We start from the raw sequence: 60948 nt of genomic DNA on the forward strand, positions 1-60948 counted from the left end.
CCCTCCCAAACTCATTCTGCGAGGCCACCATCACTCTGATACCAAAACCAGAAAAAGATATAAGAAAAAAAGAAAATTATAGGCCAATATTACTGATAAACATAGATGTAAAAATCCTAAACAAAATACTAGCAAACAGAATCCAACAGCATATTCAAAGGATCATATACCATGATCAAGTGGGATTTATCCCAGGGATGCAAGGATTCTTCAATATCCATAAATCAATGTGATACACCGTATTAACAAACTGAAGAATAGAAACCATATGATCATCTCAACTGATGCAGAAAAAGCTTTTGACAAAATCCAACACCCATTTATGATAAAAACTCTCCAGAAAGTGCGCACAGAGGGAACCTATCTCAACATAATAATGGTCATATATGACAAGCCCACAGCAAACATTATTCTCAATGGTAAAAAACTGAAAACATTTCCTCTAAAATCAGGAATAAAACAAGGGTGCCCACTCTTGCCGCTATTATTCAACATAGTATAGGAGGTCCTAGCTATGGCAATCAGAGAAGAAAAAGAAATGAATCCAAATCAGAAAAGAAGAAGTAAAAGTGTCACTGTTTGCAGATGACATGATACTATACATAGAGAATCATAAAGATGCCACCAGAAAACTACTAGAGCTAATCAATTAATTAGTAAAGTCACAGGATAAAAAATTAATGCACAGAAATCTCTTGCATTCCTATACACACTAACAACAAAAGATCAGAATGAGAAATTAAGGAAACAACCCCATTTACCACTGCAACAAAAAGAATAAAATATCTAGGAATAAACCTACCTAAGGAGGGAAAAGACCTGTACTTCAAAAACTATAGGATACTGATGAAAGAAATCAAAGATGACATAAACAGATGAAGAGATATATCATTTTCTTAGATTGGAAGAATCAATATTGTGAAAATGACTCTAATACTCAAAACAATCTACAGATTCAATGGAATCCCTATCAATTTACCAATGGCGTTTTTCACAGAACTGGAACAAAAAATGTTACAATTTGTATGGAAGCACAAAAGACCTCAAATAGCAAAAGCAATGTTGAGAAAAAAAAAAATGGAGCTGGAGGAATCAGACTCCCTGACTTCAGACTTTACTACAGGTCTACAGTAATCAAGACAGTATGGTACTTGCACAAACAGAGAAATATAGATCAATGGAACAGAATAGAAAGCCCAGAGATAAACCCATGTACCTATGGTCAACTGATCTACGACAAAGGAGGCAAGAATATGCAATGAGAAAAGACAGTCTCTTCAATAAGTGGTGCTGGGAAGACTGGACAGCAACATGTAAAAGAATGAAATTAGAACACTCCCTAACACCATACGGAAAAATAAACTCAAAATGGATTAAAGGCCTAAATATAAGGCCAGACACTATAAAACTCTTAGAGGAAAACACAGGCAGAACACTCTGCGATAAATGGCAGCAAGACCTTTTTTGACCCATCTCCTAGAGTAATGATAATAAAAACAAAAATAAACAAATGGGACCTAATGAAACTTAAAACCTTTTGCACAGCAAAGTAAATCATAACAAGATGAAAAGACAACTCTCAGAATGGGAGAAAATATTTATAAATGAAGCAACTAACAAAGGATTAATCTCCTAAATATACAAACAGCTTGTGCAGCTCAAGATCAAAAAAACAACCCAATCAAAAATCGTGCAGAGGGCTTCCCTGGTGGCACAGTGGTTGAGAGCCCGCCTGCCAATGCAGGGGACACGGATTCGTGCCCCGGTCTGGGAGGATCCCACATGCTGCGGAGCGGCTGGGCCCGTGGGCCATGACCACTGAACCTGCGTGTCCGGAGCCTGTGCTCCACAGCAGAAGAGGCCACAACAGTGAGAGACCCGCATACCGCAAGAAAAAAAAAAATGTGCAGAAGACCTAAATAGACATTTCTCCAAAGAAGACATACAGATGGCCAACAAACACATGAAAAAAAATGCTCAACATCACTAATTATTAGAGAAATGCAAATCAAAACTACAATGAGATACCACCTAACACTGATCAGAATGGCCATCACAAAATCTACAAACAATTAATGCTGGAGAGGGTGTGGAGAAAAGGGAACCCTCTTGCACTGTTGGTGGGAATGTAAATTGATACAGCCACTGTGGAGAAGAGTATGGAGCTTCCTTAAAAAAGTAAAAATAGAACTACCATGTGACCCAGCAATCCCACTACTGGGCATATACCCAGAGAAAACCATAATTCAAAAATATACATGCACCCCAATGTTCATTGCAGCACTATTTACAATAGTCAGGATATGGAAACAACCTAAATGTCCACCAGCAGAGGAATGGATAAAGAAGATGTGGTACATATATACAGTGGAATATGAATCAGCCATAAAAAGGAATGAAATTAGGTCATTTATAGAGACATGGATGGACCTAGAGGCTGTCATACAGAGTGAAGTAAGTCAGAAATAGAAAAACAAATATCATATATTAACGCATATCTGAGGAATCTGAACAAATTGGTATAGATGATCTTATTTCCAAAGCAGAAATAGAGACACAGACATAAAGGACAAACATGTGGATACCAAGGGGGAAAGGTGGGGGTGGGATGAATTGGGAGATTTGGATTGACATATATACACTATTGATACTATGTATAAAATAAATAACTAATGAGAACCTACTGTATAGCACAGAGAACTCTACTCAGTGCTCTGTGGTGACCTAAATGGGAAGGAAATCCAAAAAAGAGGGGCTATATCAATACATATAGCAGATTCACTTTGCTGTACAGTGGAAACTAACACAACATTGTAAAGCAACTACACTCCAACAAAAAAGTTAAAAAAAAAAAAAAAAAAGGCAAGGAAACAGATCCTTCCCTAGAGGCTCTAGAAGGAACACAGGCCTTCCAACACCTTTGACTTTAGCCCAGTGAAACTTATTTCAGACTCCTAATTTCCAGAACTGTAAGGTAATAAATTTCTGTTGTTCTAAGCCACTAAATTTGTGGCAATTTCTTATATCAGCAGTAAGAAGCTAATATAGAAAGACAGCATTTTCAGAAGGTGGGTGCAGTAAACCACTGGCTCTCAATTAGGGCTCTACCTTTCAGTGATTGATTTATGAAATCTGATATGGGAGCAGGCTATTTTTTTTTAATGTTCCTCAAGAGTATCTAGTAGTAATATTCAACTCACAGTTGGATGAAAGCTTTTGGTAGATAAATGAGAGACCAGAACTCTCTCTCCTAAAATTTCACACAGGAGGCAGAACTTCCAGGCAAAAACTACATTTCATTGCATCATGGTGATTAGTTATATATTTTTTAAGTTGTTAAATCCCTCTGCCATTTGAAGTTGAGTATTGTAACTAAATATGTTGTGTATGAGGTCAAAATCATAAAAAGTATAATCTTGTACTCACAGAAATTGTACTCATAAAAGTACAATTTTGTGAAGAGCATTTTACCTCTTCAAATATTTACCCTCTTCATAAATTACAGATGGAAGCACTTTGCCAATGTTCTTTAAGACTTTTCAACAATTTACCTTCGTACATGCCTAAAACTGTCATTTAAACTTTTTGTATATTTTTTGTTTGCTATTTAATTATGAAAAAACAAAACCCCTTTCTGCATAGGTCCCTCTACACTCTACCTCTATATATCTCAAATGTATTCATCCTTTCCTTTTCAGCTCACTTACTTATTGGTATTCACTCATCAAATAGAATTAAGTGGTTTTTTTGTTTTTGTTTTTTTTGTTTTTTTGCGATACGCGGGCCTCTCATTGTTGTGGCCTCTCCCGTTGCGGAGCACAGGCTCCGGATGCGCAGGCTCAGCGGCCATGGTCCACGGGCCCAGCTGCTCCGCGGCATGTGGGATCTTCCTGGACCAGGGCATGAACCCATGTCCCCTGCATCAGCAGGCGGACTCTCAACCACTGCGCCACCAGGGAAGCCCTCGAATAAAGTGTTTAGCATGTGCAAGACTCCCCTATACATTCCTTGTACTTGTGGAGACACACAGACAAGTTATAGTCCCCACCATCAAGAAACTATTTCCTCTACTTTATTAGCAATTTGTAAGTACCTTTATAGCTGTGCCTTTTACATAAGATTATGGTTGTTTGTGTCTATGTCTCTCCCACGACAGTGAGTTCTTGTAAGCAGTGAGCAGGTCATGTTCACCTTTGTGTCTGTGGAATTCAATAAATGTGTATTTATACTTAAAGGAGAATAAAATAAACACACAGAAAATTCACTCTACAAATCAAATTTTTAAAATGAGAATATGGAAAATCGCATTCTTTTGGGAGTGTTTTACCAGATGGAGATGGCAGATATGGCAGAATCAGTGCTATATGATCACAGATTATTTCTTTTTCCTCCTGAGCACAAAGGAAAAACATATTTTCCAGCCTCCTCAATCTAGCCAAGAAAGGCCACCTGGGATCATGTGACTAGTTATGACCCATGGAACATGGGTCAAAAGAATGTTGGCTACTTCCAGCCCTGGAAGTCAGTCTTCCAGCCCTAAAGTCAGTCTCCCTTTAGACTTTCCCGTAAAGTCTTTAGACTTTCCTATCTTTTCTTCTTTTTTGACAACCCTAGAGGCTGCAAGTCAAGGATATTAGTGTTATAAAATAAAAAAGTCTGGCTACCTAAAAATCTGCATGTAGTCAACCCCCTCTCCCACTACCAATTGCAAGAAGTGTGATAAAAGCAAACAATGAACTTTTATTGTATGAAGTCCCTAAAGTGTTGGGGTGGTTTATTACAGCACTTATGCCCTGGCTAATACGGAAGAGGATGGCTTTCCAGGCAAAGAGGGCCACATGAACAAAAGCAGAAAGTTAGGAAAACACATAGAATGGATGGAAAACATAAGGGAGACAAGAATCAGAAATCAACCCTGATGAAAAACTGAGAGCCAGATGCCAGGAAAGCCTTGATTGATGAACTAATCTGAAGGAAAATGAAGAGCAATAATTTTCTAAAAGTGACACAATCAAAATATTTTTGAATATTTTAGGAATTTAATTTTAGTATATTAGGAAGTATAGCTTGGCAGAAATGTGATCTGGACAAAAATTTAAGTTCTTTTAATGGGATGAAATCCCAATGTAAGTTAGGTTATTAAAAAAAAGATTTTTTTATCACTGACTCACGTAACTAAAAAGTCAGGCGTAGTTGAATCCAGAGGTTCAACTCAGGACTCAGTCGCTCTCTCAGTTACTCAGCTTTCCCCTGTAATGGTTTTATTATCAAGCCATGGTGATCCCAAGCAACTCTGATCTTGCTTTCCATTAGCATCAAGCCCAGCAGAAAGAGATTCTTTCCCAACTCTCAGAATTGAGTTGCTTTTCATGGGACATGATTAACATGTGCAGCTCTGAAATAATCACTCTGCTCAGGTCCAGGTCACATGCTCTTGGATGCAAGAGAATAGTAAACCTATTGTATTCATTACCCATTGCTGTAACAAACAACCACGGAGCTTCAAGGGCCTATAATGATAAGCATTTATTGCTCACAGGCCTGGGGTCTGTAGGGAGTTGGCTAGGAAGTCTCTAGTCCCTCTCATGGCTTTCCATGGATAGCAGGAATGCAAAAGAGGAAAGCTTCTTGAGGCCTTGATTCACTTTCACACAATTCTATTGGCCGAAGAAATTACATCAGTCAGGGAAATAAATTCCAACTTTAAAAGAGAAACCCCAAAGGTACATACTAAAGCGTGTGATGCAGAGAGGGATGAAGAAATGGGACCATTGATGCAAACAATCTACCACACCCATCAAAACTCCATGGGCAGAGTGGGAGAGGGATGTTTCTTCAAAGAAAACATACATCCTGTTAATGGAAAAAGTGATGAATAGATTCTGGTTGGCAAAGTCAACAGATTGCTACTTCTAACAGACACATTGCAGTGGAAAACAGAGTGTCTGAAAATAGATGCGATATTAGTTTCGTAGGGCTACTGTAACAAATTACTATAAACTGGTTGGCTTCAAACAACAGAAATTTATTCTCTTACCGTTTTTAAAGGCCAGAAGTCTGAAATCAAGGTGTCAGCAGGGCAATGCTCTCTTCAAAGGCTCTGGGGAGAATCCATTCGTTGCCTCTTCCAGTTTCTGGTGGTTCCTGGCATTTCTTGGCTTGGGACTGCAGAACTCCAATGTAAGCTTCCGTCTTCTCATGGCTTTCTCGTCTGTATATCTTCTTTTCTTATACAGTAAGCCCCCTACATATGAACCTTCAAGTTGCAAACTTTCAAAGATGCAAACATGTGTTCTCATGTCCAATCACGTGTTATTTCACGTGTCTGGCCTGCATTGTCACACGCATGCATCCTCTACAAGTGGTTGTGCTTTTGTGTACTTTACAGTACTGTATAGTGTACAGTAATACAGTAACTTTATTTCAAGCCCAGTATGTCCGGAAGCAAGTGTAAAAGCAGTGGTGATGTAGCTGGTACTGCTAAGAAGTGCCAAGTGATAACAGTGGAAACAAAAGTGAAAATAATTGAGAGGGTGGAGCGAGGCAAAAAGATAGTAGACATCACTCATTCTTGTAACATGAATCGTTCAACCATTGGCACAATTCTAAAGAACAAGGACAAGATCATGGAACATGTGAAGTCTGCTGTGCTGATGATTGTGATAATAATATCAAAGAAGCCTGGAAAAGTGATGGAGGAGATGGAGAAACTTCTCAGGGTGCGGATGCAGGATCAACATCAGCGCTGAGTCCTGCTCAGCTTAATGCTGATGCAAAAGAAAGCTAAAAGCCTTTATGAAGACTTGAAGAAGAACCATGGTGAAGAATCAGAGGGCACATCTTTTAATGCCAGCCATGGCTGGTTTCATCATTTCAAAGCTAGAGCCAACCTTCATAGCATAAAAGTAAGTGGCAAGGCAGCAGATATGGTAGCTGCCTGGGAATTTCCTGAAATTCTTCGAGAAATTATTGATGAAGGCGCATATTTACCCAAGCAGGTTTTTAATGTGGATGAGACTGTACTGGAAGAGAATGCCAGACCAAAGTTACATCAGTAAGGAGGAAAAGTTGATGCCAGGCTATAAAGCAGCAAAGGATAGGCTAACTCTGATGTTTCATGGCAATGCTTCCAGCGATATGAACCTGAAGCCTCTCTTAGTTTATCATTCAGAGAACCCAAGAGCCCTTAAAAACATAGCCAAGGGCTCTCTTCTTCTTGTGTGGAAGAGTAACCCTGAGTTACACAGGCCATTTTCCAGCACTGGTTTTTCACCACGTTATCCCATAGGTAGAGAAATACTGCTCGGAGAAGGACATCCCATTCAACAATCTTTTGTTGGTCAACAATGCTCCGGGCCACCCCCATTCATGGATGACTTTCATCCCAACGTCAAAGTAGTGCATCTGCCACTGAATACTACGTCGCTCATCCAACCTATGGACCAGGGAGTTATAGCCACTTTCAAGAAATATTATTTACGTCACACTTTTCATCAGGCAGTAAAGGCGAGTGACGAATCAGGAACAACCTTGTGACAATTTTGGAAGGACTATAACATCTACAAGACCATAAAAAACATTGACTTTGCTTGCCGTGAGGTTATGGCCGTCACCACGAATGGGGTTTGAAAGAACCTTTGCCCACAGTTTGTTCATGATTTTCGTGGATTTGAGAAGGTGGATGAGGAGTCCAAAGGGGTTTTCAGCAACCGCGAGAAGCTGGAGCTAGATATGCAAAAGGACGACTTCATTGAACTCTTTGCTGTGCAACACAAGGAGCTTACTAATGAAGACCTGATGGAATTGGAGGCTCAGAGAAAGGACAAAGAGAGACAAGAGGAGGAAGAAATAACTGAAGAACAAAAGAGATTCACGACGCGGGAAATGGCAAGGGGATTTTCTTTATTTGAGGAGGCACTGTTAGTTTTTGAGGCACAGGACCCAAACGTAGAACAGTACACGAAGGTCGCAGCAGCTGTTCAGAATGCAATCCAGTGCTACTGTGTCATCTATGATGAGAAAAAAAGGGCTACTACCCATACGTCACTGGATCATTTTTTAAAGAGGGTAGATAGAATTGAATCCAGCAAGGAACCAGAACCGGTGTCATCAACGTGAGGTGTGAGTGAAATTGCAGTTTGCCCTCCATCTCATTGCTGATGAACCTTCAACTCTACCATCTCCCACCTCGTCTCCCTCTTCCAGTCAGTAACTCTTCTTGCCTGTTCACTCGATGCCAGCCCCTATATGCCAGCTAGTGTACTGTAGTACTGTATTTTTCAAGGTACTGTATTGTGAGATTAAAAATGTTTTTCTATATTCTTTGTGTTTGTTTTTATGTATTATTTGTGTGAAAAGTATTACAAACCTATTACAGTACAGTACTATATAGCCAATTGTGTTAGTTGGGTACCTAGGCTAACTTTGTTGGACTTACAAACAAATTGGACTTACAGACGTGCTCTCAGAATGGAGCTCGTTTGTATGTAGGAGACTTACTGTACAGACACCTTTTTGAAAAATGAAAACAAAAACAATGCTTTAGAGCAGTTTTCAGGCTCACACAAAACTGAGAGAAAGGTACAAAGAAAAGTACATATGCCCACTGCCCCCGCACATGCATACCCTCCTGCATTATCAACAACCTGCACCAAAGCAGTTCATTTGACAAACGTACATTGACACATAATTACCCAAAGTCCATAGTTTACATTAGGGTTCACTCTTTTTTTTTAATTTTATTGGATTATAGTTGATTTACAATGTTGCATTAGTTTCAGGTGTACAGCAAAGTGATTCAGTTATACATATACATATACTCATTCATTTTCAGATTCTTTTCTCATATAGGTTATCACAGAATACTGAGTAGAGTTCCCTGTCCTTGTTGGTTATCTGTCTTATGTATAGTAGTGTGTGTATGTTAATCCCAAGCTCCTGATTTATTGCCCCACACGTTACCCTTTTGGTAACCATAAGTTTGTTTTTGATATCTGTAAGTCTGTTTCTGTTTTGTAAATAAGTTCATTTGTATCATTTTTTAAAAAATTAGATTCCACATATGAGTGATATCATAATATTTGTCCTTCTCTGTCTGACTTACTTCACTTAGTATGATAATCTCTAGGTCCATCCATGTTGCTGCAAATGGCATTATTTCATTCTTTTTTATGGCTGAGTAATATTCCACTGATTGTATATATATATATATATATATATATATATATATATATATATATACTACATCTTCTTTATCCATTCCTCTGTTGATAGGCATTTAGCTTGCTTCTATGTCTTGGCTATTGTAAATAGTGCTGCAATGAACATTGGGGTGCATGTTTCTTTTCAAATTATGGTTTTCTCCAGATGTATGCCCAGGAGTGGGATTGCTGGATCATATGGTAGTTTATTTTTAGTTTTCAAGGAACCTCCATACTGTTCTCCATAGTGGTTATACCACTTCACACTCTCACCAACAGTGTAGGAGGGTTCCCTTTTCTCCACACCCTCTCTAGCATTTACTGTTTGTAGATTTTTTGATGATGACCATTCAGACTGGTGTGAAGTGATACCTCATTGTAGTTTTGATTTGCATTTCTCTAATAATTAGTGATGTTGAACATCTTTTCATGTACGTTTTGACCATCTGTATGTGTTCTTTGGAAAAATGTCTATTTAGATCTTCTGCCCATATTTTGATTGTGTTGTATGTTTTTTTTTGACGTAGAGCTACGTGACCTGTTTGTATATTTTGGAGATTCGTCTCTTGTCAGTCACTTTGTTTGCAAATATTTTCTCCCATTCTGTGGCTTGTCTTTTCGCTTTGTTTATGGTTTCCTTTTCTATGCAGAAGATTTTAAGTTTAATTAGGTCCCATTTCTTTATTTTTGTTTTTATTTTCATTACTCTAGGAGGTGGATTAAAAAAGATATTGCTGCAATTTATGTCAAAGAGTGTTCTGCCTATGTTTCTTTCTGAGTTTTACAGTGTCCAGCCTTACATTTACATATTTGATCCATTTTGAGTTTATTTTTGTGTATGGTGTGGGAGAATGTTCTAATTTCACTCTTTTACATGTAGCTGTCCAGCTTTCCCAGCACCACTTATTAAAGAGACTGTCTTTTCTCCTTTGTCATAGATTAATTGACCATAGGTGCATGGGTTTATTTCTGGGCTTTCTATCCTGTTCCATTGATCTATATTTCTGTTTTTGTGCCAGTACCATACTGTTTTGATTACTGTAGCTTTGTAGTATAGTCTGAAGTCAGGGAGTCTAATTCCTCCAGCTCCGTTTTTCTTTCTCAGGATTGCTTTGGCTAGGGTTCACTCAATAAATAAATAAATAAAATAAATTATTTATTTATTTGTTTACTTGGCTGCACTGGGTCGTAGTTGTGGCATGCAGGATCTTCATTGCTGCATGCAGGATCTTCGCTGTGGCATGCGGTGTCTTTTTTTTAGTTGCGGCATGCGGGATCTTTAGTTGAAGCAAGTGGAATCATAGTTGTGGCAAGTGGGATCTAGTTCCCTGACCAGGGATCAAACTTGGGCCCCCTGCATTGGGAGCATGGACTCTTAACCTCTGGACCACCAGGGAAGTCCCTAGGGTTTGCGCTTGATGTTAAACATTCCATGGGTTTGGATAAATGTATAATGACATGTTCATCGTTACAATATCATACAGAATATTTTCACTGTCCTAAATATCCTCTGCTCCACCTATTCATCTCTACTTCCTACCAATAATTACTTTTCTTGAGATCATATACTAGAAGAAAATGTTTTAAGGATAACATGAGCCAAGGGTTTTACAAACATTACATTTAGCTTCACATCAATCCTCTGCAGCACCCCTATTTCCCAGTAGAGAAATGTGAGATCTGAGATAAGCAACTTGCCCAGGGTTGTACAAATAGTATTTGGTAGAGTAGATAGAGCCCATTCACTCTTCTATAGCAGCTCTTTATTTAACATACTCTCTGTCTCTTTCTCCCCAAGTTCCTGCCTCTGTCTTCCCCTCCCTACCCCTGCTTATCTTCTTTTCAAGATCAAAATTCAAAATAATTGGAACAGTGGATAATTAGCTCATGAACAGACACATGACTTATCTTCACTGTACTATCAGCACCTGACTTATGTTTATTTATCCATTGTCTGCTTCCACAGACAAGCTCCACAGGGTCAAAAAACACATTTTGTTCATTTTTGTCTCCCCACCTGGAAAAGTGTCTGGCATGTAGGCAAGTATAAGGCTTCCCCAAAATATCTGCTGAATAAATGAATGAATGGGTAAGCAGATGAATGGAACAGAAAGTCTAGAAATAGGTCCAGATATATTGGGTTGGCCAAAGGTTCGTTCAGTTTTTTCCATAAGATGGCTCTAGTAGCATTTAGTTGTCTTTAACTTTATTTGAAACAATAGACTGTGACAAATTTCATATCAGTGTGCATTAAAAAAAGACATCAAAATTGATGAATTTTTTGCAGTAATTTTAATATTGAAGACGGAAGAAAAAAAGCAACATTTTCGGCATATTATGCTTTATTACTTCATGAAAGGTAAAAACACAACTGAAACGCAAAAACAAAATATTCGTGCAGTGTATGGAGAAGGTGCTGTGACTGATCGAACATGTCAAAAGTGGTTTGCGAAGTTTCGTGCTGGAGATTTCTCACTGGGCTATGCTCCATGGTTGGGTAGACCAGTTGAAGTTGATAGCGATCAAATGGAGACATTAATTGAGAATAATCAACGTTATGCTACGTGGGAGATAGCCGATATACTCAAAACATCCAAATGAAGCGCTGAAAATCATTTGCACCAGCTTGGTTATGGTAATTGCTCTGATGTTTGGGTTCCACATAAGTTAAATGAAAAAAACCTTCTTGATCATATTTCTGCTTGTGATTCTCCACTGAAACATAATGAAAACATTCCATTTTTAAAACAAATTATGACGGGCAATGAAAATGTATTATGCCATTTATATATTGTATTATACTGTACAATAATATAGAACATGAGATCATGGGACCAGTGAAATGAACCACCACCAACCACACCAAGGCTGGTCTTCATCCAAAGAAGGTGATGTTGTGTGTACGGTGGGATTGGAAAGGAGTCATCTATAATGAGCTCCTCCCAGAAAAACAAACGATTAATTCCAACAAGTACTGCTCCTAATTAGACCAACTGAAAGCAGCATTCGACGAAAAGCATCTGGAATTAGTCAACAAAAAAATACATAATCTTCCATCAGGATAACACAAGACCACGTGTTTCTCTGATGACCAGGCAAAAACTGCCACATCTTGGCTGGGAAGTTCTGATTCATCCGCCGTATTCACCAGACATTGCAACTTTGTATTGCCATTTTATTTAGGTCTTTACAAAATTCTCTTAATGGAAAAAATTTCAATTCCCTGGAAGACTGTAAAAGGCACCTGGAACAGTTCTTTGTTCAAAAAGATAAAAAGTTTTGGGAAGGTGGAATTATGAAGTTGCCTGAAAAATGGCAGAAAGTAGTGGAACAAAAGGGGGAATACGTTGTTCCGTAAGGTTCCTGGCGAAAATGAAAAATGTGTCATTTATTTTAACTTAAAAACAGAAGGCACGTTTTGGCCAATCCAGTAATACATAGGGGAATGCAAATGATAGAAGTGGCATTTTAAATCAGTAGAACAAATGGATTATTCAATAAAATGTTGCTGGGGAAAATGGTTAGTCATCTGGAAAAAAAGATGTATCACTATACCAAAATAAGTTTCAGAGAGATCAAAAATTTATATATAAAAGATCAAAGAGAGATCAAAGATTTATATATAAAAAAATGAACGGAAACAAGCATCTGGACAGGCTGACGAGCTCCAAGACCGAGTAAGTCCAACAGTGTGCACTGGGCAAACCTCTCTTTTGAGCATGAAGTGCTATTTGGGCATTTTGCCAATTGGTTATGAGGTAGGAGATAGATGGGCCCCTGGGCCGGACAGCTGGTGTTTGTGGAGTAAAATTGAAGCTTTGTTCCCACTCCAAGGGCAAAGATAGTGACAGAAGCTTAGCTCTGCTGAAGTAAAGAGATAAAATACCCTCTCCTGAGGTCAAGGAAAACTTCCCTGTCTGCACATGCGTAGGAAGGCTCCTTGGGGGTCAAAGAGGGAGGGGGCGCCACCCCATAATAAGTGCAGACATACACCCACAGGCCTGGGCGGTGGGATCCATCTTAGCAAAAATTACGCACGCATGTTGGGGAGGGTCCTAGGACCAGTCAGGTGTGAAAACAGAAACAAGATAATGGCCAAAGGTAAACAAAAAGCCGGAGGGACTATCCTATATAAGGGATTCAAATCACCTCTTTACTGCGCTCCTCCTTATTAGGGGGGATGCCCATACCCTTCTCTCTGGGTGTGTATTTCTGCCTTGCTTCTGTCTTAAATAAACTGTTTCTCTGTGTGCTCTCCCATGTGTTGTGCCTGTTTTTTTTTTACAGTGTTTGTCTCCTTGAAACATTCTTGCTTTCAAATGGGGGAAAGAGCCAGGGCCACTTTGCTTCTAGCCTCTAGCCCCTGGTGGTCTAGTGGCTAGGATTCCTGGCTTTCATCAGGCTACCCAAGTTCAATTCCTGGGTAGGGAACCAAGATCTCTCTTCAGGACCACTCACGGCTGTCTCTCCGAGATCAGTTCTGATGTGTGTCTGCCAGTTGCCGGCATCCAAAATAAAGCAAATTTTCCTTACCACCGACCTTGGCTCTTTATTGGCTTTTGAGCAGTAAACAGCTAGACCCACTTTTGGTTACAAGAGGACACATACACTTCTAATGAGCTGCATACAAAATAGATATAAAAGACACAGCAATCCTAGAATATAAGTTTTATAATCCTCTTTACATTTAAGTGATGATTTATTTTTAAAAATGTGTACAACTAGTATTTTTATTATGAGTATGGCCTAGAGGAAAGCAAGTTGGAAGTAGGTCAGGGTTCAAAGCAAGGTTTAAACAAATCCATTTTTAATCCTGACAATTAGATTTTCTATAAAAATTATGTTTGTTAAAATACTTAAATTGCTTTTTTTTTAAGAAAAATGTTATGAAACATAAAACATCAACTAGTTTTGAAACTATTGTCCTCTGTAAGGAAAAAAATTCAGACAAATTTAGAAAAACAAATTCCAGATTAAGTTTTCTTAATGTGTCAAGATATTCTTCAAATCAAATAGCAAATAATAAAATAATAGTTCCCAATCACTCAGTTTTTGCACATTTATAAACAAATACCTAGTGACTACAGTTAGAGAAGCTGTCATTTTCATCAATAAATAACATTTATTAACACGTATCAGAGGAGAAGCATAGCAGTCCCTATCTTCAAACATTTACCCTCTAATTAAGAGGCATGGCATACACAGACAACAGTTGTTAAACACACAAGGTAGTGTATCTTTGTATAATATAAAATAAGTACTATAAGAGTCAGAGAGGGAGTGCGAAATATGGTTAGAAGCTGTTTATTCCTTCACATACTCCAATGTGTTACTCCAAGGATATTTATATTTCAGTTGGGGAACTAGGAGTAATTTATTTTCTTCTTTGAACTTGAAGGTTTTTTTAAAATGTGTTTTTTAAAAGTTGCTCTTCCTTTTTTGTATTATAGGGATATTTCTGGGAATTCCCTGGTGGTCCAGTGGTTAGGACTCTGTACTTTCACTGCCAAGGGCACTGGTTCAGTCGCTGGTCGGGGAACTAAGATCCTACAAGCAGGATCTTTTGGCCACGGCGTGGGCAAAAAAAAAAAAAATGGTGTGTGTGGGGGGGATATTTCTCAATGATAACAATAATAATTACTATTTATTGAGTGCTTATTATAATCTTGTCATTGCTCTAACCATTTGACCCCCATTATCTGAAAAAATGCTCACAACAACGCCATGATATGAAACTTCTTCATTTACAGGTGAATAAATGGAGGTTCAGAGAGCTTATGTTGTAGCTATGAAGTCCGTACCTCCTAGTAGTTGGCCTGTTCCAGTCTGTTGTGTACAAAGGGACCTGCAGAATATTCAGACGAGCCAGAGTAGTTTCCCAACATTTGTCAGATTCCAGCTGAGCCCCGCCCTTGCCTCACCTTCCCTTTTCTTTGTCTTTTAATTATGAGATAAACTCTTAACTTTAGCTCACTTCTTGGCTCTATTTTCCTTAACTTTCCTGCTGTCTGACATATGACCCTGTGACACTGCCCTATTCATCATCATAGCTAGATGAATGTTAAAGCTTCCAGAGTTGGACAACTCTGTCCCTTCACGGTCTGGAATCAATCATGTGTTCTCCTTTGAAGAATGAGTGCTCTGCCCTCACACAGGTAAAGAAAGCTTAAAGTCAAACATTCACGGAGATTGCTTGTACTAGACCAGAACATTTAGCCAGAATTAATACTTAATTTTAGAATCTGGACAAATAAACTCTTTGCACCTTAGCTTATATTGGTATTAATTTAAAAAATCCCTAGTGTTGACTACAAACTCCTTGGAATGAAGGACTAGCAAGGACAACATTTTCTTAAAAGATATTAAATCAAGTGTCTTTGCTTTCTCTAAAATGGGAAGAACACGCTATTGAAAGAAATGAACAGAGAAGAGAGTTAAAGCTAACACTAGGCCATCCCTGGTGGCGCAGTGGTTGGGAGTCTCCGCCTGCCGATTCAGGGGACATGGGTTCGTGCCCCGTCCGAGAAGATCCCACATGCCGCGGAGCGGCTGGGCCCGTGAGCCATGGCCGCTGAGCCTGCGCGTCCGGAGCCTGTGCTCCGCAACGGGAGAGGCCACAGCAGTGAGAGGCCCGCGTACCGCAAAAAAAAAAAAAAAAAAAAAAAAAAAAGCTAACACTAGTAACCCTGAGGGAAAACCACAACACAAGGATGATCTGACGTGTCCAGTAAAGATATTGGCATAAATATTGGGACCTAGAATGAGCAACTGCTGCAAATCCGTTTTTGAATAAATGACAGCTAACTAAATCTGCAGGATGGGTCAGGTTCTATCGGTTTTATTTGTTTCCCTGGCAATTCGGGAAGCATATGGCCTCTCCTAAGAATTAAGGTAAGGAAAATATTGAATAGTAGTAATGATCTTACTATATACCGGGCTCCTGTTGCTGCCAGACTGGATGCTTTACATATTTTGCCTTGTTTCAGCCTCACAAGAACCCTGTGAGGGTAGATCCTGTTAATATCTCCATTTTACAAATAAGGGAACAGAGACATGGAGAGATTTAGTAACTCAGAGAGAGGTTTCCAACCTTGGTCTTGGTCTGTGGAATTCTATAGCCCATGTTTTTTCCACTATTCCCTAAAAATAAAGTGGGAAAAAGAAGTAGATCAAGTTGGTCACCCGAAGTGTCACTTCCCTCCCTGGAGCTGCTCCTACGTTTATCATACTCTGTCTCGTATTTTAAGTCACCTCATACAAGTCTCATTTTCATAACTATATTTCAATCCCTTTGAAAGTAGGGATTTTATCTTGTATGACATTGTATCCTCAATTTTAGGAGGAACTCAATGGGTATTTAAGAGATAAAAGAATGAATGAATGAATGAATGAATTTCACTCTCCTAGGCTTTAAGAACAAGGAGTACTCTTATCTCTTACCATATCAAATCTAAATTTCCTAGTGTAATTTTTTTTTTTTTGCCACTCTGTGTGACTTGTGGGATCTTAGTTCCCTGACCAGGGACTGAACCCTGGGCCTTGGCAGTGAAAGCATAGAGTCCTAACCACTGGACCGCCACGGAATTCCCTCCCTGGTGTGATATTTAATCATAATAAAAATATTGGCCAATAATAACTGAATAGTTCCTAATTTTGTGTTACGCTCTTCTAGATCCAAGTTCAAGATATATATGCATCAACTAGATAGGGCCCTGACTATTCTGGCCCTAATTGACCTTTCAGTTAATAATAGCATGCCTTGTAGAACTCTCAGGTAAAAGATGTGACTTATTCCTGCCAGGGAGATATAAATGGCTCAAAGAATTTGTGAAATTCTGGGTAATTTGCCTGAATTATCTTGGTAGTTTGTTTAACCTTTCATTTCGTTTTAGCCCAGATCATTCTACATTCAGAAGCATATTTGTTCTTATTTCACAAAAGGAAACATAGTAACTTTACAACAGACAAATCTGGTGGACACCATCTTAATGAAATTAAGACAGTAAAACTAAGGTGGTTCAAATTTACCTCACCAAGAACGGGATAATCTAGCATGAAGGGCAGTCTGATGCGATGTACTGAGAGGGACATCACGTTACTGAAGTACCAATTCTCCTGTGAGGAAACCTCAAAAAACCCAAACTAAGTTATTCCTACAAAATACCGGGCTTTTACTCCAAACAATGTCAACGCTATGAATGATAGTCAGAAGGAACTGTGCCAGGTTAAAGTATACTAGAGAGACATGGGAACAAAAATCCTAGACTGGATTTGTCAAAAGTTCAGAAACAGTCAAAGTAAAACCAGTTAATCACCAAAGCAGTAGTTAGTAAAAGTTTATTTTGCACATACCAAAAAGACAGTTCTCGAACCAGGAGCATTCCAACGCAAATGGGGTGTGTTGTTATAAGGCATCTCATATGGTTGTTACGGAATGTAAGTTTGTGTGCAGAGAAAAGTTTATTGTCCTGCTCGGTTTCACCATTCCTGCCCGCAGAGGCACTGCCATCACCTCAACCCCTGGGCCCCAGAAGCTGCTGAGGATGACTGCTATACTACTGCCACATAGGTCAGAGGCTGCACTGAAATCCTAGGCAACTTCACCAAGGCCAGCTTTGATGCCATCTCCAAGATCTACAGTTATCTCACCTCACCACCTCTAGAAAGAGATCCTGTTCTCCAAGTCTCCCTATCAGGAATTCACTGATGTTCTAGCAAAGTGCAGAGGACCCAGGCTCCAGCTGTGGCCACCACAGAGTATTTTTATATGAGAAAAGTAAAGTGAATTAAGCCTAATTAAAAAAAAAATCACTGGTGAGACATGTTAAGAATACAGAACCCTGGACCTCATCATCAGATATTCTGATTCAACAGGTGGTGCTGCTGTAGTGATACTCAGACCACACTGAGGCACACTGAAGTAGTGTTGTATTATTATCCTCACTTTTCAGAGGCTCAGCAAGACCATGCAGAAAAGGGTCTCATGGCTCCATACTAGCAGGTTACTTGATCAGCTAATTATCATGTTGAAAAACAAGTTTGGTCCCATGAAGCAAGTAAATACCCTGGCACAGACTGCTAATGGTTGAGGTGGCTTAAGAAGGCTGGCAAGTCCAGAATTCTAGCAAGTCTACATGGAGTCCTGTGCTTCCCCGGCCAATTAATAATATTCACATGCTTCTGTATGGAATTAAAACTTTCTTTTTTTTAAACTTCTTTATGCTGCATTCAGTTAGTTAGTTCTTGATTTCTAACACAAGTGTCTCTTTCACTTGTACCATTTCAGTCCCTTGATAACTGGCCTCGACTCTTAGAATGGCCTTAATGTTTTGCTTTACCTCCTTAGAAATCCACTCTGCAAACTCTTTAGAGTTCAAAAACTTTCACAGATTTCCTATTACCAATAAACCAAATCCATAAATTTCAAAAGCTCAGACTTCATTAAATTGAAATGTAGATCATTAAACAGTATTTGATGACTTGAGGTAAAAGGAAATGGCAAGACATGAATTCAAATAAAATACTATTGGAGAACTGAACTAAAGGTTTTTATTTGCATACTGAATATATTTTAATTTTTTCCAGGAAGTGGCTACTAATTTTTGCAAGAAAAAAATGATAACGCCACACTTCTTTGAAAGTAGTATTTGCACAGTCATATATATGAAGTAAATCAATCTCCAGTGTTAGAAAATAAACTTCATGGAACAGTATGGAGGTTCCTTTAAAAACTAAAAGTAGAACTGCCATATGATCCAGCAATCCCACTCCTAGGCATATACCCGGAGAAAATCATAATTAGAAGAGATTCGTGCACCCCAACATTCATTGCAGCACTGTTTACAATAGCCAAGACATGGAAGCAACCTAAATGTCCATCGACAGAAGAATGGATCAAGATGATGCAGTACATATATACAATAGAATATTACTCAGCCATAAAAAAGAATGAAATAATGCCATTTGCAGCAATATGGATGGACCTAGAGATTATCATACTAAGTGAAGTCAAAGACAAACATCATATGATATCACATATATGTGGAATCTAAAAACACGGTACAAATGAACTTATTTACGAAACAGAAATAGAGTCACAGATGTAGAAAACAAACTTACTGGGGGGAAAGGGGAGAGGAAGGATAAATTGGGAGATTGGGATTGACATATACACACTACTATATATAAAATAGATAACTAAAGAGAACCTGCTGTATAGCACAGGGAACTCTACTCAATACTCTGTAATTACCTATACGGGAAATGAATCTAAAAAAAGAATGGACATATATAACTGATTCACTTTGCTATACAGCAGAAACTAACACAACATTGTAAGCCAACTATACCCCAATACAATTTTTTTAAAATGGAGTACAAGCTATACAACTTTTGAATTGGTATGTTTTTCACCTGAAACTAATATTGTAAATCAACTATACTTCAATTTAAAAAAATAAAGAACTCCCCCCACAAAAAAAGGAAAAGAAAAGAAAAGAAACTTCATGTAAGTTTGTGCGTTTGTGCTTGGGTCCATTTTTGAGGCTCCATAGCTTAAACTCGTTCCTCAAAGCGGTTCAGAATTCTGAAAAGAGCAGAGTTACCAGACCCTTATCACTCTGTCATGCAACAACCATTGCAACATCTCTGAGCGTTCCCAAGCAGCATGCCTTGCTCCTTTTCCATACCATATACAGAAAGGTATTCATCCCACTGGAAACATGCAGATCCTACCCAATCAGCGGGTGACAGAAGTCCGTTTGTTCTCTGGCTATAAAAACAGACAAGCAGGGTATATGCCCAGTAGTGGGATTGCTGGCTCGGATCAGCTCGCTGCTTTGTGACCACCTAGAGGGGTGGGATAGGGAGGGTGGGAGGGACGGAGACGCAACAGGGAGGGGATATGGGGATATATGTATATGTATGGCTGATTCACTTTGTTATAAAGCAGAAACTAACACACCACTGTAAAGTAGTTATACTCCAATAAAGATGTTAAAACAAACCAGACAAGCAACCCACGCTCAGGGTCGGCAGGGTCGTCTTTCCTTGGCTACCAGGAAGTCGGCCAGCTGTTCTTGCAGCGACCCTTCTCTTTAATAAACTCTATCTTCCTCACAAAAAAAAAAAAAAAAAAAAAAAAAGAACAGTTTAGATATACAAAAACGCCGCAGGGAAACGTTGAATCGTTTTGCGTTTAGAATCTTTCCATTGGTAAGATTCTAGAGAGGGGCGTGTCCCAACGCTCGGCGACACGCCACCCGCCGGGCCACAGGGGATCGCGGCTCCGGGCTCCGGAAGAGCGCCCAGGGCGCATTTACCAGAGCGGCTGCGCGACGTTTTTCCGGCGGGACTGCACGGAGGAAGGTCCTGGGGACAGTCCGCTGGCCTGGCGCCTGGCCTTGCGCGCTCGGAGTCACCGAGAAAACGAGTCCGTCGCCCCTGCCGCCCCTCGCTGTCCCAGCCATGGCCACACGCCTCCTCCGCAGGGCCCTACGCTTGTGGGGCGGCCGCTGTGCGCCGAGCGTGCCGCCGGCATCGAGGTGAGTGCCCGCCCCGTTTCAGCTGCGCCGCCGGGAGGCTGCATGGCAGGGCTGCGACACGCACACCGCTCCTGGGGGCTGGGAACCAGCCGGCGCGCGCTCAAGGGGCCGGCTGCATCGGCCCCCGGGACTTGGGCTGAGCTGTTGGGGCGAGAGAGGGTGGGAGAAAGGGCTGGGCCTCGCCCCTTGGCTCCCAGAACCTGGGTCGGACCCACTGGGGCGAGCGCGTGGGCGCCGGCCTAGCAGCTTCAACTTGGTGACAGCCGAAGGGGGGGGGGGGCGGGCGTCCCTGAATTCTCCCTCACTGGCCCCAATCCAACCCGTCTGGTTCTGAAGCCTGGGGTCGGCACCGTGAGTCTGCATTTCGAAGAGTTCCTGCGAGGCGAGGGCGGGGAGTCAGCCCTTGGCCACAGTTGCACGAGTTGGAGCTACGACCTTTGGCCCAGTTAGATCTGTGGCAAAAAGGCACCGCCCTATAGTGAACTTGGGAGCTGGTATTCCACCGCCTCCCAGATCTTGAGAAAAGCACTTGCAGCGACGCTGACCTAGAGAAGTGCCATGGAGAAGACATCCTGGAACAGGAAAGACCTGGCGACGGCCCGTTAGACGATGAAATTAACTTGAGATTTAACAAATCCTTTAATTAAGTAAATGCAGAGGAATTAATGGAGAGAGTTTCTAAGTGGCTCAGTGACTATTAAGGTAGTGTTTATAAGATCAAAAGCTTCCTGTACCGTCTGACACCTCAAATACAGTCATTGGATAAACAAGCTGGAAGCACCGAGGATTCCCTGTTTAATGAGAGTGACAGGATGGATAAATTAGCTCATGGCGGCCTTATGGTAACTCTAAGATGCTGTAGGAGCAGGAAACAAAACTGCTGCTCGTGAGGAGGGCTGGGAAGGCTTCACCGAGGAGTGACTTTACATTCGGATACACATACTTTTCTAAGCTCTTCCCCGAATTTCATAAGACAGTGATGCTCAAATTTTTTGGTATCAGGACTCCTTTGTGCTGTTAAAATTAGAGGACCTCCAAGATCTTTTGTTTATGTGAGTGTTATTTATGGACGTTGATGTCAATAGATATCTACAAAACTGGGAAGTTTTACAAATATTTAGTTTACATAAAAGTAACTCATTACATGTTAACATAAATAACATCTTTATGAAAAATAACTTTTCCAAAAAAAAAGTGAGATGAGTGACATTGTTTTACATTTTTGTAGATCCCTTAATGTCTGGCTTAATATTAGACAGTCTGATTTTCATACCTGCTTCTGCATTGTCAATTGTGATGTTATTTTGGTTGAAGTATAGGAAGAATATTGGAAAAAAGAGGACCTGAGGGACCCTCTGAATAGGTCAGAGACTCTAGTTTCATTATAACAGACTCTTAAACTTTAATGTGCATATGAATCACTTAGGAATGTTATTAAAATACAGTCGACCCTTGAACAGCATGTATTTGAATCGCGAGGGTCCACTTACATGGGAATTTTTTTCCATCGTAAATACTACAGTACTACACAATCCATGGTTGGTTGAATCTGAGGATGCAGAACCGTGCTTTGGAGGAAGCACAAATATGGAGGGCTGATGGTGGGGTATACATGGATTTTCAACTGCATGGAGGTTGGGCGTCCCTAACCCCTGTGTGTTTCAAGTGTCAAATGTACAGACTGATTCATTTGGCCTGGGATGAGGCCCAAAATTGTGTATTTATAACCAGCTCCCTACCTGAAGGTGCTGGCAGAGACTGTCTCCCTTTTATAATGTAAATGAGGTTTAAAAAATAATGATAATAATAATAATTAGAGCCTAGCCTGTTAGATGAGTAGCAGTTTAATGCTTTAGGAAAACAATGGACAATTTATTCAGTACAGATTTCCTGGTTTTTATGGGGAGAAAAAGGGCTGATTTATTTTGTACGGGTTCCTTAGTCTTGGCAAAAAATGGATATTCCAACAAACTTACTGCCAAGTGTTTTGATTTTCTTCTCTCTACATGTTCTCTCTTGAACACTTTTGACTGATCTGAAAATCTCTGTTCTTTCTGGCACTTCTTTCACTTTCCTTTGTCTTGGTGTGTTTTACTTAGAAATGTTCCAAAGATTTCTTTAATGTTACATGGGATATAAAATTTTAAGATCCAGGCAGACTTGGATATAAGTTCCACTCTATTATTTACTAATTATGTTGACAAATGATTCAGTGTCTTAGAGCTCCAGTTCCCTAGTCTCAGCACATTTTTTTCCTTGAGGAAAAATCCCAAGTATGGACCAATGTGTGCATTATAAAGAAATTGGAACGAGTCATTTCAATATAGGATGAAGTAGATTTTAGTCTCTTTTACTGTAACATTACAGTGGTGTGCAAGGCCCTTGCTCACTGTTGTATCCCAAGTTACCCGAATGGTTCCTAGTACATATTAGGCACTCAGAAAGTATTTTTTGGCTAAATGAATAAATAAGCTATTAAAAATGATGATTTGGCTGACAGAGTAGCAAACCAGAAAAACATGAAGATAAAAGGCAGACCAGCTATAAAAAATGTAATATTAAAAGTTCTCTGCTAAAGGTTACCACTTAAAAGACATTTCAGATTGTATTAACAAATAAAACTCAACTAAAAGTTGTATATAAAAGATAAGTCTAAAGCAAAATGACACAAAATACATATTAAGTGTATTAATCAGCTCAGGCTTCCATACCCAAATACTATAGACTGGATGGTTTAACAACAGAAATCTATTCCTCATAATTCTAGCGGCTGGATAGTTCAAGATCAAGGTGCTGGCCAGTTCATTTGCTGGTGAGAGCTCTCTTCCTGGCTTATAGATGGCCCCCTTCTCCCTATGTCCTCACTAGGCCTTTCCTTGTTGTGTGCACACAGAGCTATATCTCTCTCTTCCCATTCTTATAATGTAAGCCAAGCCTCTTTGTTTAGGACTCCACACTTATGACCTCATTTAACTGTAATTACCTCCTCAAAGCTATATCTCCAAATACCATTACATTGGGAGTTTGAGCTTCAACATGAATTGGGTTGGAGGAGGAGGCAGGCACAATTCAGTCCATTGCATTAAGGAAAGATATATAAACTGGAAAAAAATAATACATTTCAGGGGAAAAAAATTGAAATAGCCTAATTGCTAATAAACAAGACTGGGTCTTTTCTGGACTAAGAAGAAGAAGAGGAAGAGAAAGAAAAGGGAAGGAAAGGACAGGATAGGATCAGATCAGGTCAGGGTCCAACTAAGGAAGAGAGAAACCCAAAACAATATAATGCAAAACAGAAAAACATCTTTTGGCAATATTTATATATATGATAAAAAGTTTTTTTATATGTGAGCTTAAAAATGTACAAAGTGGTACACAGAGTTTCAAAATCTTTTCAGGCGTACCCCCGGCCGGGGCAGGGGGCGATCTGAAGACCACTGAACAAAAGGAACTACAGAGCAGTCTCTTTTTAAGCTTAATATGGGGGGTGGTGGGGTGCAGCGAGAGGAAAGGTCAGTTTCCAAAGATTTTGAATAATTCTGGAATAATCCCTACAGAGACTGGTGGGCACTTTGATTTTGCTTTACACCCGGATTGTAATGTGCAGTTTGCATCCTATACACCTGCCATTTGAAATTGTATGATTCTGGATAAACTATTAATGGGGGGGTTACATTATTTCAAAAATTGTACATTACATGAAAACTTATCAGTATTATTCTATTGTACTATTTGAATTTTACATTATTTAATCGGCATCACCATACAGTACTATTCTATATTCTACTTCAGCTCAAACATGTGATTATTTCTAGGCATGACATCCTCTTTAGGGATTTGGAAGTAAAGACTGAGTTGAATAAGGGTAAACTACTTCTTAGTCTCATCCAATCGAGATAGATCCTAAAGTGCTGCTGCTCAAATTTGAACCAGTTTGTCAAATTTCAGACTCTTTCCTTCATGTTGTTCAGTGACTTTTAATTTGGATGTGAAGAGTAACAATTCACTTAATTTTCTTAATGTATGTATATTTTTAAGATGTTCTCATTCTGGAGGGGAGGAACGTCTAGAAACTCCTTCTGCTAAAAAATTAACAGATATAGGAATTAGAAGAATCTTCTCTTCAGAACATGACATTTTCCGAGAAAGTGTAAGGAAGTTTTTTCAAGAAGAAGTGATTCCTCATCACGCAGAGTAAGTCGCACATTTTCTTTGAAAGTAGTGCACGTTAGAGGTCCAAGAAGGACCATTTCCTAGAATGCTCTTCGTTGTTCTCTAGAAAAAGTACTGTGTTCAGGGCTTTATTAACATTTTTACCACTCTTCAGTATAATACTGTAAGATTATGGGATTCTTAAACTACTTCAAAGCTTCTTAAATGAGTTTTAAAATATACAATTAAAAAATATGTTGACCTAATCGACTGCCAGTTTTTTCTCCCATAAAAAATGGGTTTATGGTCCACAGCCATGGTGATCTATGTGCAAGTCGCTGCTCAGCAAGGGAAGGAGAGCACTTTCATAGAAAGGAAAAGGAAGTTGGGAGGGCTAGAGTAAACAAAGAGTCCAGGGCTTTTCAATGACTGAGTCTTTCCTGGGAAAGAGGAATCTTTCTTTTACTTGTTGGGCCCTGTTATTGTCACAGGATATGAGAGCACCCCCTTTTTAATTACCTTAAATTAAGGGACCATTCCTGAACAAAATCATTCATAAATTCAAAATGTGGCCGTTTAAATAATATGAAAAATATTTTTCTGATTTTAACATGTTTGTTACTTGCAGATGGGAGAAAGCTGGAGAAGTGAGTAGGGAGCTTTGGGAAAAAGCTGGAAAACAAGGACTGCTTGGTGTCAATATTGCAGAGCGTCATGGTGGCATTGGGGGGGACTTGTACTCGTCAGCTGTTGTTTGGGAGGAGCAGTAAGTATGGAAGCATTTGAAGTTGAGTCTTGTTTCGTCAGTTCACTTTTCTGAGTGATGATTTTAAACTGTTTTCTAATCTTATAAGATTGAAAATCCTCTTTTAAGTTGTTAAAATAGGTGCTTCATTTCTAATTGACCCACGTGTCTGTTTCATACATGAGAACAAATGAAGATTTCAGTTGATAAATGGGCAAAAGTTTTGAACCAGCAATTCATCAAAAAAGAAATGAAAATAGGTTTTTTAGATGAAAAAAGTTTATCCTTACTACCAATCAGATGCAAATTAAATTAATCTGGAGGTATCATTTTGAGTACAAAAGTTAGTGAAAATTAAAAATCATAATAACCAGTGCTGACAAGGTTGCAGTGAAAGTGACGCATTCATATACTCTTGGTGACGTTATATATTGGAACAATAAATGCCTTGGAGATTAAAAGCATGGATACATAAAAAATGAAAGTATTTCTGCTCTTAAATATTGGGTTGGCCAAAAACTTTGTTTGTTTTTTTCCATAAGATGGCTCTAGTAGCACTTAGTTGTCTTCAACTTCATTCAAAACAATTTTGTTAGATTATATTGTGACAGCTGTCATATTAACATGCATTTAAAAAAAGACTTATTAAAATTGGTGAATTTTTGTGTAGCCATTTTAATATTGAAGGTGGAAGAAAAGAAGCAACATTTTTGGCATATTATGCTTTATTATTTCATGAAAGGTAAAAATGCAACTGAAGCACACAAAAAAAGATTTGTACAGTGTATGGAGAAGGTGTTTTGACTGATCGAATGTGTCAAAAGTGGTTTGCAAAGTTTCGTACTGGAGATTTCTCGCTGGATGATGCTCCCCGGTCGGATAAACCAGTTGAACTTGATAACGATCAAATTGAGACATTAGTTGAGAACAATCAATGTTATACCACCTGGGAGATAGCCGACATACTCAAAACATCCAAATCAAGGGTTGAAAATCATTTGCACGAGATAGCCTGATCCACCAGAGGGCAGACAGCGGAAGCAAGAACCACAATCCTGCAGCCTGTGGATCAAAAACCACGTTCACAGAAAGATAGACAAGATGAAAAGGCAGAGGGCTATGTACCAGATGAAGGAACAAGATAAAAACCCAGAAAAACAGCTAAATGAAGTGGAGATAGGCAACCTTCCAGTAAAAGAATTCAGAATAATGATAGTGAATATGACCCAGGACCTTGGAAAACCAATGGAGGCAAAGATCGAGAAGATGCAAGAAATGTTTAACAAAGATCTAGAAGAATTAAAGAACAAACAAACAGAGATGAACAATACAATAACTGAAATGAAAAATACACTAGAAGGAATCAGTAGCAGAATAACTGAGGGAGAAGAAAGGAAAAGTGACCTGGAAGAAAAAATAGTGGAATTCACTGCTGTGGAACAGAATAAAGAAAAAAGAATGAAAAGAAATGAAGACAGCCTAAGAGACCTCTGGGACAACATTAAACGCAACAACATTCGCATTATAGGGGTCCCAGAAGGAGAAGAGAGAGAGAAAGGACCCAAGAAAATATTTGAAGAGATTATAGTTGAAAACTTCCCTAACATGGGAAAGAAATAGCCACCCAAGTCCAGGAAGCGCAGAGAGTCCCACACAGGATAAACCCAAGGAGAAACATGCCGAGACACATAGTAATCAAATTGGCAAAAATTAAAGACAAACAAAAATTATTGAAAGCAGCAAGGGAAAAATGACCAATAACATACAAGGGAGCTCCCATAAGGTTAACAGCTGATTTCTCAGCAGAAACTCTAAAAGCCAGAAGGGAGTGGCATGATGTACTTTAAGTGATGAAAGGGAAAAAGCTACAACCAAGATTACTCTACCCAAGGATCTCATTCAGATTCAATGGAGAAATCAAAAGCTTTACAGACAAGCAAAAGCTAAGAGAATTCAGCACCAACATATCAGCTCTACAACAAATGCTAAAAGAACTTCTCTAAGTGGGAAACACCAGAGAGGAAAAGGACCTACAAAAACAAACCCCAAACAATTAAGAAAATGGTAATAGGAACATACATATTGATAATTACCTTAAATGTGAATAGATTAAATGCTCCAACCAAAAGACACAGGCTTACTGAATGGATACAAAAACAAGACCCACATATATGCTGTCTACAAGAGACCCACTTCAGACCTAGGGACACATACAGACTAAAAGTGAGGGGATGGAAAAAGATATTCCATGCAAATGGAAATCAAAAGAAAGCTGGAGTAGCTATACTCATCAGATAAAATAGACTTTAAAATAAAGACTATTACAAGGGACAAAGAAGGACACTACCTAACGGTCAAGGGATCAATCCAAGAAGAAGATATAACAGTTGTAAATATTTATGCACCCAACATAGGAGCACCTCAATACATAAGGCAACTGCTAAGAGCTCTAAAAGAGGAAATCGACAGTAACACAATAATAGTGGGGGACTTTAACACCACCCTTACACCAATGAACAGATCATCCAAACAGAAAATTAATAAGGAAACACAAGCTGTAAATGACACAATAGACCAGATAGATTTAATTGATATTTATAGGACATTCCATCCAAAAACAGCAGGATTACACTTTCTTCTCAAGTGCGCATGGAACATTCTCCAGGATAGATCACATCTTGGGTCACAAATCCAGCCTCAGTAAATTTAAGAAAATTGAAATCATATCAAGCATCTTTTCTGACCAAAATGCTATGAGATTAGAAATCAATTACAGGGGAAAAAACGTATAAAATGCAAACACATGGAGGCTAAACAATATGTTACTAAATAACCAAGAGATCAAAGAGGAAAGAAATCAAAGAGGAAATCAAAAAATACCTAGAGACAAATGACAATGAAAACATGACGATCCAAAACCTATGGGATGCAGCAAAAGCAGTTCTAAGTGGGAAGTTTGTAGCTTTACAAGCCTACTTCAAGAAACAAGAAAAATCTCAAATAAACTATCTAACCTTACAGCTAAAGTAACTAGAGAAAGAAGAACATCATAAAGATCAGAGCAGAAATAAATGAAATAGAAACAAGGAAAACAATAGTAAAGATCAATAAAACTAAAAGCTGGTTCTTTGAGAAGATAAACAAAATTGATAAACTATTAGCCAGAGTCATCAAGAAAAAGAGGGAGAGGACTCAAATCAATAAAATTAGAAATGAAAAAGGAGAAATTACAACAGACACCACAGAAATACAAAGCCTCCTAAGAGACTACTACAAGCAACTCTGCCAATAAAATGGACAACCTGGAAGACATGGAAAATTCTTAGAAAGGTATAACCTTCCAAGACTGAACCAGGAAGAAATAGAAAATATGAACAGACCAATCACAAGTAATGAAATTGAAACTGTGATTAAAAATCTTCCAACAAACAAAAGTCCAGGACCAGATGGCTTCACAGATGAATTCTATCCAACATTTAGAGAAGAGCTAAGACCCATCCTTCTCAAACTCTTCCAAAAAATTGTAGAGCAAGGAAAACCCCCAAACTCATTCTATGAGGCCACCATCACCCTGATACCAAAACCAGACAAAGATACTACAAAAAAAATTACAGACCAATATCACTGATGAATATAGATGCAAAAATCCTCAACAAAATACTAGCAAACAGAATCCAACAATACATTAAAAGGATCATACACCATGATCCAGTGGGATTTAAGCCAGGGATGCAAGTATTCTTCAATATACGCAAATCAATCAATGTGATACACCATATTAACAAATAGAAGAAGAAAAATCATAAGATCATCTCAATAGATGCAGAAAAAGCTTTTGACAAAGTTCAACACCCATTTATGATAAAAACTCTCCAGAAAGTGGGCATAGAGGGAACCTGCCTCGACATAATAAAGGCCATATAGGACAAACCCACAGCAAACATCATTCTCAATGGTGAAAAACTGAAGGCATTTGCTCTAAGATCAGGAACAAGACAAGGATGTCCACTCTCGCCACTATTATTCAACATAGTTTTGGAGGTCCTAGCCACGGCAATCAGAGAAGAAAAAGAAATAAAAGGAATCGAAATTGGAAAAGAAGAAGTAAAACTGTCACTGTTTGCAGATGTCATGATTCTATTCATAGAGAATCTGAAAGAGGCCACCAGAAAACTACTAGAGCTAATCACTGAATTTGGTAAAGTAGCAGGATACAAAATTAATGCACAGAAATCTCTTGTATTCCTATACACTAATGATGAAACATCTGAAAGAGAAATTAAGGAAACACTCCCATATACCATTGCAACAAGAAGAATAAAATACCTAGGAATAAACCTAACTAGGCAGACAAAAGACCTGTATGCAGAAAACTATAAAACACTGATGAAAGAAATTAAAGATGATACCAACCGATGGAGAGATATACCATGTTCTTAGATTGGAAGAATCAATATTGTGAAAATGACTCTACTACCCAAAGCAATCTACAGATTCAATGCAATCCCTATCAAATTACCAATGGCATTTTTTACAGAACTAGAACAAAATACCTTAAAATTTGTATGGAGACACAAAAGACCCCGAATAGCCAAAGCGGCCTTGAGGGAACAAAATGGAGCTGTAGGAATCAGACTCCCTGACTTCAGACAACAGTACAAAGCTACAGTAATCAAGACAATATGGTAGTGGCACAAAAACAGAAACACAGATCAATAGAACAAGATAGAAAGCCCAGAGATAAACCCCCGCACCTATGGTCAACTAATCTATGACAAAGGAGGCAAGGATATAAAATGGAGAAAAGACAGTCTCTTCAATAAGTGGTGTTGGGAAAACTGGGCAGCTACATGTAAAAGAGTGAAATTAATACACCACACACAAAAATAAACTCAAAATGGATTAGAGACCTAAATGTAAGACCGGGCACTATAAAACTCTTAGAGGAAAACATAGGAAGAACACTCTTTGACATAAATCACAGCAAGATCTTTTTTGATCCACCTCCTAGAGTAATGGAAATAAATACAAAAATAAACAAATGGGACCTAATGAAACTTCAAAGCTTTTGCACAGCAAAGGAAACCATAAACAAGATGAAAACACAACCCTCAGAATGGGAGAAAATATTTGCAAATGAATCATCGGACAAAGGATTAATCTCCAAAATATATAAACAGCTCATGCAGCTCAATATTAAAAAAACAAACAACCCAATCCAAAAAATGGGCAGAAGACCTAAATAGACATTTGTCCAAAGAAGACATACAGATGGCCAAGAAGTACATGAAGAGCTGCTCAACGTCACTAATTATTAGAGCAATGCAAATCAAAACTACAATGTGGTATCACCTCACAGCAGTTAGAATGGGCATCATCAGAAAATCTACAAACAACAAATTCTGGAGAGGGTGTGGAGAAAAGGGAACCATCTTGCACTATTGGTGGGAATGTAAGTTGATACAGCCACTATGGAGAACAGCATGGAGGTTCCTTAAGGAACTAAAAATAGAATTACCATATGACCCAGCAACCCCACTACTGGGGTGGTGGGACGAATTGGGCGATTGGGATTGACATGTATACACTGATGTGTATAAAATGGATAACTAATAAGAAAAAAAAAATAGATTAAAGCCGAGTGGAAATGTAAAGAAAATTCCTAGAAAAAAGAAAAATCATTTGCACCAGCTTGCTTATGTTAATCACTTTGATGTCTGGGTTCCACGTAAGTTAAGCAAAAAAAACCTTCTTGACCATATTTCTTCATGTGATTCTCTACCTAGACGTAATGAAAACATTCCGTTTTCAAAACAAATTGTGATGGGCGATGAAAAGTGGACACTGTACAATAATGTGGAACGGAAGTGATCATGGGGCAAGCAAAATGAACCACTATGAACCACACCAAAGGCCAGTCTTCATCCAAGGAAGGTGATGTTGTGTATATGGTTGGATTGAAAGGGAGTCATCTATTATGAGCTCCTCCCGGAAAACCGAACAATTAATTCCAACAAGTACTGCTCCCAGTTAGACCAACTGAAAGCAGCACTGGACAAAAAGTGTCCAGAATTAGTTAAGAGAAAACGCATAATCTTCCATCAGGATAACACAAGACCGCGTGTTTCTTTGATGACCAGGCAAGAACTTTTACAGATTGGCTGGGAAGTTCTGATTCCTCCGCCGTATTCACCAGACATTGCACCTTCGATTTCCATTTATTTAGGTCTTTACAAAATTCTCTTAATGGAAAAAAAATTCAATTCCTTGGAAGACTGTAAAAGGCACCTGGAACAGTTCTTTGCTCAAAAAGATAAAAAGTTTTGGGAAGATGGAATTATGAAGTTGCCTGAAAAATGGCAGAAGGTAATGGAACAAAAGGGTGAATACATTGTTCAATAGAGTTCATGGTGAAAATGAAAAATTTATCTTTTATTTTTACTTAAAAACCAAAGGAACCTTTTGCCAACCCAATATAAAAAATAATATCTATGTACAAACATCATTGCCATGTTAGATCATAATCCCCCAAGTTTGGAAGCAATCTAAATGTCCAGCAGTAGGACAATAAAAAAGTATATTGTAGTACAGAAGCAGTTTGTAATATTTTGCAGCTATTTATTGTGATAAATTTTGTAAGTACAAAATTTATACCATGACTGCAGTTATATGAGAATACGTATATCCTTATGGCAAAGGTCATTTGCTAAAATGAAAATAGTTACTATGTTAGGGTAATACAGTTATAGGTGGTAAATTTTTTTAAATGTTTTATCTTTTATTTCATTACATACGTGATCATTGAGCTCTGCTAGAGCACTGTTACTATGTTAGAGCCAGAAATTAAAAGGTTAGTAAAAAAAAAAAGAGAGAAAACCTTCAGAAACTTCATAGGTTTGCGAGGAGACAATCTATTACCACATAATGTGATAGGACCTTTAGTACTTTGTTGTTCTTTTCTAACTGAGAAATCAAAGAACTAAAAAGAGAACAAAATAACTACGTTGTGCCTTAAACTGTCTTCTCTTTTTTCTTTCTAAGAGCGTATTCGAATTGCACAGGCCCAGGTTTTAGTCTTCATTCGGATATTGTCATGCCCTATATCGCAAACTATGGCTCAGAAGAACAGATTAAGCACTTCATCCCCCAGATGACTGCAGGGAAATGTATTGGTGCCATAGCAATGACAGAGCCTGGGGCTGGAAGGTAAATCAACATTTGGTTGGTTTTGAAATGCTGGAAGCAATGCCTTAACAGCAAATGTTTTCTCAGTACCTGCTTTATACAACACTCTGAGTGATATGCTAAGACAGATACAAAGATGAACACATTGTCATTTCCAACCTTAGGTAACTTCAAATTCCAGTAGGAAAATAAGGCCTTATCATATACAAATAACAACACAGCAGATTGTATTTTATGTTGTATGTGAGATATTAACATAGTGTGATGTAAATAAAATGTTAGAATATGTGTTGAATTTGGGGCACGTTGAATTTTAGATGTGATGTGACATTTCACATGGAAATGTCCAGCAGGCTATTAAAAATATGGATTTGGAAGTCTGGATACAGGCTGGGGGTGGCAATAGGCTTTAAAACGATTCATAGATAAGAAAGAATTGAAGCAATGGAAATGAATAAATCATTTAGTCATTTGATGGTTACTTAATAAGTGCCTTCCGTGTGCCAGGTATACAGTGGTAATCAAATCAGATGTGGTCTGTGTGCTTGTTGAGGAGAAAGACAAGAAACACGTAAACAAATATATTTAAATTATGATAAGTACTATGAAGGAAACAAGGTGCTGTGTTAGAGACTCATGGTGCATGTGTGTTTGGTGGGGAAGGGAAAAACTCATATTTAGATATGACTGCTAGGGAAGACCTATAAAAAGTGGTTATATTTAAACTGAGATCTGACCATTGAGAAATTTGCAAGAGCAGCCATGTGGTGGGACCTGATCCTCAAGGGGTAAAGTGAAAGGATGAAAAGGAGACCAAGAAGGAAACCTTGGGCATTGCATTCCATTTGGAACTGTACAGAAGATGTAGTGACAGAGACAGTAGGATTGAGTTTGAAGGAAATCTAGACAACTGCTATTTCATGAGCTTGAGGGGAAGTGAGTTTGAAAAGGCAGTAGGAGAGGAGTGAGAAGTTAGTAATGTCAAGGCCACAGAGATGTTGAGAATTGAGAAAGAGTCATGGCAGCCAGTGGTGATCTTTTGGTTGTGATTTCAGGAGAGAGGAGAGGCAGAAGTTACTTTTGAAGGGAGTGAGATGGGTATTGAGAAAACAGAGGCAGAAAAGACAGACTGATTTTTTTCAGAGTTGTGTGTTATATGGCGAAAGAAAGTGTAGAGAGGGGACAGTAATTTGACAAGCCAGCATGGTCAGGGAAATGGCTTATGTTGAAGAGAGCAGTGACTAACAGGCCAATGGGAAACAGGCAGTGCAGAGGAAGAACTTACAGATGTGGCAGAAGCAGTAATTGAAAATTCAAGACTTGTTTCTGCAAGATCAGGCCCTGATATTTTAAAATTTTTGTCGGTGCTGTTTATATATATGGTTGCGGTGCGGCGTGCAGGATCTTAGTTCCCCGACCAGGAATCGAACCTGCACCCCCTGCAGTGGAAGTGCAGAGTCTTAACCACTGGACGGCCAGGGAAGTCCCAGTGCTGCTTATTTTTAAATGTCTTAGTATGCCATAGGGTTACTTGGCAATTTGCTTAAATTGTACTTATCTTTCCCAGATATAAATCTATAATTAAAGGCCAATATAGAAATTTAATTTTGCCAAGATAAAAAGGTTTTGTTGGGAATTCCCAGTGGTTAGGACTCTGTGCTCTCACTGCCAGCGGCCTGGGTTCAATCCCTGGTCAGGGAACTAAGATCCCACAAGCTGCACGGTGAGGCCAAAAAAAAAAGCTGTGTTTACTTTTTTGCCTAAAAATGTGACCTGAAAGAAGTAGGAATTTAATCTTCTTCCTTTGCTTTTAAGATAACTCTCTAAGATAACTGGCCTAATGACCAATATTCTGATTGCATCTTATTAGCTCACGATCAGTATGTTTTAGTTCCAACCCACTGTATGTCAGCGCTCACCTAAAGGCAAAAGTATCAGTGAGAGATCTTGATTTATCCCCAACTTAAACACATACCCACAAAGGCTTGCTTGATTTGTGTTTTCTTGAAAATTCTCTGTGCTTCTATAACAAATTACACAAACTGGGTGGCTTAAAACAACAGAACTTTATTCTCTCACGGTTCTGAAGGCCGGAAGTCCAAACTTGGTATCAGTGGTCCCAAATCAAGGTATCAGCAAGGCCACAGTCCCTCCAGAGGTTCTAAGGGAGAATCCATTCCTTGATTCTTCCATCTCCTGGGGGCTGCCGACACTCCTTGCTTTGTGGCATCATGACTCCAATCTCTGCCTCTGTGGCCATGTTGTAATGTCCCTCTTTAGTCTGTGTAATCTCCCTCTGCCTCTCTCTCACAAGGACACTTGTGATTGCATCAAGGACCCATCTAGATAATCCAGAATTATCTTCCCATCTCAAAGTCCTAAATTAATCACATCTGCAAGACCCTTTTTCCATATAAGGTAACACTTAACAGGTTCCAGAGGTTAGGACCTGCTATCTCTAAGGGTCATTATTCAGCATGATACAGAGAGTGATAAAGTGCCATGGGGTATATAATACAAAGTCCATGTACAAAAAGGAGAATCAGAAGATTTTCACAAAATAAGTGATGTGGACTATTTAATATATGATGCTGTTCATTGTAGGATATCTTTGAAAATTGGAAGTGGAAACTACCTAAATCTTCAACAATAGCAGATTGCTTTAAAAGATTCATGATGAATCCAATGCATTTGGTTTCAGGTCCCTTCCCTGATCTTTGGTCATGATTGAGTTTGTCAATGTCCCCCTTAATTTCTAGTTTCAGAAATCATACTGTATTACTTTACAGTGTATAAGAGAAGGATATCAGATATCTACCCCCTTGAGTTCTAAGTGGTTGTATCACCATGGCATGAGATCTAGAAAGGCATGAGGTAGTAGTCACAAATGGGGCAGTTCATAGGACCTATGGAAGCCCTGGAATGTGTTTAATTTGGTTAATCTATTTAATTGAAAAACAAACCTTGAATCAACTTTAAAAGCCAGAAAAATGTACGTAAACATCCATATTCCTGGATTTTCTTGAAAATTTGGAACATCTGACAATACTATGTTTTTCTTATTTCTGATTCCTTATTCCTATTGGCTGGGACATAGCCCTTTAGATGGGATATGAGCTCTCCAGTCTTTTAGATGCACCACCACTTCCAGTTGTCTCCCTGAAACCATCTATTATTGAATCCTACCTGCTGGATTTCCTACTGTAAAGAAATCTCTCTTAAATCTCTCTTAAAAGATAAATGAAGAAGGCTGTCAATGTTTCCAAAAAGTGAGACGGAATACTTGTTTGTGGAAATAAATAATATTCTTGTGTGTTTAAAAATATATATCATAACAGTAGTTCATATGATGAAATTCTATGCCACTACTAAAAGTTTTCTTATAGAAAAACGTTAGATATTATTAAAAGATCAGGATCATATGTATGGTTCCAATTTTATAAAAATACATATATCTGTGTATCTGTTTCCATAGAAAAATACTGGAAGGTTGTATTTTTTAAATGTTTATTACAGAAGGTAAAACTGTTTTTTTTAATTTTTTCATTTTTCTCCTTTGTCTTGAATATTGCCTGTATTTTTCATATTAAATTATGAATATTTGTTTAGTTTATATCTAGAAAAATAACCTATTCTACTTGTAGAGCAGGCTTGTTAGAGGACGTAGCATTTGAGACATAGTCATTTTTTATTTTTTTTTTTTGGCCATGCTGCTACGTGGCTTGTGGGATCTTAGTTCCCTGACTAGGGATTGAACCTGGGCCCTCAGCAGTGAAAGCATGAAGTCCTAACCACTGGACCACCAGGGAATTTCCGACATAGTCTTTTAAATAGCTAAGCTTTTGAACAGTAGAGATAGGGGAAGGAACCAAAGTGAACAAAGGCAGGAAAGGTACATGGGCAAATAATCTGAGGTATATAGTAGGCATTGAAATGTCTTCTGAGTCCAGTTTGAGGGTCTTGGAAGCTAGTTGGGCCTTGTTATGCTCTATAAAATCTGGTTAGTCTATGTAATCTCAATCAAATATTCATTTGTATAAATAGTTTAGCATATGTCAGACATGACTTTTCAGTGCATTTGTGTGAACGTTCCTAATATTAGTTAAATGTCAATTTTTATAATGGTGTAACCAGTTTGAATTATCACAATAGATACATACTTACATAACATTTGCATAGTTCATTTATTACCAATTAATGAATTTTTTATCCTCTCAATTATAGTGATTTGCAAGGAGTGAGAACCAATGCCAGAAAGGATGGAAGTGACTGGATTCTCAATGGAAGCAAGGTGTGTAAAGATGGGCTTCCATAGCCCTCCTCCCCGAAGTCATGCTGTGGGTAACAAAGCCTCAAAGACTACTCATCATTGAGTCTCTCAGATCTAGGGACTCACACAGGAATTGAGTTTACTTGAGTTGGCACAGGAATTGAACTGCTTTGTTTTGGAGACAGTAAAAATTGTACAACATTTATGTTACGTGAGATCTATTCCTCTTCTATGTTCCTTTTGCATGCCCCCTCACTAATATGAAAAACGTTTTAGCTTCCAAACAGCCCTTATCAAACCAGAAAAGGAAAAGGTGAGGTTCACATTGTCCAAATAGGGGACAAAGAGTTAATAGTTAATGAATTTGATGTTGGTAAGAAGTGGAAGAAAAGACTTATAAATAAATATCAAGAAGAGTTTCAAAAGATTTTAGGAAAGATATTTCTGATGGAATTTGAGAGCCCTTCAACGCTTCTGAGCCTCACATCAACCCACTGATAAGATTGGAGAGCACCTCTGATTAAGGTTACAGACAGGCTCAGAAGTAAATATATCCTTCAGAATCTAATATCACTGATGGCAGAGGTTTTTGTTTACCTAAAACTGTGTCTGGTATACACTCAGTAACTATTTGTTGTTGACTGAATATTAAGTGAAGAAAAGATATTCATTGTCTACACTAAGGAAATCTTGCTAAAAATGTTTCAAAGCCTGGTGAAGAGCTAATTTTTGTTTTTATTCCTTCAACGTTTAAAAAATATTTCTTATTAGTTTTAGACTAATACCTTTGCATTTGCAAAATCACAAGCTTGAATGTTGTGACACTTAAATTGCTATGAAATTTTCTAAACAGTCACTTTCCGTACTTACATTGTTAAGGACTAATAACAGTTTGTGGACTGACAAACTGTTCATCAGTCTGATGAATACGTTTTGAGTAGCCCAATTCTAAAGACCATTCCATTATCTAGTTTCATAGTTATTATACAGAAAAACAATGTCTGTGATGTCAAATAAATTTGGAAAACATGCTCTACTTCTCACTTTCTGAGAGGCTGATACGCATCATGAACTTCTAAGAGTTGGATATAGTATGTCTTTTGCCCTAGGAAATTCTCTTTTTATAGACTTATCTTGAGTTACTGTTGTTTTTCAAATATACTTTATGAAATATTCATCTACATTATTCATACTAAGGATTATAATAAAGCACTAACTGTGATATATAGTCAATTAACTCTTTGCACACAGAAGGGCTTGTTTTGACAGAATAGGGTATTTGGTCAAAAGTGAAATGGGAACCACGCTCTTCTATGACTCCAGCTTTAGAAAGGCCCAGCAGGCCCAGTCTGCTCAATTAGACTCTTCAGTGGGAACCACCCAGGAAAGTACCTCTGATTTTCAAAAATTCTGTTAGGAAAAACAAAAACTTTAGAGGAAGCAAAAGTAAAAGAATGAGTAAGTAAATATACTACATCAATAAGATGATCTAATATGCACCCATTAAAGCATCAACACAAAATTTTTAGTGGTATAGGAAAATAATTATATTAAGTGAAAAGACGATACTAACATTTAAGTGAAGTATGCATATAAAATGTAAATATAGAATAATTTCAACTATATTAAAAGAAAAAAAGACCAGAAAGGAAGTTCACAATGATATTTATATGATGGACTCATGGAAGATTTTTTTTTTCCCTTTTTCTTTATAACACTTTTTCTTTATGTACTGTCTACACAACATCTACAAAGAGCGTATGGCATAGGCATTCAATACTAAAAAATAAAATAAAAATAAAAAAAATATTGACCTCACTAGGGTTAATCTCAGCCCTGTTAAAAGTTTTGACTGTCATAATTAGGAAAGAAATCAAGAAAGCCCTTTCTTACAAAGAGAATTCTCTTATAATTTTATTAGGAAAGAGGATCAGTCATGGTAGAAATACTCACATTAGATATTAGTAACATAAAGGTACTAATTCCTAAACAAACAAAAAAGCACTATTTCAGCAATTCAACTGTGGCAACTACACAAATGGTCATTATTATCTTAGACAGTTAGGAAATTGGGAGACCTGAATGGTTTTTGAGGAAAAGAGTGGTGTAATGGAGAAACACTGTAGAAAAAATTTTTACCATGATTTTTTTTTTGTTTTTGGCCCGCTGTGTGGCATGCGGGATCTTAGTTCCCTGATCAGGGATCACACCTGTGCCCCTGAAGTGGAAGAGCAGAGTCCTAACCACTGGACCGCCAGGGAATTCCCTAGAATTATTTTTGAGGAATATATTTTTCTCATTTATTCAACAAACATCCTTGAAGGCCTACTATATGCCAAATACTATACTAAGCACTGAGGATAGATATATGAATAGGAAATAGTCCCCGCCCTCAAGGAGCTCCTAGTACAGAGAGATGTTGAGAGTCTTTTATTATTGTGTCACTTACAACCATACCATCATCATTGCCTTCATTTGCTGTCATGTAGATAACACTAACATCATTGGCCCACTTCCCATTATTTGTAAGAATCAGTGCTCTGGATTTTAGAGCATAAATCTTATTATAAAGGACATGGATGGTAGGTGATGAGAGTAACCAACACCATTTTAGACCTGTACTATTTCAAAGGGACAGAGACAAAATTAGATCATTTGAATCTAGCTTGGAAAATGCTAAGATGATGGTAAATTCAGGATGCTATGGGAACACTTAACCCAGCTTGGGGAATTTGGAAAGACGTTTTGTTTTTGTTTTTTTCAGCCGCGCTGCGTGGCTTGCAGGATCTTAGTTCCCTGACCAGGGATTAACCTGCGCCCTCGGCAGTGAAAGCGTGGAGTCCTAACCACTGGACCGCCAGGGAATTCCCTGGAAAGACTTTTTGGAAGAGGTGATGTCTGAACTTTGTCCAGGTTGAGTAGGATTCATTGTAGCAGAGTTGGGAAAGAGCCCCCCAAGTAGAGGAAACAAGATTTCCAAAGACCCATAGATGAGGAAGAACTTAGAATATGGGGGACAGCAAGTAATGCAGTAGAGTTAATCTACAGAAAACAAGTGAGGGGAAAATTGGATAAGAGATAAGGCAGGAATGTAAGCTAGTGCCAATTTGTGATGAGTTTTATATGCCCTGCTAAGATTTAGAATTTATCCTGAAGCTATGATGAGGTATTCAAAAATTTTCAGATGTGAAAGTAGTATGATTAGGTTGCATTTTTGAAAGATCCCTCTGACATCATGATGGATAATAGAGTTGCACAGAGATCAGTTGTAGGAACTTAACCAGGAAATGATGAGGCCCAAAATAAGGTAATGGCAATAGAAGTGAAAGGAAGTGACTGGATTTAAAAAGTGTTGAAATGGGTTAGAGAGAACTAGATGTCAAATTGAATATGAAGCAGGATAATAATGTGATTTACTGACACAGGGAAAATAGATTGATACTCAAGATTAAATAGGAGTAGGGGTGATTAAATAGGAGTAGGGTATTCCTTGAGTCATCAGGTGGAACTATCCAGAAGCAGGTGTGTATACAGGTCTGGAACCTAGCAAGAAATTTGGCTTCCATAAAGATTTGGAGTCATCAGCATATGGATAGCAACTAAAGCCATGGAAAGTGGCTGAGAGGACCCAGGAAAGATACAGAGTGAAAAGATAATTATTCATATTTGCTCTGTGTATATTTGTTTTCTGAATAAATATTATCTGATAAACTAATATCTCTGTTATTTTATCCCTTCTTAATCAGCATCTTCTTTATTTAGGCCATTTGGAAAGAGGTAGGCCATCCATCATGAAATTGAAACTATGCCTTTTCAAAAACTGATAAATCCGAAAGTACAAATACTTTAATAGTATCGTGCCATTCAAAGGAGATTCTGTTTTCTCACCTGAAACTTCTTTCTAAAATATGGTTTATCATTTTTATAGACAATTTTGTTTTAATTGGAAAAGAACATAATAATGTTAATTATTATTATTATTTACAATACTAATAGTGGGAAGAAAATGAATAGAGTTCATTCTTTGAAGCATTGGATAATTTCCCCCTACTCTTTACTAGCCTCATGTATGAATAATCAACACTGCAGATATTCAGAGAGAGTACAGAGAGAGGTATGAAGCATGTTTTGTCCGGTTTAGTCTTCTTGAGTATACTTTCCCCTGATCATGATTTACACATGGACCTGAGTTATTGTGGAGCATCTCAGTATACTTGGGGTTTTTCAGGTATTCATCACTAATGGGTGGCTAAGTGACGTTGTGATCGTAGTGGCAGTCACAAATCGTGACGCTCGCTCTCCTGCCCATGGCATTAGCCTTTTTCTGGTGGAAAATGGAATGAAAGGATTTGTCAAGGGACGAAAGCTACATAAAATGGGACTAAAAGCCCAGGTAAGTCATAATGTAAATTTGTTTTCATAATATAAATCATTTATAAATATAATTCATATTTATTATTCATAAATAATTGAGTTTACTCAATTATGCTTTATATATGGAACTACATATAGCACAATCATACCTTCCTTCCTATGCTGGATTCTTAAAATATGCTTTTCAGGGCTTCCCTGGTGGCGCAGTGGTTGAGGGTCCGCCTGCCGATGCAGGGGACGCGGGTTCGTGCCCCGGACCGGGAGGATCCCACATGCCGCGGAGCGGCTGGGCCCGTGAGCCATGGCCGCTGGGCCTGCGCGTCCGGAGCCTGTGCCCCGCGGCGGGAGAGGCCACAACAGTGAGAGGCCCGCATACCGCAAAAAAAAAAAAAAAATATGCTTTTCAGAAATGATTATGGAAATTTATTCCACTGTTTATGCAACTGTGGTCAGCAATTGAAGTGAATCAGGGTATTTTGAAAATCTGCTTTAGAAAATTAACTGCATGATAATACCCTCTATTTTTGAAATTGAAGAAAATTATGAACTAAGAACAGAAAATATTTTTTCTACTATTTGGTAATTTTTCATTACCAAAAAGAAAAACATGTTTTACTTGATATGCATTAGGAATCCTTAGTCCTCAGTACCTGCAGAATTGGACGGTATTAGAGCTAGAATGACAGTGTATTGCAGTGGGAAGGCCGCTTTTGGAATCAGATAGACCTGGGTTTGAATCCCTGGTTTACCACTTACCAGTTGTGATCATTAACCACTCCAACTTGGCTTCCAGTTTGTTTTGTTTTTGTTTTTTCAATGGAAATAATAATCACCTCATCAGGTTATTGGGAGATTTCAGTGAGATAATTCTGTATTCAATTGTATGATCTCTTAGGACACTGCAGAATTATTCTTTGAAGATGTACGTTTGCCAGCGCGTGCCCTACTTGGAGAAGAGAATAAAGGCTTCTATTACCTCATGCAAGAGCTTCCACAGGTCAGAAGTATTAAAGAGTCTGTCTTTTGATTAGATAATGGACTGGAATAGAATAATATAGAACTATATAAATCCATGCATACAAAACTTGTGATATAGCCAGTCATTTGAGTATAACTTGAAGTTGTAAAAAAATATATATGACTTTTTTAGGCTGGACATGTGAATAACTGAACTCAGGGATATCCAATCAAAGCTTATAAGTGAATCAGGAAAATAAGATTTTCAGTTCTATTCCTTCTTGGAATGATTTTAGTGTCTTAACTACAAATCAAGAATTTTTAGCCCTTTGTAATGAAATATCAGCCAAAATATTTACCAGGTTTTTTTTTTGGGGGGGGGGGTTGTTCTTTTTTAATAATACCTGGGAATCAAAGAAAGCTGTTAAGTTCAGACTAAAAAGTTTTAGCCACATAGGGTCAGCCCTCACTTCCGTGTTTTTTGGAGTGTCAGCATAAGAGGATGCATCTGTCTGGTGACAATCACAGCATGCAGTAAACATGAAATGGGACAAGGACTAGGGTCACTGGCACAGAATAGAATATGAAAATCACCAGCAAGATGGAATTAAACTGACTATGGATGCTTTGCACTAATTCAACCTATGCCCTTTAAAAATGTTGATTTCCTTAGGTATATTAGATGTGTGGTATGCAGAGATCAATAAATAAAAATCGACAACTTTGGAATTTCTTTTCCCATAGATGAGTAAAGAGAAGAGGAAAATAAATTACTTATATACCTATATAAAGACAGTCATTCATAAAAATAAAATTTTTTTTAGAGACATATATGTGTCAAAATAGTCTTAGAACTCTCAGGGGGAGTCTTTTCTTATAAAGAGTTAAGAAATAATCTTTAGGAGTTTTATAAAGATTATGCAATTTATTTTCATTGAAATCATGTGAAAATCACTTGTGTAATTAGAATAATGTTCAAGACCTAATTTTGGGGTTATAGGAAAGGCTACTGATTGCTGAGTTGGCAGTTTCAGCCAGTGAATTCATGTTTGAAGAAACCAGGAACTACGTTAAACAAAGAAAAGCTTTTGGGAAAACAATCGCACATATACAGGTAAGCTTGTCATTAGTATTAGATAGTATCAGTTTACTCATCTGAAATGGGTCTAGGCTAAACATGAATATGGAGTAATTTTCATACAGGTGGTATCGACTGAAAAAATATGCACAACTTAAAAGTTGAGAATTGTGTTTTATTTGGTGCACAGCACTAAGCATGTAAGCACGAAATACAGCCTCTCAGATAGCTCTGAGGGACAGTTCCAAAGCGGTAAGGGAGGAGCCAGGGTACATAGGAGTCTTGCAACAGAAACCAGGTGGTCGGAACAGCAAAAGATCACTGTTAATTAAAGAAAACCAGGCTTCTCAAAGTAATGAATGAATCACTTTTCTATGTATGGGAAGATCCAAGAGTCTGTGCTCATTGAAATGACTCCTCTGATATGCACCTTAACTATCTAGGGCCAGTATCCTGCTTTTCTCCATCCTGACTCCCCTCAGGGTGCACATTTGGGGGCTGCTGCAGTGGCTGCTGGCTTGATGGCTGCAACATCCATTGTTTATCTATGTGGCAGGCAACATTTTTCATCCACGGTGACATTAGAATCCATGGAAGTGGGTGAGATCACTTAGGGAGAGAGTAGAGATTAAGACAAAAGAGATCCTAGGACAGAGTCCTGAGAAAAAAATTCCAAGATTTAAAGGTAGAATAGGAAACTAAGAGCCTACAAAGAAAACTGAGACAGCTAGAAAGGAGAAAGCAAATCGGGCAAGTATTGTTATAGAAGCCAAGAGAAAAGAGGATTTCAAATGGATGGAAGCTACTTAGAGGGAAAATGAGATGAAGGTCAAAGAGTGCCCATTGGACATAATGATATGGAGGTTATTTCATAAGAGCCATTAATGGACTGGTGTGGTGCCAGACCCCAGTGAGTAGAGCAGTGAATGGAGATGAGGAAGTCAAGATACTGATGAGAGGCAACTCTTTCCTGAGTTTGGCTGTGAGGTAGCTGAGAGAAAGGATGGTAACTAGAAGGCAAGAAGAGGAGGGTGAGGAGGGAGGGAGGGAAATATCTGGAGATCAAGTGAAATATTTGGAGATTATTAATTTTTGTTATTATTATTAGGATGAGAATGCTAGAGCATATTTTAATACCTAGACAAAGGATTTAGTAAAGAGGGAAAGATTGTAGGTATGGAGAGCATAATTAACTGCATATGATCTTTGAGACAGTGTGAAGGTGTGGATGCCAAAGTTTCAATACATGGAAAGATAGGCCTTCCCATCCTGACAGGAGAGGAGTTTCCTCCACTGAAACAGGAAGGAAGGAGGAAAGGATGAGCAAGAGTTCAGCTTCGTTGGTAGAAAATTGCAAAAGCTCTCTTCCAGAGACTTCCGTATCTTTCCTTATCAGTAGGGAAGAAAGAGATGTGAGTGAATGGGGCATGGAGGTAAGGAAGGTTTGAAATACCTTCTTCAGAGTGAGAGACTGAACTAACTAGAGACACTTACAGTAAGCTTCCTGGCAGTATTGAGGACCCAAATCAGGTTAGTGATCATGCACTTATAGCGGAACCTCCTGCTTTTTTGTGTATTAGCTTTACTAAAAGGGTTTTGCTCCCCAGGTTCAAGCACAGAGAAGGTGGATGATTGTGTTTAAACTTCCTGGGTTTTGCCAAGAAGTTTAAGTTATTTGCAGAAGAACTCAGTATATGGTAGCCATAATCACTAAAATATCAATCAAATTTTAGACCCTCTAGTCTCTCCTTAAAATGAAGGAACAGCTTTTAAGTAATGCAGTCATCAAAAAAACTGGAGTTGGAAGTCTAATTGAAAATTTCTAAGTGGAATGTCTTGGCTGAAAGGTGTTGTGAAGGGAAAGAGAAAGATGAAATACTTTGGTAACTTTTTAGGACAGCATTATAGAAGTTAAGTTCAGGTGTGGTTTAAATCCTAGTACAGCTACTTAAGTCTCTGTGGTCTATGCAAGTTGTATTATCTCTCTCAGAAGTACTTTCTTATTGTTAAGATGTGAGTAATATGAGTAGCTACCTCATAGAGTTGTTATGAAGATTAGGTGAGATAATACACTTCTAATAAAGTGCTTAGAATATTGCCTGGCAAAGCGAGCTTTCATTAAAGTTATCTATTACAGTTGACCCTTAAACAACACAGGTTTGAACTGCACAGGTCCATTTACACGTGGATTTTTTTCAATAAATACATTGGAAAAACTTTTGGAGATTTGTGGCAACTTAAAATGTGCAGGTGAACTGTATAGCCTAGAAATATCGAAAAAATTAAGAATAAACGTATGGCACGAATGCATAAAATATGTGTAGATACTAGTCAATTTTATCATTTACTACCATGAAATATACAGAAATTTATTGTGAAAAGTTAAATTTATCAAAACTTATGCACACAAACACTTATAAATCATATGCAGTACAACTGATTACACTAGGCTACCATAAAGCAATCATATTTCTGTTTCTTTGTTATCGATGCATGACTCTTCTTACCAATAAATAAATTACATTTCTTTTTCATGTAATTTTTTCATTTTGAGAAATGTTGATATACATGATTTGTTTCACTGAGCGAGTATGTATTGATTGCCTTCTGAAGGTTGTGTGTTCAAATGTAATTTGATAGGCGTGACTCTGGAAATACACATTATAACCTCCTAGCAACACAAAGAGAGTGATACTACTTGGTATCACTCTGACTTTCCCAACTGTATCCGAAGTGGAATTAATGTCATTTGCTTCTCAAAATGTTTATTAAAATACTCATGCCTTTAGTCCTATTCTGGATACTATAAAAACTGAACCAAACAGACATATTTTTCCATCCCCTTGGTAATCTACACTTCCTGCGTTTATGAACTTCATATAAAATCACAACAAAAATGACTATAATATTACCGAGATTGCCTGTATAGCTCAGAACATTAAATGTTATTTGACATTTAACCATGAAAAAAAACTAGAAAATCGGTATAATATTTACACATAGGAGGAAAAGTTTCTTCCAAAATATTTATTTATTTAATAATATATATGTGTATATATGTATTTTGATAGCAAAAAGAAAATAAATATTCTTAATCCTTTTCAAAGCAAGTGCTATTTTATTGCTGCCTTCTTTCAAAGGTAGTTTACTAAAATTTCACTAGGTGGCAGTAGCATTCTGCTTCCACACGTATCTATAGCATTGGCGAGAGCCGTGTTGTTTTCCAAGTAAATATGTGGTTCTGAGATATTTCTTCTAATCTTCTTTTTTATATAAATAAGTATCTTTGAATAATATTTTCATATTCAATCTAGATATGTATTCAGAGAAGATGAATAACCAATAAGTGCTTATACCTCCTGTTACAGAGCTGGATATACAATGGTTCCAGTATTAAATTGAAATAGGAGACCTGTAAATGTTATATATTATATTTGGCAAAATCTCATTCTCATGACCATATAACGATTCAGTTTCCTTTCTCTTTGATATTCTTGAATTTTGAGCCTTTCTGACCACTTGGATGCGTTTCACGAAATTTATTTTTTTTTTAATTTTTTTTAGTAGATCTTGAATTTTTAACTTAATTGTGATGCTATTTATTTATTTGTGGCTGCATTGGGTCTTCATTGCTGTGCGTGGGCTTTCTCTAGTTGTAGCGAGCGGGGGCTACTCTTCATTGCGGTGTGCGGGCTTCTTGTGGTGGTGGCTTCTCTTACTGCGGAGCACGTACTCTAGGCACGCGGGCTTCAGCAGTTGCGGCTAGTGGGCTCTAGAGCGCAAGCTCAGTAGTTGTGGTGCGTGGGCTCTAGAGCGCAGGCTCAGTAGCTGTGGGCCACGGGCTTAGTTGCTCCGCATGTGGGGTCTTCCCGGACAGGGGATCAAACCTGTATCCCCTGTATTGGGAGGCAGATTCTTAACCACTGCGCCACCAGGGAAGTCCCTAAAATTTACTTTCTTTTTAGAATGGAGACCTACCATACTTAAGTTGCGATAGTTACAGGATTTTCATGTTGTCTCATCCATACTCTCCATAGCTGCTGTCAAGTCTCATGATTTTCTATGGAATGGACAATACAATAGTAAAATTCAGATATTAAATAATGATAATGTCTGTCATTGATTGATGTTCCCTATATGCCAGGCACTGTGCCACATGGATTGTCTTTTTTTTCTTCACAACTCCATATAATAAATATTATATTTATCCTTATTTACAGATAAGGATATTGAGGCATGAAGAGGTTAAATAGCATGCACAAGATTTAAAAGTATTTGAACTCTGGAACCTACACTCTTAATGCATTCACTAGTTTTACTATCCAGAAATCTAACGTAGATAGACTTTTTCTGTTCTCACCTCTTTCACCCATGGACAACGAAGTGAAAGTTCAGTGTTCTTTTCTAACACAAGCTTTAGTTATTTCTTTGTGGTATGTGCTCTTTGATTCTAAGGGGACAAAGTATTAGGAAAAAAATAGGAGAGGCAACAAATAACATTTCTTCTTTACATTTCTCCAAAAAGGGAATATTTCGTTCTTAGACCTTGAGTGTGGGGTTAATTAACTATAAAATCAGGTAGCAAACCTAAGTTGTTGTAGTTTATACTTGAGCTGTAATATATTAGAGTACACCTAATGGTGATGTTTAAATGGAATACTGGGCTCAATAACTTCTCCAAGGGGTCTTCCAATTCCATGATTCTAAGAACTGTGTTATTCAGAACTCTTAAAGAGATGCCATCTGATCCACTTTGCAACTTTAGGGAAACTTCTTTAAATAAAATGCTAGCTGCAGTATTATCTATGAGTGACTATTAATGAATGTTAAAAAATATTGCTGTGAGCATGCTGATCATTCACCAAAAGCACCTGCTAATAACGTGTGGTACAATTATTACCTACCATTCATTAGAGAACAATTTCCGAAAATATGATACAGTGTTTGCAGTGAAGAGCAAAGACTAAACCTGTTTGGTAACACCCAACTCAATGCCAAGAGTATGTAAATATTTTATCTCTTATCCCCCCGAGAGTAACTTATGCACTCTTGCTGGCATTAATTCTGTCAAACCTGTTGACCTGAAGGCACTGAAGCAAGAATTTTCTAAATGAGCCCATTCTGGTCTGAAATTTAACTTCAGCTTCTAGAAGCTCCTAGCATTTCCATAGAAACACCTCTCTTATGAGATAATTGGGCTTAGAGATCTTGAATCTCTCATATTGTAAATAGTAATTTCTCAAATGTGCCATCGCAGGGTGGGGAGGCGGTGTGCAATAGTATCTTGAGACTTGTCAGACTCCCGCTTATGTTCCAAATGAAGTGTCATGGGCAGTGTCATTGACCTACACCAAGAGTAAGCTAAGACCTCAGTTTCAGGGATTTTCATGGAATATATAGTCATCTGTGTTCAATATATGGAAGGGTATTCCCCCGCTTTTTCATTTCCTGTTACATCTTGAGATTCTTCTGTGAGTACTCTTGGATGTGTGGGGTGGGGGTGGGAAAATTTGTGCTGATTAAAGGTTAGAGATTTGGCCTCATTAAATAGAAATGGATAGAAAGGGAGGTAGAAAAAGTAAGAGAAAGTATGAGAGAGGAAGAAAGTTTTGGTAAACCTGGCATGTTCTAAATTAGAGGCCAGGATACAAGAGGTGGAAAAGTGTGGTGCCAGCCTCCCCACTGCTTGGCTTTAGAATCATTAGATGCCAGTCACATTGTCTATTTCTAGAACAGGATGGAGTAAGCCCAAGGGAAAGGCAGTCAGTTTGGGTTTTCCATCAGCATAGTAGTTATGTTGATACACAGATGAGGAGTCTGTCCCTCAGAGCTCCTTCTCCAGCTGACAACACCCTGGTCTTGCCTGGTCCTGGGTCTTTTTATACTCCTTTTCTACTCTTTTCCAGAAATGGTAAGAACCCAAACTGTCTCCACTACAATGATGCTTTTAAGGGTTTGGTTTTGTGGTTTGAGATTGCTGTAACAAGTAGCAAAGGCAGGTCAACATCCTCTGAATATCTGGTCCAGGAAGCCTTCCTTCTTCTGAGAATGCAATCATGGCTTTGGACTTGCCATTGCGTACGTTGGGTGCATTCATAATTTCTAGTTTGAGTTTCACTGTGCCACCAAGTTAGTGCCACTGTCATTAACTTCCATGCCTTTTATTAGCCACAGTGAAGGTCTCAATCATAAATTCCAAGCAGAATGATCAAAACTCTGTTCCTATCTGAATTTCCACAAGGAAGATAGAGCCAGCTGACCATAGCTGAGCCTTGAACTTGAGCTCAACTAGAACGGGGTGTATTTTTGGAGGTTACCCAAAGTGGAAAGCCAGTAGTATTTCAAATTCAAGCCAGTTTCCTGAAGGTGGTTCAAGAGTTGGTGCCAAAGAGACCACATGAAAACTCAGAGTTCAAGGTGTGAGAGCCAAGAGTCAGGAATGCAAGAAAATTTGATTGAAGTTAGAGCAATCAAAAACAATTGAGGATGGTCTAGATAGAATGATTTCCAAGAATACTATTGGTTGTCTGTGGCCAGCAGGAGGAGGTATATGTGTATGTTATCGCTGACAATTCCAGACCATTCAGTTCAAGTTAGAGACTGTGCAAGCTATTGAAAGAGATAAGAGGGAGGGCAGGGAAAGGTGGAAGAGGTTGGGGGGTACTGGACTTTGATGTCATGAGTGTTCTAATTCTGTTATTCTCCCATTGAATTCTACAGATCTAGATTAAATACTTTGCAATATAAAATAATAATGTCTAATAAATATTTTTGATGTTGTCCCTCCAGCTTGTTATTTTATTACTTTACTCCCAGACAAAAAAGCAGAAAATGTGTATACTTAATTTCATTAATAGAGAAAAATTCTTCATGGATTTAGATTCTGGACAAAAATAGGTGTTTTCAACAGCTGTACCTAAAGGACTGTACCTCAAGATGGTGTTCACCCATTAAAGTCATGCTGTTTTTTGAAAAGTTCCCTAGATGGTCTAAATTTTTTAACCTAAAACATGAAATGTTATTTATCTATTTATCTACTTTGCATCTTATCTTTTAGTACAAGTTTTCTTAGCAATGAAATATAGTGGGTTTTTAATTTGAGCTGTTTAGTTAACATATGCCTCTTCTTGGAGAAAAAAAACAGTAATTCCACTTTTGTTTTGCTCTAAAGATATTTTACTGTATAATTTTTGATATGCTAAGTGACTCAAAATATGCTCTTCTCCTATGCTCATCTTTTCCTTTCATTTCCTTTAAACTCAAGACAGTGCAGCATAAGCTAGCAGAATTAAAAACACACATTTGTGTAACCAGAGCTTTTGTGGACAGCTGTCTCCAGCTGCATGAAACGAAACGTCTGGACTCTGCCACTGCTTCCATGGCGAAATATTGGTATGCGTGCTATGGTAATTAAAATGTGGTGTTTGCACAGATTGTTATGGAATTCCTCCAACTTGACACTCAGCCTTGAGGGTCTTAAAGGAAGAAGGCTAAGTAAATGAAAACTAGCAATAAGAACCACCTTTTTAAAAAATGCTGAAGGGCCCCATTAAACATATAAATTTATAATGTGCTAAAACTTACTCAAGTTGGTTTTTAACTTTTAGCTTGCCATTGAAAGTAAAATATTAAGAGACTAAAATAGGATGACTGATTAGTTCATTCAAATAGTAGTTTAATCTCAAATTATCTGAAGAGTGGCAGTATAGTGAGATCACAAAATTACAGTAATACTTAGAGTCCTGAGATAGAGTCCCAATTCTTTCATTAAATAACTGCAATTAAATTAAATTATTTCTAGGCCAACATTTTGATATCTGTGAAATGAGTAGATTGGGCAGGAGTTTTCTATTTAAGATGTTTTCCATATCTAAGAAAAATTTCTGAAGATTTGACTGTCCAATCAAAAGTTGTACCTGCTCTGTTAAGCAAAAGGAAAAAAAAATGTAGTATAGAATGACTTTCATTTGTATTAAAGATGATTAGCAATGGTATTAAAGATGTGTTAATGAAAAAAGACCCCTATAAGGCTTTTGTGTATTTTAGGATTTAAGAACATAGTTTAAATCAAATTCTGGAAATGGGTTTTGTTTCCTCTTTTAAAAACAAACATTCTCACATCTCACTAGCCCAAAAATAACCTGGAAAAAATTCCTGTCATTATTCATTAACTTGTGTTCAGTCAGAAGTAGAATGGGGAAATATGTAGAATAGTGGTTTATGTAATGATTCCAAAATAATAAAGTTGCCAGGTTGAAAAGTCATGTGGAATTACTAGAAACTTGCACTTTTGTGGGAGACATTTTACATTTACATCTTAGAGCAAGTTTTTTGACTAGTGGGAAAAAGAGTAAAAATATTTTAGATATTTTTGGAAAAAGAGATATTTGGCTATCTGTTGGCCTTTTTGTTTTTTGAAAACACCAGGTTATAGACATACTGGTGTTTCATATTGGAGCAGAGGGAGCAAGTAGTTTTAACCCAGCAAATACTTTACTAAAATACTCGCCAAATACAAAAATGTATAGAATTCCAAATATCATTGCCCCCTAAACCTTGTCTGTTAATCATCATATTGTTACTGTATTTCTCAGGAACATCCTGACCTGTGTCCTATGGCTTGAGTTAAAAATTATTTTTTATAGGAAAATGTGTCTATGCTTACCTTTTCTTCATATTTCCCACTGTTGAAAGTAAGTTGAAAAGATTTTGAACTAACTTGTATTTTATGTTAAGATGAATAAAGTTCCTACCAGCCATCTCATGGATTTTAACAATAGTTAAAATTGTTGTGATAAGATCAGAAAAGGGTATTTCTGAAGCACCTCATGTTAATATACATGTACTTCAGGAATAATAATTCCCAAATAATCTTTAATAAGTTTCCTATATGATAGTAGGTACTTTAATAGAGGTCTGCCCTCTTAGGTTTTCACTTTTACTTTCAGTTTATTTATGAAAAAAAATTTTTTCAGTTACTAAAATTCAGAATTGCAACCTTTAGGTAGGAAGTGACACATTTGAAGAAAAAAACACATATTACACAAGGCAAAAGAAAATAGGTGACTGTATAATTATTCAGTTAACTTAGATCACATAGAGAATCTGCATAAATTAGACCAAATTCAAGTTTTACTACATTCTTTCAGGCTTAAGGTAGCCAACACCTAATAAATAGTCTAAGCTTTCTACATTTTGTTTCTAGACTTAACAAAAAACCCAGCCAGAAGTATAATTGATGAAGAAAGTATTTGTTGTATGAAAATTCTCTTGAGATTTATTTCACGTGGAATTTATATCAATCTTCTCTGGTTGGCTAATATGTCTAATTTTAATTGTTTGATAAATGTAAGCATTTAAACAATCATAAATAATTTGTTTCCTGATTGTAAAACATCTCATGAAAATTCATTTCAGATGTTCCTTTTCTGCTTTTTATTTTGGTCGTCTAGGGCATCTGAGTTACAGAACAGTGTAGCTTATGACTGCGTGCAGCTGCATGGAGGCTGGGGATACATGTGGGAGTACCCAATTGCCAAGTGAGTATGCCTGTTGTGTTACACCTTCTGGGTGGTGTGAAGAGAAAGGAACATTTCTTTAACTGTCCTTTGTCCATCGAGTACAAAGGGAAAGGAGGTGCAAAATCTTTGTATTTTTCAGCTGACTATGGAGTGTGTTCAAGTAGGTAGAAACAGCTTCATGTTATCAGCTCACCACTAGGATTTTGTCATATTTTTAAAAAGTGAAGATGTACTGCATTATACAATATACTAAATATAAATATAAATATATAACATACTAAAGCTTTATTTGAATCATTATACAGAGGGATTAATATCCCTTTTTTATTGTTGAATAATATTTTATTATAATTGATTATGGTTAATTATTCAGGTTTTTTCTAGTTTTTTACTGTGACAGTGCCACAATAAACGCCTTCATACATTTATCTTAGGTACATGTGTGTTTGATTACAACAGGACAAAGTCCCAAAAGTAGTACTGCTAGTTCAAAAGTATGCATATTTTAAATTTTAGTGCATTTCCAGATCATTTCCTCCAGTTTGAAGCAACTCGTACTCAAATGAACAAAGTCTAAGGATGACTTCTCCTCCTAAGCTATGAATGTTATTGCCCTTTAAACTTCAAGTGAATCTAATGGGTAAAAAATAGGTTACTATTCTTCCTTTAATTTACATTGACTATTAATCATTTTATTTTGTTTTATTTTATTTCATTTTACTGCAGTAAGAGCACTTAACATGAGATCTACCCTCTTCACAAAATTTTAAGTGTTCCATACAGTATTGTTAACTGTAGGCACAGTGCTGTACAGTAGGTCTCTAGAACTTATTCATCTTGCTTAACTGAAACTTTGTGCCCATTGATTAGTAACTCCCCATTTCCCCCTTCCCTTAGCCCCTGGCAGCCACCATTCCTCTTTGAGTCTATGAACTTGACTATTTTCGATACCTAATGTAGGTGGGATCATGTAGTATTTGTCTCTCTGTGACTGGCTTTATTTAACTTAGAAGAATTGTCCTCAAGGTTCATCTAGGTGGTAACATATTGCAGAATTTCCTTCTGTTTAAGGTTGAATAGTATTCCATTATATGTTACACTACAGTTTCTTTATCTGTTCATCTGTCCATGGACATACAGGTTGTTTCCACATCTCGGCTGTTGTGAGTAATACTGCATTGAACATGTGAGCGCTAGCATCACTTGGAGGTCTTGATTTCAATTCTTTCAAATAAGTACCTAGAAGTGGGATTTCTGGATCATATGGTAGTTTTATTTCATTTTTTGATGAATTCCCATACTATTTTTCGTAGCAGCTGAGATGCACCACTTGGCATTCCCTCTAACAGTGCGCCAGTATTGCAGTTTCTCCATATCCTCGACAACACTTGTCTTTAGGCTTTTTTGTTAATAGCCATCCTGACAGGTGTGAGATGATATTTCATTGTAGTCTTGATTTGCATTTCCCTGATGATTAGTGACATTGAGCATTTTTTCATATACCTTTTGGTCGTTTGTATGTCTTCTTTCAAATTATCACTTTTTTAAAACTAAAAAAAAAAAATAGACATTATAGAAAAATTAACCTGCATATAAAAAGGATCTAAGTTGTCATGTCTTAAAACTTTTATTGTCTATTTTGCTCTAAAACTAAATCAAAAGTATTATTTTTTTCTAAGTAGAATTTGTACTTCCTTCAACTTTAAAATAAATTAAATATAGCCTTTTTATTTTATTATATATGAATATTCTTGTTATCATTTCGAAGCAGTACCAGTTTGTCAGTAGGCAGCATCCTCTTCCATATTTCTTCCTCCATCTCCATCATTTCTTCTTTCCCTCTTCCTATAGTCTTTTGCCTCAGTAATCTCTCCATGGCATTTCTCCTCCTCATAGCAGAAGATATATTTTTCCTTTTATTTGGCAATATTTTCAGTTTATAAAATTTTCTCAGGGAAGTTTTTGCTATATAGAGAGAAGTCCAATTTAGTTTTGAATCTGAGAATGAGAATGCTGTGAGCTTCCAAAAACTTCTTATAATTTTAATCTAAATACAGAGTATCTAAAAGAGAAAAATTATCAAACTAGTATTGAAACTTACTTTCAAATTTATCATTTTGGCAAGCATAATTGAAAACATTTGATTTGCTTATAGTCCTTAATGAGGAAAATAAACATTTATTCAAGTTACATTAAAAACAGAAGCTCCAGAAGCTCCAGCATAGAGCTTCTGTTAGGTATAATTTACTAATTTTCTGTAGCCACTGGGCAGCTCAGAAAGCTTTAATCACAGGGTGTATATAATTTATAACCTTTTATAAAAACTCAGCAACAAGTAGGGTTTTTCCTTCCTTCAGAATGTAGGCATGAAGTAGCTAAGTGATTTCCTTTTCTTTATCAATCCTTGGACTTGGATTTTGGTATATCCTTCCAGAACTACTTCAAACAGGCCTTAATCAAAAGCAGATTTTTTTTTTATCTTTGTGTAGTCATGAAATCAAAGTAAACACTGAGTTATGCCAGCACAAATTAAATCATCTCTGGAATTTTTCCTGTGTGTTTTCATGTTTTATTCATAATATTAATCCACCTTATTGACAATATTCAAAATGCTAAGAAAGTAAAATAATAATGGGTGTTTATATTTTTCTACTTAACTGTGCTATTATAACTGCTGCAGGGTATGTAGACATGTCATGGCTCAGTGCTTGTCTAGTTTGGTTCGGTTCCTAAGAAAGGCATGTTAGGTGAAGAGGAGTCAACCATCTGCACGGTCCAAGATTAGAGCGTAGCATAAGTCTTGGTCTCTGTTTTCTCGGAGGCAATTCCATCAGGTCAATAGCAAGCAAAAATTGTAACTTGATGGCTTATTTGAAATCCCTAGTTTCAGTTTGAGAGACTTGACATTTCCTTTCAGGAATAATAATCCCCTTGGCCAGCTTGTTGGTTTGAAGACTGTATGAATTTTTAAACTAGACTGCTATTTCTCTCCCCAAAGACATAGGGAAGGAACTTTTCATAAGATAACGAGAGAAAGTAGTAAGATAATATCAAAAAAACTAATTAGATACATTAGGCAGTATGTGGATGAAGTGTACAGACTTTGATGAGATAGAAAAAAAATCATTCTAATTGTGTTTTTATATCCTAAGATTAAGCTATGTGTGTGTTGCTGAGTCTTAGTTTCACAGATCAAAGAGGTGCTTTTTGCTTTTTGGTTTTGTTTTATTTATTTGTTTTCTGTTTGTTTAAAAATAACCAGTCTTAAGCATGTGAGTTTACTTCAGTCTTACTCATTAGGCTTGGGCCTATGACAAGTGAGGCTTAAGTTTTGGCATTTCAAGACCTGTCTGCAGTGCTAGGAAGAGCAGCCTGAGATAGCTTCATCACTGTGGGGTTAAACATTCCTTCTGCTGCCATTCTCTGTTAATTTTAGTTGATGACTGAATTTAATTAGTAACCTATAAAAGGGCTACTGATCTCTGTCAATTACCTACTCCATTGGAACTTCTTTAATGTGAAAAAAAATATGCCCAACCTGATCCAAAAATGTCTAAAAGCATTGAGATTGCTGAAGTAGGCTGAAATGCCAGGTAAGTCCTGTAAATGAAAGTGTTAGATTTTGTGGGCAACAATGGAATCTGTTCAAAAGGAAAAATATATTTGAAAACACATATGTCTCTAGATTTCAAGTTTCATAAGAAAGCAGCTATTGAGACTCTAAAATTCCTTTGTAATACAAGAAGTCAAATCAATAAATATTTACTGAGCGCTCACTGTTTGTAAGGTTCCGTGGTGAACGTGGACAAGGAAAAGTTCAGAATTGGTCATGTTCCTAGAGAGCTTGCACATTTAATTTGTCTCAAATTAAATTTAAAAAAAATTTAATGCTTGAAAAAAATGCCTTTGAATTTGTCTACTAGAAAAGTCCAAAGCTCAGTAACTAATCTTACATTTCTGGACCAATGAAAATGTTGAGATGTAATAAAAAAGATACTTGCCAAAGTGGCAGGATACCTACCTTTTCATTCCAGGCTGCCAATGATCTGTTATGTGACCATTAAATAGCAGCCATTAATTAGTATATGTATTAACTTTTCAGCGTCTCAGTTCCTTTACCTGCAAAACAATAATAATATTTATCCTCCCTAAATCCAGAGCTGAGAGGATAAAATGACATGAGAAAATGTAAAACCAACTATATAGTGTTATGGTTGCTGTCATCATTACCAAAAGTGAATTCCTTCTTGTTTTTTTATGGCAGTATACTCAGCCACTCAGTATTTCAACCTCATACATTACTGGAGTGACTGTTAATCATTTCCAAAAAATAAGTTACTTGTTAACTTTGTGAAGTAATATTTTCTGAGGCATCAGTTTATACTGCCGATGGCAGCAGTAGTGATGGGAATCTAAAGGATGTTAGAAAATATGTACTTTCTTTTCTCTTTTGCTTTTTATAAAACCAGTAGATTTCAGCTTTTGGGGGGAAACATTAAAGGTAACAAGATATTAAGACATTCCATCCATTTCTAAATTTACAATTGCCCTTTTTGGAATGTTATTATATGTGCTGAATTTTACAAAATTAAATCAAAAGAAACATACTTAGAAATGTTATTTTGAATTTGTAATCTCTTCAAGCAGGCTAAAACAAAACTATACAAATGATCAATATCTTAATAGAATTTTATAATTATACCAATCTAGGGTGGATGCCATACAGAAAAAAAAGTAATTTACAAAGAACTTTTATTGTTTGGATTTCATTAAATGAACACTTTAAAGTAATTAATAGTTACCTGGTAAGACAAAATTTATAATTTCTAATATCTTTTGTTTATTCATTCAATCATCTTCTTATTTATCCAGAGCTTATGTGGATGCCCGAGTTCAGCCAATCTATGGTGGTACCAATGAAATAATGAAGGAGCTAATTGCAAGAGAGATCGTCAGTGACAAGTAGACATCTGCCCACATCCTGGAATCCTATTACAACTAATCTGGTTTTAAATCTACTCAAGATAAAATACAACCTGGAAAGGGAGGGAACACTAAACATGTTTTTATATGTTCTTTCTACAGAGAAAGAAATCAAATACAAATACAAGATTAACACAGTGGGAGGAGAAATCTTTGAATCCAAATATCCTAAAGTTTTCTATTTTAAAGGTTAGTAGGATCCTAAACCTTTCCAATTAAAAGGTTTAACTTTTAATTTTTTATATAGCTAAAAGGCAAAGATTTTCTGATTCTAGAAGCCTTAATGTTTCATTTATCCTTAAAATTCTAAAAGAGCGTAGTCACTTAGATCTTTAAAATTGAGGCAGAAATAATTCTGTTATTATACTTTAAAAATGAGATTAATAATATTTACAGCACATTGACTTTAAAAAGGAAAAATAAATATAATTTACAATGCAAAATATGTTTAGCTATCTCTTAGTCCAAATTCCCCCAAACAGTGGTTTCTACCACCCTATCCTAAACCTCTGTTTTTAAGTAATGAAACACTTTCTTCAAGCCAAAGCTTATGCCGAGTCCTTGTGAAATCCTGTTGTGTGAAGGGCTGCTCTGGTTGAAGCAGGAAGCCTTCCTACCTTATAGCCTTAGAATCACTAGACTCAGCTAAGCAAATCCCCACTAGAGAATGCCACTGGTTGCCTCAACCACTGACCCCTGGGCTTTCAACAGATTTCCATCCCAGTTTAATTTCTAGGAGAACACAGAATAATCCATCATCCTTTAGTTTCAAGATATTGGTGTATTTATAGGTATCAAAACAGTGACTTTTATTTTGGAGCAGTGTAATTTTTTAATTAATTTAACAGATTTACACTTTGTGTCATCTATAAGCCAGGCTGTTAAAAATATGATGAGAAATATGATTTAAAAAATTGGCAAGATCCCTGCTAATAAGTGAATAAATAAGTTGTAATAAATAAGGTAAGAAGCAAGTAAATAAACAAAATAATTTCAAATAATGATAAAGGCAGTAAAGGAAATAAAGTAAGCATTTAAAGTAGGAAAGTGAGGAAATGACGTTCGGTTTGAGACTAAATAATCAAAAAATAAGCCATTGATTTGTAAACTGCTAGCATCATTTTAGTACTTGTTTTTCTTTGCATATATTGCTGAGACAGTGAATAAAGTAGTTTTTAAATGGAAATAAATAGGTGTATTCTTGTTTAACTTAAAGAACCTAAACATTTTATTTGGTGGTATGGGTATTAAGCATTGTTTTTTTGTTTTTTTTTTTTTTTGCGGTACGTGGGCCTCTCACTGTTGCTGTGGCCTCTCCCGTTGCGGGGCACAGGCTCTGGACGCGCAGGCTCAGGGGCCATGGCTCACGGGCCCAGCTGCTCCGCGGCATGTGGAATCTTCCCAGACCGGGGCACGAACCCATGTCCCCTGCATCAGCAGGCAGACTCTCAACCACTGCGCCACCAGGGAAGCCCCTAAGCATTGTTTTTTAATGCAGTCTTTACAACTGGGTAGAGCAGAGAGTAGAGAAAATACTTTGATACCATTCTATCCTAGTCTTATATACCTTCAGTTTGCTCTTGAGTTGAAGTTTGTATGATTGCCAACTTGAGTCCTTGTTCAGTAAATACCGCACAAAATTGGTTAAAATAAATTCTTATTAGATATTACTGTATTTGCCACTTTCACCTCACTCCTACTACCAGGAAACAATACAGAATTAGACCAACCGCTCCAGCCCCAGCCCCAGCCCCTTTCCCAGGCTTACAGGAAACTAGATTTTAGGAATTAAACATCTGTAGGATAAACAGTAAAGTAACATAGTAGGAAATGCCTGCTATGTAGAGGTGGACAAACCTAGGTTTGAATGATGACCCTACCATTTAGCAGCCATTGGACCTTGGGCAAATTATTTAACTTCTCAGGATTCTTTCAAGTGCAAATGACAAAGAAACCCAATTCAGACCATCCTAGGCAAAAACTTTGAGTGTGCTAGCCAAAATGAATTGTAGAGCAGCTCATACAATCTAAAGAACTGTAGGAACTCATGTCTCAAGGGCCTGATTGAGGTTCAGGACTGTCAGCACTTACACTATATCTGTTTATTTCTACTTTTCTTTGCAAGTTGGCCTAATGCACACTGCAGAGAAATTTCATCATAGGGCCTGTAAAAATGACCTTGGGCTGCTCCAGACCTACATCCTTCAGCACAATATCATTATAAGGTGGGGAAAGGTGCACTATAATTGACAGTCTCATCAGGAGCACACAGACTGGGGGAAGCAGTTCCTGAAGCAGAGAGTGGTATTATCAAAAGAAAGAGAACAGAAAGTTTGCTGGGCAGCCCTTAATCACACTCGCACACACGCACAGTTATTACGGTCCACTAGAGCTAGGAATAGGTTCTTGTAATTTTTCTATATCAGAAAGTGAAACGATTTCTAAGGTAGGATATTTTCTTGGAATGATCCCTGAGATCTGTTTTCTATCTCTTCTAAGCTAGTTGTTTATCTTGCAAATTCAGTCTTCTTTTGCACCCCCAAATGAAGCAAGTGTTGTAGCATGAGCTTACAGCAAAGAGCAAAACAGGGAACTCAGAATGTGTTCCTTAACCTTCTATTTAGTTTTCATTTCTTAAATAGCTTATCTTCGTGTTTTGCTTGTATGGCTTTGATAGTTGTCCCCTAGGGAAGGAATTTATCATCTGTATCTCATGCAGTGCTAAGTGCTCAAGAAATGATAAATAATAATAATGCTCAAAGGAACAGACTGGACCAACACAGCAAGAAAGCCACACTGTGTAAATAATTAATGAGAATCAAAAAGCCTGAGTAATTTTGGATTTTGGCTGAGAATTTTAGAATCATAATTATTGCCTTAAAATTATTTTTGCCCTTTATTTCTTTGATGTTGTCATTGAAAATGACAATATATAGAAGA

At 37.4% G+C, this 60948-nt stretch overlaps 1 protein-coding gene across 1 annotated transcript; it reads left to right on the plus strand.

Annotated features, from left to right (window-relative positions):
* The first annotated feature begins 20443 nt into the window (after positions 1-20443).
* Positions 20444-59194, plus strand: ACADL (acyl-CoA dehydrogenase long chain). The gene is made up of 11 exons (XM_032637547.1): positions 20444-20743; positions 24782-24937; positions 25524-25661; positions 32682-32846; positions 37050-37116; positions 41324-41488; positions 42365-42466; positions 43427-43540; positions 50769-50896; positions 52957-53043; positions 57898-59194. The coding sequence occupies exons 1-11, from the start codon at positions 20667-20669 to the stop codon at positions 57989-57991; spliced, it is 1293 nt and encodes a 430-aa protein (XP_032493438.1). The 5' UTR covers positions 20444-20666; the 3' UTR covers positions 57992-59194.
* Positions 59195-60948: the final 1754 nt, after the last annotated feature.

Source organism: Phocoena sinus, chromosome 7 (assembly GCF_008692025.1).
Source record: "Phocoena sinus isolate mPhoSin1 chromosome 7, mPhoSin1.pri, whole genome shotgun sequence".
NCBI classification, from domain to species: domain Eukaryota; kingdom Metazoa; phylum Chordata; class Mammalia; order Artiodactyla; family Phocoenidae; genus Phocoena; species Phocoena sinus.

Excerpts from the sequence above, each read along its gene's own strand:
- ACADL (XM_032637547.1), top strand. The coding sequence starts at position 20,667 with ATGGCCACACGCCTCCTCCGCAGGGCCCTACGCTTGTGGGGCGGCCGC. Across the intron at positions 20,744-24,781 it reads AGCGTGCCGCCGGCATCGAG|ATGTTCTCATTCTGGAGGGG; the intron begins GTGAGTGCCCGC and ends TATATTTTTAAG. Across the intron at positions 50,897-52,956 it reads GCTTCCATGGCGAAATATTG|GGCATCTGAGTTACAGAACA; the intron begins GTATGCGTGCTA and ends TTGGTCGTCTAG.